Genomic DNA, 72,089 nt, shown 5'->3' with positions numbered 1-72,089 from the left:
GAAACCTGCATGCCCCACTGAGGCCAACCCACCTTCAGCGGCCCCCCTGGCTACAAACCTCCAGCCTGACAGCCTGTCCCCTGCCCTCAACTCACCCCTGCATATCTCACTTCAATGCCCGCATATCTGTCCTACCAGGCCCCTAGACCCTAACCCTAACCCTAGGTTTATTTTTCAGGCTTCCATCCACAGAGGCCTGGCCTCCAAGCCCTCCAGATTGGGGACCCCTCAGCCACACCACAGGACTCCACCTGCTCCCCAGAAGGAAACTGTGCCATTTGGATTTGCATAAAATTCTCAGATCAGGAAAATCTGAATGTCCTGCAGAGGCCACCCCACATTCTGCAGCCCTTCTGGACACAAACTCAAAGCCTGACACAGCCTGAACCCTGCTCTCAATTCAGCCCCTGGGGATCTCCCCTTAGTGCCTGCAGATGGGGCTTACCATGTCTCTAGGCCCTAACCCTAGCCCTAGGTCAGGTTTTCAGGCTTCCATCCCTGACACCTGGTACCCAAGCCCTCCTGATTGGGGACCCCTGAGCCACAACAAGCATCTCTGCCTGCCACCCAGAAGGAAACCATGCCATTTGGAGCTCCATAAAACAGTCAGAGCAGGAGATATCTGCATGTCTCCCTGGGGCCAACCCCTACCTTCAGCGGACCCCTGGACACAAACCCAGAGCCCTACCTTCAGTGTGAACCACATTCTCAACTCAGCACCCCAGGGAGCTCACCTCATTGCTGGCTAATCGGGACTGCCATGCCCCTTAGCCCTACCCCCACCCCTAGATTGGGTTTTTAGTCTTCTGTGTCTTGAAGACTGGCACCAAATCCACACTGATGTGGTACACCTGAGCTATACCAGAGGCCTTCACCTTCCACCCAGCAGGAAACATTAGAATTTGGACTTGCACTAAGGACTCAGAGCAAGAGAAATCTGCCATGCTTCCCTGAGGCCATCCCCACATTCAGCAACCCTCTGCACACTGCCTAGAAACTTACACTCACACTGACCCACGCCCTCAACTCAGCTCCCCAGGCTGCTTCCCTTGGCGCAGCAGATTGGGCCTGACATGCCCCTCGGTCCTATCCTAAACTTGGGTGCTTTTTCAGTTTTCTGTCCCCAGAATATGGGCACCCAAACTTCACAGATGTGGGACCCCTGAGAAATACCAAAGGACTCTGCCTTCTACCCAGAAGAAAATAGTAGAATTGGAACTCTGCCAAGGACTCTGAGCAGAAGAAATCTGCCATACCCCCCCTGAGGCCACCCCCACCTTCTGCAGCCCTGTGGACATAAACCCAGGGCCTGTCTCAGCCTGAACCATGCTCTCCACTCAGCCTTGTGGAGAGCTCACCTCAGTGCCAGCAGATCATGTCATGCCCCCAGTACCTAACCCTAACCCTAGGCTGATTTTCAGGCTTCTGTCCGCAGAGGCCTGGCACCCAAGCCCCACAAATGGGGGACATCTGAGCAATATTTGAGATCTCCACCTGCCATCCAGAAGGAAACCATACCATTTGAAACTCTGCAAAGGATTCTGAGTAGGAGAAATCTGCCATGCCCCTCTGAGTTCGCCCCCACAATCAGCGGCCCCCTGGACACAAACCTGAACCTAACACTCACTGTATCCTTTACTCTCTACTCAGCACTCTGGAGAGCTTGCCACACCACCATCAAATCGGGTCTGCCATGCTCCTAGGTCCTAAATGAAGCTTAGTTTGTGTTCCAAGAATTCCATCCCCAGGGGCTGGCTCCCTGCCCCAGGGACTGGGGCCACCTTAGCCATACTGCAGACTCAGCCTGACACATGGGAGGAAAGTGTGCCATGTAGACCTCTAGAGAATTCAAAGCAGGAAAAAATGTCTGCCCATCTGAGCCTATCCCAACAAACCCCCACTTTCAGTGGCCTCTTGGCCATAAACCCTGAGCCTGACCTGAACTGGAACCTTAGTCCTCAATTCCAGCCTCTAGGAACCACACACACTGTCAGTTGATTGGGCCTGTCAAGTGTGGGCTCCAAAGCCCTAGGATTGTTGGATGCCTGAGCAATACCAGAGGACTCAGCCTGCCACCCAGAAGGAAACTTTCCATAATGGACTCCAGTAAGTATATAGGTCAATAGAAATCTGAAGTCCCATCTGTTTCCATCCCAGTGAACCCCCACTTTCAAGGGCTGGTGGATTGAACCTCTGAGCCTGACACTCACCCTAACCCATGCCCTCAACTCAGCCCTCCAGGATGCTCACCACATGGTTGGCAGTTCAGATCTTCTACATTCCTAGCTCCTAACCATAACCCTATTTGGGGTTCTGAGAAGTCCATCTGCAGAGGACTGGCTCCCAAGTCCCAGGGATTGGGGACACCTGAGTAATACCAGAGGATCAGTCTGCCACACAGAAGGAAACTGCCTTTCTGACTCCAAGCTGGATTCAGAGCATGAGAAATCTTAGTGCAAACCTGAGCCAATGTCAGTGAAACTACACTTTCATCCACCCTCTGAACACAAATCCTGAGCTTGATACACACCCTAAAACTCCATTTTAACTCAGACCTTATAAAGTTCTCCACAGTTCTGGCTGATCGCATCTTCCAGTCTTCAGGGCCTTAGCCCAATGTAAGGTCTAGAAATGGGTGAAAATATAAATAGACATTTCTCCGATGATGCTATGCATGTGACCAACAGACACATGCATAAGTGTTCCATATCACATGGCTTCTGGGAAATACAAATCTAAACCACAGTGCACATAGGGCACAGTGAGGTGCCCTATCACACAAGGCAGAATGTCTAAAATTAACAAAACATGAAACCACAAATGTTGGCGAGGATGCAGAGAAAGGAGAATCCTCCTACATTCCTGGTGGGAATGCATACACATTACAGCCACTCTGGAAAACAGTATGGAGTTTCCTCAAGAAGTTAAAAGTAAAGTTACCCTAAAACACAGCAATTGCGCTACTGGGTTTTTACCACAAAAATAGAGATGCAGTGAAAAGAATTGGCACCTGACCCCAATGTTCATTGCAACAATATCCACTATGGCCAAACTATAGAAAGAGCCCAGATATCTGTGGACAGATGAACGGATAAAGAAGATGTGGTTCATATATTCAATGGAATATTACTCATCCATCAGAAAGGATGAATACTTATCATCACATCAACCTGGATGGATCTGAAAGGTATTATGCTGAGTAAAATATGTCAATGAGAGAAAGACAATTATCATATGGTTTCACTCATACGTGAAATATCAGAAACAGGGTAGAGGACCATAGGGGAAGGGAGGGAAAACAGAAGTTTTCGGAAGTCATCAAAGAGAGAGAAAAACCATGATAGACTCTCTTTTAAAAAAGATTTTATTTATTTATTTATTTGACAGAGAGAGGTATCACAAGCAGGCAGAGCAGTGGGCAGAACAGAGAGAGAGGGGGAAGCAGGCTCCTGGTTTAGCAGAGAGCCCGATGCAGGGCTCGATCTCAGAACCTTAAAATCACGACCTGAACCAAAGACAGAGGCTTAACCCACTGAGCCACCCAGACACCCTGACAGACTCTTAACTACAGCAACAAACTAAGGGTTGCTGGAGGTGAGGTGTGTGGGGGGATGGGTAATGGGTGATGGGCATTAAGGAGGATACATGATACAATGAGCACTGGGTGTTAAACACACCTGATATATTATTGAACATAACATCTGAAACTAATGATGTACTATAATTTGGCTAATTGAATTTAAATTTTAAAAAATAGAAACTATCCTAAAAATTTGTATGGAACCACAAAAGATATTGAATGGCCAACACAATGTTAAGAAGAAAACCAAAACTGGAGGAGTCACAATTCCAGATTTCAAGTTATAGTACAAAGCTGCAGTCATCTTAATAGTATGGGACTGGCACAAAAATACTCACAGAGACCAAGGGAACAGGATAGAAGCTCAAACATAAATCCACAATTATGTGCCCAATTATCTTTCACAAAGCAGACAAAAATATTAGAAGAGAAAAGGACAGTCTCTACAACAAATGATATTGGGAAAACTGGACAGCTATGCACAAAAGAATGAAATTAGACTGCTTTCTTATGCCATACAGACAAATAAACTCAAAACACTTTCAAGACCTCAGTGTGAGACCTGAAACCATAAAAATCCTCCAAGAGGGCATAGACAGTAACTTCTATGACAGGAACCATACCAACATTTTTCTGGACGTGTCTCCTAAGGCAAAGGTAACAAAAGCAAAAACTACTGGGACTACATCAATATAAAAATTTATTGCACAGCAGAAAAACAATGAAAATGTAATAAATAGAATAAAACCTACTTAATGGGAGAAGATGTTTGCAAATATCATGTGTAATAAAGGGGTAGTATCCAAAATATGTGGACCTGATACAACTCAACACCCAAAAAACCAAATAATCCAGTTAAAAAATAGGCAGAAGTCATGAACAGACATTTCTCCAAAGAATAAATACAGATGGCCAACAGTCACATGAAAGATGTTTACCATCACCCATCAATAGGAAAATGCAAATCAAAAGTTCAATGAGCTATTACCTCATACTGTCAGAAAGGCTAACAGCAGCAGCACAAGAAACAACAGGATGTTGGGAGGATGTGGATAAAGTATGTGGATGCTGGTCGGAATGCAAGCTGGTGCAGCCACTGTGGAAAACAGTCTGAAGGTTCCTCAAAACATTAAATATAGAACTGCCCTATGATCCAACAATCATACTACTGGGTGTTTACCCAAAGAATATGAGAACAATAACTCAAAAGGATACAAGCACCCCTATGTTTCTTACACATTATTTAAAATATTACAATATGGAAGCAACCTAAGTGTGTGCTGATAATTTGATAAATGAGATGATAGATGTGTACACACACACACACACACACACAGTGGAATATTACTCAGCCATAAAAGCATAAAATCTTGCCATTTGCAGACACATGGATGGAGCTAGAAAGTATTATCCTAAGTGAAATCAGTCAGTCAGAGAAAGACAAATGCTATATGATGTCACTCTTACATGGAATTTAAGAAACAAGCATACATAAATAAAGGAGAAAAAAGAGACAAAACAAAATACAGACTCTATGGTTACCAGAGGGGAGGTGGATGGAGGGATGAGTGAAATAGATGAAGAGAACTAAGAGTACACTTTTCTTGATGAGCACTGAGTAATATATAGAATCACTGAATCACTCTATTGTACACCTGAAACTAATATACCACTGTATGTTAACTCTACCTGAATTAAAATAAACAATAAAAAAGATTTTTCTTTCAGTAACCTATTTGAAAAAGCTTTTGCTATGCAATGTTCATAAGACTTACTTGAGAGTATTTACTCTACAATAATTATTCACTCTATGCCTGGAATTCAAATTTCACTGAATCCTTATACTCTTCCTGTTAATCCTAGCCCACAAGAGCCATGTTTCCTTTCCATCGAGGATCAGCACCTATGCTTTCAAGAGTGTAAGTAAAGACAGATGCCACTTCACAGTCCAGAAAGCTATTATTGTTCCTGTTTTAGTGTGAGATCGTCACAGAGTGTGGGACAGGTTTCAGAGCAGGTTTGTTATACACCCTGGATCTCTAATTCAGTGGTCATTACCTGGATCTATTTGGCTGATAGGTTCCTGTGGATGGGCTTGCTTCCAAGCACATACATGGAAGACATGAAGGTGGGTGGGCTAGGTGTGGGACAGAAAAAGAACCAAGTACAGACAAGGGTACGATCCCTCTCCTGATCTAGGAACGGCCATGGGAGTGGGTAAGGGAGGCAGAAACAACAGGAAAGCACTAAGGTCACCAGTTGAAGGCAGGAGGCCCACGTAACAGGATCTGGAGATGTAGGGCTTGAAGTCTGCTCTGAGCTACCTCTGGGAGGGAGGGGAGAAAGGAATGAGAAGGAGAAACTGTCTGCACCTGGCTCATGCCAGCTACCCACCGCTCCTGGCACACATCAGTCTACACAGCTGACAGAGTCTGGTCTCAGGTTGGGCTGGCTTGGGTCCTTTGACCTTCAGTGGGACAGATCACTCCAGGGCTCAGGGACATGCTGAGGGAGGTGGGAGGGAAGGCTGCCCCTCCCAGGTCATCCCCTCCTTGAGCAGGCAGCCCTCCAGGACTGCTGAAAACCCACTGAGAGTTTTGAAAGACATGCCATAGATGAACTAAGGCATTGAGAAATATAAAACAATATTCATTTTTAAGTTCAGAGCTGTCAGCTCAGGAAGTAAGAAGATCTTCCCTGAGGAAAACTGAAGGGAAGGCAGGCCAGGCTGAAAAGAGAAATGTGGCTCCTTTGATTGGGGACCTGTAGCCCCCTTCTAGGCCAAGGCATTGTCCTCACCTCACAGGGGATCCATGGAAGTGTTCCATCAGGAGACTGATCGAGCTGCCTCTTGAGAAGGCTACCCTGGCATTGGGTTGCACAGGGCAGAGGAGGAGGGCCAGATGGAGGGAGGGCAATGCCCTGGAGGCCATGGGGCAAGAGCAGAGGCTCATGGCCATGAAGATGATGAAAAGTAGGAGGCAGAAGCATGGGAGCCACCAGGCAAGAAAGTGCCATGGGCACTATGTCCACAGCTACAGTGACTGGGTGCCTTCTGTGCCAGGTGCAGTTGACTTCAGTGGGCTCCAGACTAGTCCTGACCACAACCCTAGGAAGTGTGCACCACCACTGTTCTCCTCTCCCCCATGCTGCTGCTAGGAATCACTGTCGTAGACCCTGGTCTATTTTTATGGAAATGAAGGAGTGGCTCCACTGCACACTGCCCCTCTGGTGGTGATCCAGTGCAACCCCTGTGCTTGGCCAGAGACTGCTGTCTACCTGTCTCCACACAACTCAACATATAGAAGGGTGCCCCTGAATTCCACAGGATCTTGTGAGACAGTTCCACAGACCCCACTACCCCACTCACCACCAACACCCAGTGGGTCACTCAGGACTTCGACTATTGTCATGAAACTCACCATGACCTGTTTCTGTCACTTTCAAAGAAAGTTCTGATGCCCCACAATACCATACATCCTGGTTTCTGACCTGGGGCCATGCCATGAACCCACACGGTACCTTTCTGTTAGAGAGGGCCACCCCTGCACCTCACAGAAAATATTTCTAATGAAGTACAAATCTACCAGGACTACAGTGTAAATGGTGGTACACAGCCTACATGGTAGTCAGTAATTCTAATAAGCGTTGACCCCCCAATCTCACAAAACCTTCCACTGGTATGGAACTCGTGCTCTGCCCTCAGGAAAACAAACAAACAAACAAAACAAAAACAAAAACAAAACAGGAAACAAACCTTTAATCTGAATGCTTCCTTCACTTCTGGTTCAAATCTTGTCCAACCACAATGGTATGAAACTAGAAATCAGACACAAGAAGAAAATGGGACAGTCAAAAATATGTGGAGACTTAACAACATGCTACTAAGGAACTAATGGTCAAAGAAGAAATCATAAGAAATTTTAGAAGTAACTTGAGACAAAAAAGAGAACCTACAAATACTTATGGGATGCAGCAGAAGTAGTTCTAAGGGAAAAGTTCATAGAAATTCAGGTCCTCATCAATCCATAAGAAAACTCTCCAATAAACGTCCTAATTTTACATGAGAAAGAAGTAGAAAAAAAAATCAAAGCCCCAAATCAGTAGGAATAAGGAAATAACAGAAAGGAATGTGAAAATAAATCCAATGGTGACTAAAAAGACAAAAGATCAATGAAAATAAGAGCTGCCTTTTTTGGAAAGATAAACAAAACTGGCAAACTTTTAGCCAGACTCGCCAAGAAAGAGAGAGACCTCAAAAGAATTCAAGAAAGAAAGATGATTAATTCTTGTCTCACACCAAAATCACAGAGAACACAGGCAGCAACCTCTTCGACCTCGGACACAGCAACTTCTTTCAAGACACTTCTCTAAAGGCAAGGATAACAAAAGCAAAAATGAACTTTTGGGACTTCATCAAGATAAAAAGCTTCTGCACAGCACAGGAAACAGTCAACAAAACTAAGAGGCAACCAAGGGAATGGCAGAAGATATTTGTAAATAGCATTACAGATGAAGAGCTGGTATCCAAGATCCATAAAGAGCTTCTCAAACTCAACACCCAAAAACAAATAATCCAATCAAGAAATGGGCAGAAGACATGAAGAGACTATTCTCCTAAGAAGACATACAAACAGCTAACAGACACATGAAAAAATGCTCAACATCACTAGCCATCAGGGAGATTCAAACCAAAACCACATTGAAATACCACCTTACACCAGTTAGAATGGCCAAAATTAACAAGGCAGGAAACAACACATGTTGGCAAGGATGTAGAGAAAGGGGAACCCTCTTACACTGTTGGTTGGAAAGCAAGCTGGTATAGCCACTCTGAAAAACAGTGTGGAGCTTCCTCAAGACATTAAAAAATAAAGCTACTCTACCACCCAGCAATTGCACTATTGGATATTTACCACAAAGATATAGATTTAGTGAAAAGGGCCATATGCACCCCAATGTTCATAGCAGCAGTGTCCACAACAGCCAAACTGGAAAGAGTTGAGATGTCCCTCAAAAGATGAATGGATAAAGAAGATGTGGTTCGTTATTAATAAATCAGCTATAAAACGCAAATTATAATTATTTTGAATTATCTACTTACTGTTTATTTATATTTAAGCTTAGGCTCCCCTAAGATGTTTTAAAAACTTTTTGAAATCCTAAGTGACTGCTTCATCTGCTTACTCTGTGTATTTGCTAAAAATAATTAGTTATATTAATTGAGGGATATTTTTCCCTTAAAAAAACTTATCTTGGTGAGGGTGAACCTAAATAAAATATGCTAAAAATATGCATTATTTTTGCCAGTGTGGTGGATAAAATGTACTTTGCACTAAAATCAACAAAATAAACCTTTGTACTGAAAAAAAGATGATGCAGTTCATATATACAATGGAATATTACTCAGCCATCAGAAAGGATGAATATCTACCATTTGCATTGGCATGGATGGAAATAGAGGAGATTACACTAAGTGAAATAAGTCAGAGAAAGACAATTATCATATGATTTCACTCATATGTGGAACATAAGGAATAGCACAGAGGACCATAGGGACAGGGAGGGAAAACTGACTGGGAAGAAATCAGAGATGGAGAAAAACCATACAAGACTCTTGACTCTGGGAAAAAAACTGAGGGTTTCAGAAAGAGAGATGGGTAGGGGATGGGATAACCGGGTGATGGGCATTAAAGAGGGCACTGTGGTGATGTGCACTGGCTGTTACACTCAACTAATGAATCATTGAACATTACATCAATAACTAATGATGTACCATACCTTGACTAATTGAATTCAAATTTTTAAAAATGTGAAAACTTTAAAAAAAGAAAAGAAAGATGAGCCATGACAATTAATACCACACATAAAAACCCACAAAGGATTGTAAGAGAGTACTATGAGCAAGTAGAGACCAACACAATGGACAACCTAGAAGAAATGGATAAGTTCCTACCAACAACCCAGAAAGACTGAACTGTGAAGGAAAAAAAAAAATCTGAACAGACTGATCACTGGTAAAAAGATTAATTTGATAATCAAAAACCTCCCAAGAAACAAATGTCCAAGACCGTTTCACTGAGGAGTTCAACTGGACAGTAGAAGAATTAATACAAACCCTTCTAAAACTGTTTAAAAAATAGGAGAGGAGGGCATCCATTCAAACTCATTTTATGAAGCCAGCAGTACCGTGTAACCAAAACAAGACAACAATGCTACAAGCAAAGGAAAGGCCAATATCCCTCATGAACAGAGTTGCAAAAATCCTCAACAAAGTATCAGCAAACCAAATTCAACAATACATCAGGAGACTCACACAACACATTCCAGTGGGACTTATTCCAGGGATGCAGGGATGACTCCACATCTGCACATCCACCAACGGGATACACCACCTTAACAAAATAAAAGACAAAATTGTAAGAGTGTTACAATAGATGCAGAAAGAACATTTGACAAGATTCAATAAGGATTTATGATAAAAACTCTAAATCATCTGGGTAGTGGGGAAACATACCTCAATACAGTAAAGGCCCTATAGGAAAAGCTCACAACTGACATCATACTCAAGGGTAAATATCTGAAAACTTTTCCAATAAGATCAAGAAAGAGATGAAGGGGGCACCTGGGTGGCTCAGTGGGTTAAGCCTCTGCCTTCGGCTCAGGTCATGATCTCGGGGTCCTGGGGTCGAGCCCCACATCGGGCTCTCTGCTGAACGGGGAGTCTGCTTCCCTCTCTCTCTCTGCCTGCCTCTCTGCCTACTTGTGATCTCTCTTTCTCTCTGTCAAATAAATAAATAAAATCTTAAAAAAAAAAAAAAGAAAGAGATGAAGATGCCCACTCTCACCACTTTCATTCAACATAGCATTGAAAGTCCTAGGCAAAGCATTTAGACGAGAGAGAGAGAGAGAGAGAGAGAGAGAGAGAAAGGAAGATGGATGGATGGATGGATGGATGGATGGATGGATGGATGGATGAAATCCAAACAGGAAAAGAATATGGTCACTATTTGCAGATGATGTGATATTGTATATAGAAATCCCTAAAGATTTCACCAAAAAACTATTAGAATAAACAAATTCAGTAAAGCTGCAGGATACAAAGTTGATATACAGAGACCTGTTGCATTTCTTCTTTTAAAAGATTTTATTTATTTATTTGACAGAGGGAGCCTGAGCATAAGCAGGGGCAGCAGCAGAGAGAGAGAAAGAGGCTTTCCATTGAGCAGGGAGCCCAATGTGGGGCTCCATCCCAGGACCCCAGAATCATGACCTGAGCTGAAGGCAGACGCTTCATTGATGGAGCCACCCAGGTGCCCCAACTTGTTGTGTTTCTATGTACTGAAGACAAACTTTCACAAACAGAAACTAAGAAAGCAATGTCATTTACAACTGCAAGAAGAAAAGAAATTTAGTAATAAAAGTAACCAAGGATAAGAAAGACCTGCTTCACTGAACACATGGTGGAAAAGAAAGGAAGTACATGTGTGTGATGGGGTGGAGAGGAATGTATGGGTCAAAGAAATGGAAGATGACACAAATAAATGGAAGCATATACCATGCTCAGTAACTGGAAGAGTTAATAATGTTAACATGTCCATCGTACCCAAAGCAATCTACAGATGTGATGAAATCCTTATCTGAATTCCAATGGCATTATTCAAGGAAATAGAAGACAGTTCTAAAATTCATATGGAATCACAAAAGACCCCAAATACCCAAAGCAATTGGAGAAAGAAAGCTGCAGTCACCACACTCCCAGATTTCAAGTTAGATTACAAAGTTGTAATCATCAACAGTATGGTACTGGCATAAACACACACACACACACACACACACACACACACACACACACACACACAGAGAGAGAGAGAGATCAATGGGACAGAATAGAAAATTCAGAAACTAACCTGTACATATATGGTCTTAACTTACAACACAGGAGCAGAAAATATACAATGTGGAGAGGACTGTCTCTTCAGTGAATGGTACTGAGAAAACTGGATACCAAATGCAGAAGAATGTAACTGGATCACTACACCACACACAAAGATTTTAAACCAAAGAATGACTTGAACATAAGACCTGAATCCATAAACCTAAATAAAACACAGGTAGTAAGTTTCTCAATGTTGGTTTTGGCAAAGAGTCTTTAGATCAGACACCAAAAACAAAGGAAACAAAAGCAAAAATAAACAAGTGGAACAACCTCAAACTGAAATCTTCTGCATGGCAAAAGAAACCATCAAAAACTTAGAAGGTGACCAACCTAATGAAAAAAAAATCTGCAAATCATATGTGTGAGAAGAGGCTAATATCCAAAATACACAAAACACACATATAAGTCAAAACAAAAAATGATATAAAAATGGGGAGAACATGTGAATAGATACTTCCAAAGATGGCATAGATATGGCTTGCCAAAATACACAGAAAAAAGTTGTTCAACATCACTAATCATCATCAGGGAAACATAAGTCAAAACTGCAATCAGAGGTGCCTGTGTGGTTCAGTCGGTTTGGCATCTGCCTTCAGCTCAGGTCATGGTCCCAGGGTCCTGGAATCGAGTCCCACATTGGGTTCCTTGCTCAGCAGGGAGTCTGCTCATGCTCTCTCTCGTTATCTCTCTCTCTCAAGTAAATACATAAAATCTTTTTTTTTTTTTAAACTGCAATTAGCTATCACCTCATAAATGTTGGAATGGCAATCATCCCAGAGACAGACACCAGTTTGTTATTAAGGGTGTGTAGACAAGCCAACCCTGTGCACAGTTGGTAGGAATGCAAATTGGTGCAGCCACTGTGACAAACACTATGGAGGGTCCTCAAAAAAAAAAAAAAAAAAAAAAAAAAAAAGACCAATACAACTACCACATGACCCAGTAATTGCTCTACTGAGTACTTTTTGGAGAACACAAAAACACTCCCTCAAAAAAGAGAGATGCATTCCCATGTTCACAGAAGTATTATTCACAATAACCAGACATGGAAACATAGATTTTGGGAGGATCATGCTAAGTAACTCAGACACAGAAAGACAAACACCAGAGGCTCTCATGGACATTCCACATGGAAAAAAAATACTGAATACATAGATACTGAGAAGAGATTGGTGGTTGCCAGATTCAGGGATGGGGGGAAACAGGTGAAGGTGGTCAAAGGAACAATGTTTGAGTGATAAAATCCGTAAGTCATGGAATGTTCTGTGCAGCATGGAGTCTAAAGCTAACCCTGTAGGATGGGGTATGGTTTCCCCCACTATCTGAAAGTACAGTGTTCCTAGGAAACCTTTCACAGCAGAAATGGTGTAAAGAAGGAACTACCATTAATTTTTATGGAAAAATTAGTGAGCACTCTCAGACTCCAAAAATTACTTCTCTTTGGTTTTTCTGGAGCCTCAGGACACAACTTGCTAATGGATGCCCTAAATAAATGGAGATAAAGCATAGCAGATGCTCATAGACACGATTCAATGTGCTGGTGGCTGGACGTGGAGAACAGTGCCCAGGAAGGGGCTGGATGGGGTGCATGCCACCTCTGTAGTGGTTCCCCACAAAACAGATGCTGAACATGATGCTCACTCTTTGACTTTTTCATAAGAGGGAAATCCTCTTCAGCTTTCTTCCTCTTACTGAAGCTGGACAATAACACAGATCTTTCAGAAGAGCCAAGTGTCTTACCATGAACTTTCAAAAAGCGGGGGATACTTGTACTTGAAAGTTGCTGAGGGAGTAGATGTTAAATGTTCTCCCCAACACAAACATCAGCAGATCCACTGAAATGCACCTTCCTCAGCATGTGGAACATGGGCTACCTCCTACCCCTAGAAACTTCCTGCCTCCCCTCGCTCAGGACAACCAACAACAACTGGGAGTTACTATAATTCTTTTTGTCTCCCATTCCCAATATCTAACCCATCAGCAAATCCTGTGAATTCCATCTTCAAAATGCACCCAGGATAGAACTAACCACTCTTTCCAAGGCCACCTGTCTGGTCCCCATGGGAGCCCATCTCTTGCCTGAGTTCCTGGAAAAGCTTTATCATTGACCTCCCTTGCCCATCCTCAACCCTGTGTCATATGTTCTTAACACTGTAGCCAGGATGGCCTGGTGAAACAGGGTCCCATGTGGTCACAGCCCAGCAATGGCCTTCTGTCACCCTACTGTCACCTCCCTAAGTTCATGTCCTAAGCTGTCTCCTGCAGCCATGGGGCATTCTTGCTGTTCCTGCCCCAGGGCCTTTGCACATGCTTTCCCTTTTGTTTAGAATGCTCTTCATGTGATATCACTTACCTTCTTTAGAACTTGACTCAAGCATCACCTTCCTAGTGAAGTCCCACTGGCCCCTATGTGAACAGCAAGCACAATCCCCACCTCCCCTTCAGCACCCCAGCTCTGTCTCCTGCTTTATATTTCCAGATAGTTACCATAGTCACCAGTCCATCTCAGCAGGGGAGAAAGGGAGGTCTACATGGATGGTTTCACCACTGACTCCCTCCAAGTTCCTTTCAGAGCCCTGAGGGAAAAGGTGCTCTAGGCTCTTATACAGCCAGGATGCCTGGGATTAGGGGGTCCACCTATTATACCCTGAACACCATCAGGAAAATGAGCCATATGAGGAGTCCACCTGAAACCAGAAACATGCCTCAATTAAAGGTGAGCACAAACATTTCCTCCACATGCCTGAGGTGCTCATCCAAGAAAGCTGAGCAGAGACACATCCCCAGGTCCAACTGTCCCTCTGGCAAATGTTCTGGGAAATAGACATCCCTCCTCCCTGCACCAACCACCTCTGATTGATGTCCAGCATCCTCATGTGCTTGGGCAGAGTGGTGCACCTGTCCCTCTTTCCTGGGACTTCATCACAAATCAGGCTTTGCTACACAGTCTTCAGGAAGGAACCTGCAGCAATATCAACAGGCCACCCAGGTTCGGCCTCAGTCTCACACATTGGGCCCCACACAGAACTAGAGTTTCATGGAGACTGGTATCCTGTGTGGCCTTAGAACCTAATGAAAGGAGCTGAGATTTCAGTTCCAGATGAAAACTGGCCTTCTCCACATAGCACAGGGATGTGGAAAGAGCATTTCTCAGGGGTATGGCTCTAGAGGAAGTGCTCTGAGAACCATGTCAGCATGAACACTGCTCTTTCAATTCACTTGTCTCTCATTCCTTAAAATCAGAAACCAAGCTCCAGTCACCACTCTATTTTCCCTTCAGAGAAGTAAGGAAAAGGATAGAATAAAACAGTACGTGTGCACAGCACACTTCTATCCAAATAGAATTCCTTGGTCATTCTCATACTGACAGCCCTACATTACCCATACTAATGAGAGATACCACAAGTTCAGTCCTCACATATATATATTTGACCTTGTGTTTTTCCTTTTGATATTTGTATCTTGAAGTTGATGTCTATATGGCATTCTTAAAATAACTATAATAATAACGACATTGTCATGTAAGGCTCTGGATCTCCATAACCAGACAACATGGCTCTGGTTCAGATAAGGATGAAGACACAACCTCAGCCGATGAAGCAAAGCCCACACCCTCAGGGATCCTGACACACTTCAAGGATGATGAGTTCTTTTGTTCCATGGAGTTATCTGAGTGCAAAGGATACAGACACCTACAGGGTTCATTCTGTTTTCTTCATAAATTCTCCAGTTCAAGTTCCAAGTGATTCACTGGGTCAGGTTTCAGAGCCCAGGATGGGCCACCAGGTGAACAGCATGCCCCCCCTCCCCCGGGAAGGCTGACAAGGGGCCCAATTTCCTTTGGGAACATGATGCACCACTCCCCAAGCTCCTAAACAATTACACTCCCTTCTCCATTTCTCCTCCTCACAGAGGGCACTGCACCCTGTTACAGCTCTCAGGCTGTTTACTTTTAAATATTTTCTAATACTGGAATGTGGTTCACGAAAGAGAATAACATGAATACCCACAAAGCATTCTTTTAAAATTTCGAAATATTATTTTCCCATTGTTTAATTAAAACATGCACAGATAGCCCCTTCCACTAGTAGATATGATTCACTGGGGTGACTTAAAGAAGAGCAGGAAATAAAAGACATTCTGCTTACCTGTTATTTCCATAATGAAAGTCTTGAAACTTCACACACATGCAAAGAAAGAAACACAAACAAATGTCTCGGTCTGGCATCTCAGAGAAGTCTGAAGTGGAGTGACATGGATAGACGATGAGGTTGTGTGTGTGGGTGAGGCTGGTGGCACAGAAGACGGGGTTCTGCCAGCTCTCCACCCAGGCCTCACCTGCCCTCAGCCAGGAACCTGCTCACAGCCCTGACCTGTCACAACTGTCACATGTGAGACCCACAGCCAACCCTGGAGCCTGCTCTGCCCACATCCTCCTGAAGAATGCACTCCACTGTCCTCCGGGACCCCTGTCAGCTCTCCCCACACCTGGAACTGCCCTGTCTGCCGCGAAGCTCCAGGATTCCCACCCCCACCTTCTTCCAAAATTACACTGGCCCAAGGCTTTCATGAGAAAAGTAGAAGGCTACTTAATGAATGGTTAACACCTACTTTCCTTTTCTGTCATATTTCTCTGCACTTACCTTCCTACCTGTGCACACTATAAGTAACCTATCAATGGAATATGAACGTGCTCTGAGATCTGAATCTTTCATTCCAGCCTTCTGAGGACTCCTTGTGCAATAAAATACCGTATCCCATGATGGGGAGGGGGGTGGTTAAAACTATTATTACAGAATAATACAGCTCAAATCACCTCATTTTTAGTTGCTCTTCATTAGGCAGAAAGTTTCTGTGTAAAAGGCCTTTCCAAAGATATTTCCTGCCAGCAATTTCATAAGGAGGAAACAGAAACTCTGTGGGATAACCTCACTCACCCCAGGGCTCCTGACACCAAGCCCCTTGAGACCAGCAGCATGCCTCTATCCAGAAGAATTCCCAAAGACTCTCCCTTGACTCCACCACCAAAGAATCTACAGAGAAAATACAGCATGTCAAAATATCTAGACGATACACTTAGTAAAACTAGAAAGTTAAGTTCAACTTTTAAACAGTAAAAGCCTACTTTGAATAATTTTGAATTTGCCCTCAACCTTAATTGCAACTCTTTTGATGAAAAGACTAGTCAATTATGAAACATCACTTTTGACAAATGACATCATCAAGGTCAGTATTTGACAACAAAAACCCACCTAACTCTAGATTTTGGCCACTCAACCATATCCTAGGCCCAACTGAATAAACACTGTTAGATAAAGGAAAGAATTATATGTTAAAAACACACAAAAAGTAAATCTCACCTTCCCTTTTTTTTTTTTTTAACTTTTTATTTATTTATTTGAGAGAGAGAGAGAGACAGTGAGAGAGAGCATGAGCGAGGAGAAGGTCAGAGAGAGAAGCAGACTCCCCGTGGAGCTGGGAGCGCGATGCGGGACTCGATCCCGGAACTCCAGGATCATGACCTGAGCCGAAGGCAGTCGCTTAACCAACTGAGCCACCCAGGTGCCCTCACCTTCCCTTTTTAATTAAAGTGGTTTCCTAGGAAACAGATGTTCAGATTACATTTTGTAAGCAATAAATGAACAGAAAAAAAGGGTATTCCCTGCAATGCTCTACCTGCAGGGAAACTAAGTAAGTCTTGCACCAAATCAGAATTCTGACAATGTCTTAAGTCTTACTACATGGCTCAACTAGAGGAAAGAGAAAAGCCCCGAGGTTTTGGGTTAATGAAAAGTTTTACCTCTATTCGTGACATGGATGTGACATTGCACCCAATGTATCTTCTGCTTTCTCTGAACACATGTCCTGTGACAAGCTACATCACTGGCTTAGATGCTGGTGTTGTTTTTTTTTTTTAAGATTTTATTTATTTATTTGAAACAGAGAGCGAGAGATCACAAGTAGGCAGAGAGGCAGGCATAGAGAGAGAGAGGAGAAAGCAGGCTCCCCGCTGAGCAGAGAGCCCGATCCAGGCCTCGATCCCAGGACCCTGAGATCATGACCTGAGCCGACGGCAGAGGCTTAACCCACTGAGCCACCCAGGCGCCCAGATGCTGGTGTTTTAAACTTCAGGTTTTGTGGAGCCAGAGAAGAGAAGTGTTGGCAGGTGGGCATTGGTAGGTACCTGCAACCTATGTCCTGTACAACTGCTTCAGTTTTTGGAAGAAGGGGGAACACATACTTGTCTCTTAAGTAGTAATTATCTTCATTCAAAACGTACACCAATGACATTGTCTTTCTTGGAAAGGTGAAATTACTCTTCCAAAGGAACACCTCACCTCATCTGTTCCTCATGCAACTTAATTGGGGTCTGGTTTACTCCAACTTCCAGGCCCCCACCTGGAGGATGCTCCTGCATGATCCTGACAGCCCATTACCACCATCCCTGGGGACATGGGGCACAATGCTGAAGTTGGGGGACTGCTCTAGGGCTTGTCGCCACCACACTTGTGTCTGGAATGGGGCAGAAACCTGGAGGACCATCATGCATGATCTTGACAGCCCATTCCCACCATCCCTGGGGGACAGGGTGCCCAATGCTGAACCTGGAGGACTGCGCTGGGGCTTGTTAGTACCACACCTCTGCCTGGGGGAGCAGGGACCTGGAGGGCCCTCCTGCCCAATCCTGACAACCCATTGCCACCATCCATGGGACACACGGGGCACAATGGTAAAATTGGGGGATGGTTCTGGGGCTGTTACCACCACACTTTCCCCAGGGTGGGTGGGGTGGGCAGGAACCTGGAGGACCCTCCTGTGTGATCCTGACAGGCCATTACCACTATCTCTGGGGGACATGGGGCACAATGCTGAAGCTGGGGGACAGCTCTGAGGCTTGTTGCCACCATACCCGTGCTAGAGAGAACAGTGGACACCCTGCTGAACTTGGGGTGCTGCTGAAGGTCCATAACCTGTACTGTGCCAGGGGACAGGGGGCACCCCACTGAAGTTTGGGACTGTGTACCATCCTTAGGTGCTCTCTTCCCAGGAAACACAGGAAACATTGACATGTCTGCAGCCCATTCCACAAAACCTGGGGTGAACAGGCATCCTGGAATTCATGGATCTGGGGCATACACCCAGTCAATGGACATCAGGCAGAAGAGATTTTCAAAGGGGAGCATTAGCTCATTCCTCGCACCCTTCCAGTATCCCTGCCTCCCACCTGGGGCTCACCCTACCCTGGGAACCCCCACCCCAGCCCACAGCGTGTACTCACCCAGCAGGGAATTCTGCAGGTCAACCTCACCTTCTTCTGCCCCACCTCTGCATCCCAGGGCAGATCGGGGGCCACCACAAAGAGGTAGCTCCATCCCCACCCAGTGATTGGTCAGGGAGGGTGATGCCCTGAGCCTATTGGATGTGGCGCCTACCTGCACAAACCACCCACCCTTAAACTCATGCCTCCCTGCGAATGCAGGTGGTCCTGGAGGTGCCTCCTGCCCCAACACCTGGCTGGGCCATGCAGGAACAGGTGGAGTTTTGGGCAGCCCCCCCCCCACCCCCACCACAGGGCCCCTTCCATGGATCCCTCTAGCTGCACACCACTCTCAGAGACCTGCCCCTTCCTTTCCTGCACCAACTCTGCCTGTGGATCTGTGCCTGGCTCTCAGCAAGGTCAGCTGTTCTCAGACCAGAGGCTTGGACTTTAGGAAATGCAATGGTTTCCCACATTTCCAAGGCAATTTTTTTTTTTTTTGGAATGAGAACTAAGTTTGTTCATTTCTTTTTTTTTTTTTTAAGATTTTATTTATTTATTTGACAGAGATCACAAGTAGGCAGAGAGGCAGGCAGAGAGAGAGAAGAGGAAGCAGGCTCCCTGCCAAGCAGAGAGCCTGATGCGGGGCTTGATCCCAGGACCCTGGGATCACGACCTGAGCTGAAGGCAGAGGCTTTAACCCACTGAGCCACCCAGGCACCCCTGTTCATTTCTTGCATTGAAGTATTCCTCGATGACAGTCTTCACCTGAGACTCTTTGCCATAGTCCTTAACCACCACACAGCTGCAACCAACCACTTTATGGGGTTTTCCCTCTCTGTCAATTTTACAGAGGCCTACCCATTCCCCTACTTTCTTGTTGTCATCAACCTTGATTAGGTTGATTTGGTGTTCAGCATAAAGGGCCTCCACCAACTTGACATACATAGGTTCATCACAGTTGGATGCAAGCACACAAAGATGGGCTTGGTCCTTGTCTAAGGCTTTGACAGCTTCTCGAATTCCACGTGCTAGGCCATCGTGGATGAGGGCGGTCTTCAGCAACTCTTGTAAAGCAGTATTAACGTCCATTACACCTCCAGCAGCAAAGCCTTCCTCCGCCATGGCGGTAGATTATGAATGTAGCCGAATCTTGACTGCACCCTAGCCTCTGCCTCTGCACGACTTGGTGGTGGCAGGGAAAAAACTCCAGGGCAATTTTAAGACCCCAAAAATAATGCTCTAAGTGGGAAGAACTTCACGTTCTGGTCTCACCCATGGAGTGCATAGTGCTTCTTAGACCTTCAAAGCATCCTTCTAGGATGAGCCCATATGTGCTAGAATATACATACATACGCTTGGTTCTTCAGGGAAGCTCCAGGATAACCAAGAACAGCCAAGCTTCTGTGCTGTTGGAGTTGTGAATCAGGAACATTTTTCAGTTAAAAGGAAAACACATTGTGAGGCACCTAGGTGGCTCAGTGGGTTAAGCCTCTGCCTTCGGCTCAGGTCATGATCTCAGGGTCCTGGGATGGAGCCCCTCATCAGGAGCTCTGCTCAGCAGGGAGCCTGCTTCCCACTCTCTCTCAGCCTACTTATGATCTCTCCCTCTCTGTCAAATAAATAAATAAAATCTTAAAAAAAAAAGAAAAAGAAAACACATTGTTATTGTCGACACTAAATGAACAAACCTTTTTAAGCATTTTAGAGAAAAAGGAAGAAGGTTTTATTCGAACTCAAGTCAAGACAGCTGCCTGAGAGACACAATCTTCACAAGGAAGGGAGTGCTCCAGGGAAGGAATATTTGGGGCAGGTTTACACATTTGTTCTGTTTTGTTTTACATACAGAGCTACAAATCATCATAAGGAAGAACATTCGAGAAAGTTACAGGATTTTTCTTATGTTTTCAGTATGTGCAAGTCAGTATGACTTTAATCTTATGGGAGCAGGAGAGGTTCTTTTTTTTTATCTTTATGTTTGCAAACATCTTTATGTTTTTGGTTATCTTTTTCTTTTTGAAGCAGATGTACAACATGTGCTTGGGACAGAAATAGGGCTCATGCTCTAAGGTTTTGCCCAGTCATTTTGATCTTGGTAAAATGTTAAAGGATAGCTTCCCTGGGAGCCCAGGATCTGGGCCCATGGATGATAAAAGATAAAAATTTCCATTATCATTATAATTACTACTAAAGGGAGGAACTTGAGACAAAAGCAACTTTAACAATAGTACTAAGAAATCAAAATGATGCCTACAGCAGGTTACTTGTGCCATGGTCAACACAGGTAACAGAGATGTTCAGGGACACTGGGCTCCTCCCTTTCTCCTGCACAAATCTCTGAAGCACACAGATAATTTAAAGTCTGAATTTTAGAACCTCCTGGCATCTTAGAGATGTCTGGCACATTTCCTTGGACTACAGAATAAAACAGAGTAGCTCATTGTCACAATACTAATTTAAACATGAAGTCCCCCTAAAGCTTGGATACACTGTCTAAGTTCTTTCCCTGCAGATTGGACTAATATAAGTCATAGTCATACCACATAAACTCTACTATGATTGGGAAGTAAATAATTGTAGGTAAGGGAATATTTTAGCAAAGTTTATAAGCATTGTCTCACTTTGTAGAAGAGGCTGAGCTGAGTGTTTTTATTTTATTTATTTTACTTTTTATACCAAATAAAAATATATTTATTCCATAAAGTGATATAAAAAGAAACCTTTGTAATCCATCACTATTAACATTTTGATATATATCTTTCCTGATTTTTATGTATATATTTGGTTAAACCAAAATGGCAGCTTTTATTTGCTACTCCTTTTCTTGAAATATACTGTGGGGGTGCCTGGTTGACTACCTTCAGCTCATTTCATGATCCCAGGATCCTGGGATCAATTCCTGCTTCTGGCTTCTTGCTCAGTGGGGAGCCTGCTGCTCCCCCCTGCTTGTGCTCACTCACCCTCTTTTGTGTGCTCTCTCTCTATCTCTGACAGATAAATAAAATCTTTAAAAAAACTGTTATATTGTCCTCATAGTTCTCTCAATTTCTATTCCAGTCAATACTTTCTCTGTAACTTCACCCTTAGCTTTTTTAGGGAAACCTAACCTTAAAATATTCTTCTTGCTTAAACTTCACCAACCATGAAATGGATGTTTAATTATTATGGAGCTGTCACGACTTCTTCAATTTCTTAGCAATGATCTTTGGTAAATATTTGATAATTCCAAATCATTGATTTCCTAAAGGTTTAGTAATAATTATAGTAACAATTATAGTAATAACAGCTACATTTCACTGAGAGCTCACTACTTTTCTGGCACTGTCTTAAGCACTTTAAGTCTTAATCTTTTTTGATAATAATTATTATAACTTCATCTTAGAGACGAGGATACTGGGCCTCAGAGACTTAAGTAGCTAAGATTTGTACCCAGGTCTAACTCCAGAGTTACATTCTTCTTTTTTTTCTTTTTTTAAAAGGTTTTATTTATTTATTTGAGAGAAAGAGAGCATGCACACACAAGCTGAGGGCAGGGGGAGAGGGAAAGTAAGACTCAGACTCCCCACTGAGCCCAATGCAAGGCTGATCTCAGGACCCCAAGATCAAGATTATGACCTGAGCCAAAGGCAGGCACTTAACCAGTTGAGCCCCCAAAGTTACATTCTTTTTTAAAAAATTTTACTTTATATGCTATTTCAGTCCTGTCTTACAGCACACTCTGAACATACCAGATCTTGAATCAATTTTAGAAAGATACTTCTTTTTTTTTAAGATTTTATATTTATTTATTTATTTATTTGATAGAGATCACAAGTAGGCAGAGAGGCAGGCAGAGAGAGAGAGGAGGAAGCAGGCTCCCCGCTGAGCAGAGAGCCCCATATGGGACTCGATCACAGGATCCTGAGATTATGACCTGAGCCGAAGGCAGAGACTTAACCCACTGAGCCACCCAGGTGCCCAAGATACTTCTTTCAGTAACTTTAATAATGGAAAAATATTATAATGTCTCTATTCTTAGGGATCTTTGAGTATCTTACTCAGAGGTCTTCCACTGAGATAATTGTCTTAATGATCATGATGGGCAGAGGTGAGAAGCCAGCTGAATCTGTTCCAGCTACCCACACAAGAAAATCCTGAGACTTGAGATGTCTTCAGATTGAGAAGACCAGAGATAAGGTGAAATAGTACCATGTATGGAATAACAAGGGACTTGGAGTCAGTTTGGGGATGCCACTTGGGTTTCTGACACTAAAATCCTCTGTGACTGAAGTCGTCTCTGAGCCCCTATCTAACTATCTAGAAAATGTGACTAGTAATATCTATATCACAGTTTAGCAGTTTCTGAGGGAAAATTCCACAAAGAGCCGGTGTGATGGCTCTCAAGAGCATATGCTCAGGAAGCCATGATTACTATTTGGGTCTATTTCTTTTCCAGAAAAAAGAACACGTGTTGAAACCATATTTCTAATAGATGACTCACAAGATGATTTTCAAACCTTAAGGAAGGTCAAGAAGCTGCTGTTGTGTCATATTTCACCCAGAAATCATGTTGTTGGACTGGTGAGGACAATACAACAGCACCATCATCATTAGGCCTGTGGAACTTTTCATTTCCATATGGCCATGTTGTCCCTCTTAGCTCAGGGCCACCAGAAAGGGAAGCTGGGGGGGGGGTGGGGGGGTGGGGATGGAGAATCATAGGCCAAGGCTGCCAGGTGTGGCTGGGGCAGATAGAACTCTGACTTAAATGTCAACTCCTGTCTACCTTATTTATAGTGCTCTTCACAGCCATAGTATCATTGTCTGCAAGCTCTGATGTAGGAAAGGTTGAGAATTTCCATTATGATTCCCTCTCTGACCCTTAGGATATGTAGAAAAGTTACATTCAACTGTTAAACATTGAGGGACTTCCTGGTTTTCTTTTCATTATGACTATGGCTCAATTACCCTGTGGTCTAAGGATGTGTAGACTTGATTCATGGCCCAACATATCGTCTATTTGGGTAAATCTTCTAGAACCACTTGAAAATAATGTATTCTGCACTTTATTATGTAATGCTCCATATATGTCAATTAGGTCACATTTGTTACCAATGTTTTATCTGCTTTTTCTATTAGATATTGAGAAAGGTATATTAAAATCTTCAAACAAAGCTATTCTAATCAACATTGCATTGGAGAATCTACCAAGTCTTATAAGGCAAGAGAAACAAAAAGAATAAGAATTGAGGGGATAATAGTGACTATTCACAGATAATATGAGGAGTTCATAGAAAATCCAAAATAGTCTATAAGTACACTATTAGAATTAAAAATGGAAAACTTGCAAATCTTAGAACCAAGGAAGCAATCCAGAAAACAGCCAGGGGAAAGTGATTCATATGTATGGAGAGAGGAATATAAGAATAATATCAGACCTGTCCACAGAGACCTGTGGTGTCAGAAAGGGTTTGCAAGATATATCCAGGGTACTAAACGAGAAGACCATGCAGCCAAGGACACTTTATGCAGCAAGGCTGTCATTCAGAATGGATGGAGAGACAAGGACCTTTTAGGATGAGCAGGAGAAAAATATGTGACCACTAGGCTGGCCCTACAAGAAATATTAAGGGGGATTCTATAAAAGAAGACCCCAAGCATAATACAGACAAGAAATTTACAGAGACAAACTATAGAAATAACTTCACAGGCAATATGAGGCCACTAAAATCAAAATCATATATTTCAATACTCACTCTCAACACGAATGGCCTAAATGCTCCCATAAAGTGGCACAGAGTTGAAGACTGGATAAAAAGATATGACCCATCTGTATGCTGTCTACAAAAGTCTCATTTTGAACCTAAAGATACACCCAGACTGAAAGTGAGGGGATGGAGAACAATTTTTCATGCCAACAGACTTCAAAAGAAAGCTGGGGTAGCAATTCTTACATCAGACAAATTAGATTTTAAGCTAAAGACTGTAGTAAGAGATGCAGAGGGACACTCCATCATACTTAAAGGGTCTATCCAACAAGAAGATCTAACAATGGTAAATATCTGTGCCCCCAACATGGAAGCAACCAACTACATAAGCCAACTGTTAACCAAAATAATCATACTGATGATAATAATATGTTAACAGTAGGAAACCTCACCACTCCACTCTCAGCAATACACAGATCATCTAAGCAGCAGCAGAACAACACACACACACACACACACACACACACACGAAAGCAAAACCAAAAACAAAAACAAACAAGAGCTTTAAATGACACATTGGACCAGATGGACTTCATAGATATATAGAGACCATTCCAGCCTAAAACAACAGAATACTCATTCTTCTTAAATGCACACAGAACTATCTCCAGAATAGACCACATGCTGGGTCACAAATCAAGTCCCAACCAATACTAAAAGAGTGAGATTATTCCCTGCATATTTTCAGACCACAACGCTTTGAAACTGGAACTCAATCACAAGAAAAAAATCGGAAGGAGTTCAAACACTTGGAGGCTATTGACCATCCTGCTGAAGAATGCTTGGGTCAGCCAGGAAATCAAAGAAGAATTTTAACACTTCATGGAAACCAGTGAGAATGAAAACACATCAGTCCAAAACCTATGGGATACTGCAAAGGCAGTCCTAAGAGGGAAATACAGAGCCATCCAAGCCTCATTAAAAAAAAAAAAAAAACAAACCAGAAAAATTCCAAATGCAGAAGCTAACCTTACACCTAAAGGAATTGGAGAAAAAACAGCAAATAAAACCTAAACCAAGCAGGAGAAGAGAAATAATAAAAATTAAAGCAGAGATCAATGAAATGGACACCAGAAAAACAGTAGAGCAGATCAATGAAATTAGAAGCTGGTTCTCTGAGAGAATTAATAATATCAATAAACCTCTGGCCAGACTTATCCAAAAGAAAAGGATCCAAATTAATAAAATCATGAATGGAAAGGGAGAGATCATGACTAACACTGAGGAAACAGAAACAATTATTAAAAATTATTATCAGCAACTATATGCCAATAAATTAAGCAAAGTGGAAGAAATGGATGCCTTCCTGGAAGCTTATAAACTGTCAGGACTGAAACAGGAAGAAATACACAATCTGAATAGACCAAAAACCACTGACACAATTGAAGAAGTAATCAAAAATCCCCCAAAAAACAAGCACCCAGGGCTAGATGGATTCCCAGGGGAATTCTACCAAACATTTACAGAGGACATAATACCGATGCTTCTGAAGCTGTTTCAAAAAATATAAACAGAAAGAAAACTTCCAAATTCATTCTATGGGGACAGGAATATGTTGATACCAAAACCAGACAAAGACCCATCAAAAAGGAGAATTACAGATGAATATCCCTGATGAACATGGATGCTAAAATACTCAACAAGATCCTAGCCAATAGGATCTAACAGTACATTAAAAGAATTATCCATCACGACCAGGTGGGATTTATTCCTGGGATGCAAGTTTGGTTCAACATATGCAAATCAATCAACGTGATAGAGCACATTAATTTAAAAAAAAAAAAGACAAGAACCATATGATCCTTTCAATTGATGCAGAAAAAACTTTTGACAAAATACAACACACTTTCCTCATTAAAACTCTTCAGAGTGTAGGGATAGAGAGAACCTTCCTCAATTTCATAAAAACCATCTATGAAAAGCCCACAGCAAATATCATTCTCAGTGGGGGAAAGTTGAGAACTTTTCCCTTATGTCAGGAAAAGGACAGGGATGCCCTTTCTCACCACTATTGTTTAACATAGTACTAGAAGTCCTAGCATCAGTAATCAGACAACAAAAAGAAATAAAAAACATTCAAACTGGCAAAGAGTTCAAACTCTCTCTATTCACAGATGACATGATACTTTATGTGGAAAACCCAAAGACTCCATGCCCAAATTGCTAGAACTCATACAGAAATTCAGTAATGTGGCAGATACAAAATCAATGCATGAAATAAGTTACTTTTCTATTAACAATGTAACTGTAGAAAGAGAAATTAGGGAATCGATTCCATTTACAATAGCACCAAAAACTATAAGATACCTAGAAATAATCCTGACAAAAAGGTGAAGGAGTTATACTGTAGAAACTACAGAACACTTATGAAAGAAAAGAAAAAAGATGGGAAAACATTCCATGCTTATGGACTGGAAGAATAAACATTGTTAAAATGTCTACACTGCCCAGAGAAATCTACACTTTCAATGTCATCCCTATTAAAATACCATTGGCATTTTTCACAGAGCTGGAATAAATAATCCTAAAATTTGCATGGAACCAGAAAAGACCCCACATGGCCAGGGCAATACTGAAAAAGAAAACCAAAGCTGGGGGCATCACAATGCCGGATTTCAAGCTATATTACAAAACTGTGGCAGCATGGTATTGTCACAAAAACAGACACAAAGATCAATGAAACAGAATTGAGACCCCAGAAATGGACGCTCAACTCTATGGTCAACCAATCTTTGACAAATCAGGAATGAATATCCAATGGAAAAAGAGACAATCTCTCCAATAAATGGTGCTGGGAAAATTGGACAGCCACATGAAGAAGATTGAAACTCAACCATTCTCTTACACCATACACAAAGATAAACTCAAAATGGATGAAAGACCTCAATATGAGACAGGAATCCATCACAATCCTAGAGGAGAACATAGGTAGTAACCTCTTCAACCTCAGCCACAGCAACTTCTTTCAAGACACTTCTCTAAAGGCAAGGGTAACAAAAGCAAAAATGAACTTTGGGACTTCATCAAGATAAAAAGCTTCTGCACAACAAAGGAAAGTCAACAAAACTAAGAGATAACCCAGGGAATGGGAGAAGATATTTGTAAATGGCATTACAGACGAAGGGCTGGTATCCAAGATTCATAAAGAACTTCTCAAACTCAATACCCAAAACCAAATAATCCAATCAAAAAATGGGCAGAAGACGTGAACAGACATTTCTTCAAAGAAGACATACAAACGGCTTACAGACACATGAAAAAATGCACAACATCACTAGGCATCAGAGAAATTCCAATCAAAACCACAATGAGGTATCACCTCACACCAGTTAGAATGGCCAAAATTAACAAGGCAGAAAACAACACATATTGGCGAGGATGCAGAGAAAGGGACCCCTCTTACACTGTTGGTGGGAATGCAAGCTGGTATACCCACTCTGAAAAACAGTATGGAGGTTCCTCAAGATGTTAAAAATAAAATTACTCTACCACCCAGCAATTGCACTACTGGGTATTTACCCCAAAGATATAGACATCTTGAAAAGATACAGACATCTGTGAAAAGAAGGTCCACATGCACCCCAATGTTCATTGCAGCAATGTCCACAATCGCCAAACTGTGGAAGGAGCTGAGATGCCCTTCAACAGATGAATGGATAAAGAAGATGTGTTCCATATATACAACGGAATATTCCTCGGCCATCAGAAAGGATGAATACCCACCATTTGCATTGACATGGATGGAACTGGAGGGGATTATGCTAAGGGAAATAAGTCAGTCAGAGTAAGACCGTTATCATACGGTTTCACTCATATGTGGAACATAAGGAATAGCATGTAGGATCATTGGGGAATGGAGGGAAAACTGAATGGAAAGAAATCAGAAAGGGAGACAAACTATGAAAGACTCTGAACTCTAGGCATCAAACTGAGGGTTACAGAAGTGTGGGAGTTGGGGTGATGGGGTAGCTGGGTGATGGGTATTAAGGAGGGCATGTGTTGTGATGAGCACTGGGTTTTATATGCAACTGATGAATCGTTGAACACTACATCAAAAACCAATGATGTACTGTATGTTGGCTAACTAAACATACATACATACATACATACATACATACGCTTTCTACATGAAAAAAAAATAATGGATACAGAATTTCAGATTCATAAGCTGAAATGTTCTCAAGATATGCTTCACAGCAGTGTAAATATACTTAACACTACTGGACTTTATACTGAAAATGTTTAAAATGGTGAAACCAATGTTGTGATTTTTGGATTCTGTATGATTCCATTTTTATAAAGATTTTTAAAATTTTATTTTGGAGAGAGAGCACATGGCACAAGAGTGGCGGGAGAAGCAAGAGGTGGAAGGGAAAATAGTGAGCCCACACTGTACTGAACACAGACCCTATGTGGGGCTTGATCCCACATCATGAGCTCACATCCTGAGCCAAAATCAAGAGTCAGCAGCTTCTCTGTCTGAGCCACCATCCACCTCCATAGGCATTAGCATTGGTCCATTCCCTGCTGTCTCCACCACCACTGTGCTGAACTCTCCTGAAAATACATCTATGAAAAACTGCCAGAGTTTCTAAGGGTGAGTCTGAGTATGAGCACTGCTAGGTGATGGGTGAACCTGTGGCCTGGGATGGATGCTGCTCACTGTTCTCCCAGACGGGGTGCCCATCACCCTTCTTTCCAGGGGACCTTCAGGGGACCCCCATGTCCTCAGGCCCCTGAGGGCCACACGGCCCAGGAATTCACCTCTAGCAGAGGACATATGGGACTTCTTTCTCTGGCCAGGAATATGAACCCTGATTCTGGGAAAGGAGAGCTGTCCTGGGACTTCTGGCCCAGCCAGGCAGCTGTGGCCACCATGTATGTGACAGAGCCAGAGTGGCTGGGCCTTGGAGGGGATGAGTGCCTTAAACCATCCTTGCACAGGGCAGTGTGGGAGCAGTAGCCCCTGCTTCTCGGAGACCAGTGATGTGTGCAAAAGGAGGGAGGCTGGGGTGGAGCCTTCTAAGCCACTGAAATAAGCAGGAAGGGAGCTCTGAGGACAGAGACTCCAGATGGATTCCCATCCAGGGAAAGTGGGCCCACGAGAGAGCACTGAAGCTGCCAGCCCTGCTGGCTGCAGGCCATTTGCACAGGATCACCTCTGGCGCTTCCTTAGCACATTGTCTGTGTTTGTGTGTGGACAGTGATTGGCCGACTCAGTGCTGATGCACTCCAGAAGTAGACTAGAAATCCTCCAGGGCCTGCTCACAGGTCAGAGGACCCCCACCCAGAGAAGCAGAGGATGCCCCTCTTCCTCCGGAGCTGGGGAAGGCAGCCACCATCCTGGGGCAGGACATGGCCCAGGCATGTGTTCTTTTTGAAGGCCCCATGTTCAGTGGGCATTGCTGTGCCTGAGAAAGTCTCTCTCAGCCCCAGAGTCAGGAGCAGTGAGGAGCTGTCTCCACTCCTCACCCAGGATCATGACCCAAAATGATCCCGTTTTTGGGAGGATGGGTCTCCTTCAGGAGCAAGGGAGAGGACTGGCCCCTCTACCTTCCCCAGGTCCAGGATGCCTGGGACCCTGAAAGCTCTTCGTTTCAGGAGTAACGAAGAGCATGTGTGTTTCATCAGCCCAGCAACTGAAAGAACTAATCCCCAACACTCAGGTTCTAACAGGAAAATTTCAATGTATCATTTGGGGGCAGCCACCTCCAATCTTACATGGCTTTGGGGGACCCCAGGGAAAGTCTTCCTTGCTTTCCTGCCCTCAGAAGGAGGAGCTGGCCCTGTGTCCTGGGGTCCCACTCTGTCCCATTGCTGAGGAAGACACACACACAGGGACCTGGTGTCAGGAGTGTGGTCTCCCAGGGGCCTGGCAGCTGCCAGGATTGCTTTTGGGGGAAGGGGTGTTCACTGGTGACACCTCTCATCATCCCCCACTGCACTCTGCAGTCCAGGCTCTGTGTCCAGCATAGGTCAATCACCAGCACCCCACATGTTCCTGACATGAGAGTGATCATTCAGGATCATCACATTGCACAGAGGCAGAGAGTGAGGCCCAGACAGAGGAGGCAAATGGCTCCAGTCACACAGCTGGTCAGCAGAGTAGCTGGAAGGCCAGCCCTCCCGAGACCCCATTAGCCCAGCCAGAGACTCCCTGAGCCCAGAGTGAGTCCTACCCTGCTTGCCCAGCCACAAACTAGCCCCTGAGTTTGATGGTGGCCTGTTCTTCTTGGCCCTGAGGGTGTTGCTGGCCAACTAGGAGAGAGTGTCCAGCTGGTGGGACAGTCTGTAGGTACAGGTCAGAGTGACACATCTGAGCTAGCAGAAGCCAGGCTCCCGGAGCCTGCCTGGGAGTCTGGGTGCCCTAGGGGCCAGCACACAACAGGGTCTGCGCTGAACAGGGAGCCATGGCCCCCAGGGAGAGTCCACTCTGCCTTCTCCCTGCTCCTGCCCTGCATCACCTCTCCTCACTGTGGGGCTCCAGGACCTGAAACCAGGCACCATAGGGCTGGTTCGGCTCCAGCTTGTAATGAGTTTGCACCCTCTGGAGCAGCTGGATTTCCTGAGGCTGGAGGGAGGACTGGCTACAGACGAGGACTGGATTGGGGGTGATGTAGGGCCTCATGGAGAGTGAAGGATGGGGCAGAGGCTGAGTCCTTGAGCCACAGCTACCATCTAAAAAGGGCTGAAATCCCTTAAGGCCCACAGGGTCTCTCATTATGGTAACAATACCCTCACATTTGGGCATCCTGGTGGTGGGCCCCTCCTCCCGCAGCCTCCTTCCCACACCCCTGACTCCAGCCAGAGCTGCATCAGGCTGGACCTGTCCCAGGGTCCTACCAGGAAGACAAAGCAGAAGGAGAGGAGAGGTGAAGGGGAAGGGGCAGACTGATCTCCCTGCCCTGAGTCAGCCTCCACTGATGTCTCCAGATCCTCTGGCCCAGCCCTACACTTAGGTGGACCCTGGGAGGGCGTATGCATTCCAGGCCATCTGGTTGGGGGCTAGTCAGTGACCTTCGCATCCCCAGATGTCCAACCCACCTGGCCTTGTACCTGAGCCTCACTGCCTGGGATGGGCATGGTTCTGGGGCTCAGCAGACTTTGGGGCCACAGAGCACTTGGCAGTGGTGAGGGAACATGGGTGACCAGTCAGGTACAGAGCCACGGGACTCGTACACAACCACCACAGGGCTGGGCCATGGTACAGGTGCTGTGCGCAGGTCTCCTGTGCACACCTGGCCCTCTCAGAAGGGAAGCCTATGTGCCTGATGCACCTGTCCTCCACCTACCCCTGGAGGAGTGGCCAATTTCAAGCATTTCCATGTCCAACCCTCAGGGACAGTTGGGAACCTGGGATCAAGAGAGTCAGGGACTGTTGCAGGACAAATGAGGAGTATAGAGTCCCAGGAGCAGGGCTGCTCTCTAGTCCTAGGCCAGCCCCAACCCTCCCATGAGGTTTGCTTTGGGGATGAGAGTCCCTCAGATTCTCGGGGATAGCTACCCACCCCATACCATGTAGGGACATGACCTTGGGCATCCCCAGACAGGTAGAGGTATGTGTACCTACGCGTGCACGTGCACGTGTGCACACACACACACACACACACACACACACACATCCAGCTCAGGGTTAGAAGGGGTGGACACCCTGGGAGCAAGGTGGGTGACAAGGGGGAAAGAAGAAAGAGGTCAGAGACAGCTGGGCCATGGGGTAGGGGCATCAGGACTCCTGGCAAGAACCCAGATCCATAGCATGGGGAGGAGAGACAGACCAGGCTAAAGGTCAGGGTTTCCCCAAGGGGCCCAAGGGGGTTGCCAGGGCACTGAGAGAGGACAGGGTCTGGGGTCCAGTGTATATCACCACCCTGGACTACTAGAAGTAGGAAGAGATACCCCCTCTAAGTACAGACAGAGTTAAAGCACAAAAAGCTTCAGCTTACTCTTCTGTCAATTAGGCTGTAGAGACAGAGTGTCCCTAGGGTCCCATGGGCTTGTAGAAGACTGTTGGCCTTGGATCTCCATCCCTGTCCCATTGTGCTCCCAGTCCTGGGAAAATGCTTTGTACTCCCTTGAGGTCCTTCTTCGCAGAGGACAGCTTAGGAACTTGGGGGGCTGAGGACCTAGGTATGCAGAATATGGCAGAGCACTGGACCACTGGTCTGGGGACCATGGTCAGGACCCTCCTTGTTGCAGCCTCAGGGTCCCCATTTAGAAGAGGTTCCTGAGTCAGTGCTCTGGCCAGGGCGGGAGGCCTTAAAAGAGAACCAAGCACCCAGGACAGAAGAGGGAAATGGGGACAAGGGAGACTTCTGAGGTTTCTCACATCACCCCCAGAGCCCACAGATCCTGCTCCTGGGAGACAGACAGAGACAGAGACAGAGAGACAGAGACTGAAGACAGGAGAGAGGGAACCAGGAGAAGTCACAGACTTTCCTCAATCAGGTTGGAAATGACATCCCATCATTTTGCCCCATTCTCTTTTTGAGAGCATAGTCACACAGGGCATTCACTCTGGTGGGGAGGGGATTCCAAATGGATATTTGACCAGGATTTGGAAATGCCTGGGAACTCACTGTGGAGTTTGCTCACCACATGGGCACAGATGAGGCCCTGGGACCTAAACCTAATGGGAGCCCCTGGAAGTTTGTGTCATCAGGGAACTAGGTCAGAATCTGTTCATTGCAACCTTTCCATGGGGGCTGGGACACAGGCAGGAGGAGGGTGGCTTTGCCTGGACCCCAGAACAGACTGAGGCCCATCTGTGCTGTGTTCCATGCCAAGACTGGCCCCTGGCTCATCCTTGCATTGCCAAGTGTGTGTGCCAGCCTCCTGTGATAGCAGGTATGGAACTTATGCAGAGGTCCTACCCCTGATGGCATCCCCAGAAGTAGAAGCCAGAATACCCTCAATGTGCAGATGGGGAGACTAGGGAAGCCCTGAGAGGCACAGAATCTGTCCAGGGTCACAGTCCTGGGCACAAGCAGGAGCCCTGTCTGAATCCAGCTCTGTGTCCTCACAGAGGGGACACTGACTGCTCTCAGGCCTCCTGAGGGCTCTGGTGTGAGAAGGAGGTTGGGTAAGGGATATCCAGGCAGTAGTGACCTCACTTCCCTGACAACAGAGCTCAACAGAATTTGGAACCCAGGTAACAAGGCACCCACATTCCAGAGACAGCTCCTTACCCAGCTCATTTCATTGGAGATCCTTGAACAAAGAACATGTTCACCTGTTGCATCCCAAAGTCCAGAGGCTGCAGGCTGAAGAAAGCATGCCCTGCAAACACTACCCCCTCACTGGGGATGTCCTGTCAGGGCTCCCCAACGCCTCTGGCCATTTGGCTGGAAGAACCAAAAGGTGACACCAGGAGGCCCAGATCCGGCCAGCCTCACATACTCTGATCCACCTGTGCAGCCTCAGGTCCCCACCGTGTGTGTGTGTGTGTGTGTGTGTGTGTGTGTGTGTAACTGTGTGTGTGTAAAGAGAGCTCATGTAGGGTGGGGATGCCCTGAGCAGGAGCAGGCTGATGAGGGTTCAGATGCCTGGTGGGTGGGTCATGTTCACACCTCAGGTCAAGGCTGGCTAGATAGGATGGGGTGTGGGGCGCTGCACTCTTCTGCCCAGGGTTTATCTGAGATCCCCTGCAGGGATGGATCACTTCTAGGTGCAGGGTTGTGCAGGCACAGGTCTGTGTCTGATCTGGGAGCAGCAGGGGGACTGGGCAGGAGAACAGTGGGAATGGCCAGGCAGAGCTGTGATGCCTCCGTGCTGGCTACTGGTCCCTGTCTTCGCAGAAGGCCACAGATGATGAGAGGAATCTGGCAGACATGTGCTTCTCCCTGACACCGGAGTCCCCAGTCCTGGGAAGTCCTCCAACACCACCCAAGCCACTGTCCCTGGTGGTACTACATTGGACAGCAGTCCTGTACCTGGAGCCCACGGAGGCCAAGCCTGAGGGTGAGAAGGCTGGGGCTGGTTGTCTGGGGGTGTGTGGGCACAGGTCGGTGCTGGGACCTATAGGGAGAAGCCCCCAGAGGCTAGTGTAGGGCCAGGAGCAAGGACAGGGCTCAGAGCACCCAGGGGGTGGACTGCAGTTGGGGAGATTTCTCAGCAAGGGTTCCTTCTGGGCTACAGCTTCTCTGGGAGGCCCTGGGCTGTGCTGTCTCTGCAAAGGCACAGGGAGAGGCAGGCACATGGGTGAGCTTTTCTCCTCTCACAGCTGCTTCATCTGAGGACCTAGAGCGGGCCCCAACTTCAGCAGCAGCTGCGGAGGGGTGGATGGTGCCTGGAGAGACTTCAGCAGGAGACCAGGAACCAGCATGTGACCCGGCCCCTGCCCATGGAGAGGCTGACACTGTCCAGGAAGAGCTGGCACCTGCTCCTGCCCCTGCACCTGCTCTTGTCCTTGGCCCTGCTCCTGCTGCTCCCCCTCCCCCTGCCCCTATCCTTGCCAGGGCTGCTCCCACTTCCCCTGCTCTTGCCTGTGTCCCTATTCCTGCCCCAGACCCAACCCCTGCTCCTGCCCCTTCCCTTGCCTGTGCCCCTGTTCCGGCCCCAGACCCAGCTCCTGCCCTGCTCCTTCCCCTTCCCCTGCCCCTGCCCCTGCCCCCGCCCCTGCCCCTGCCCCCTCCCCTGCCCCTACCCCTGTTCCAGCCCCAGACCCAGCCCCTGCCCCTGCTTCTGTCCCTGCCCCTGCCTGTGTCCCTGTTCCTGCCCCAGACCCAGGCCCTGCCCCTGCTTCTTCCCCTTCCACTGCCCCTGTTCTTTCCCTTGCCAGAGCCCCTGCATCTTCCCCTGCCTCTGCCTGTGCACCTGTTCCTGCCCCACACCCAGCTCCTGCCCCTGCTTCTGCCCCTTCCCTTGCCCTTGTCCCTTCCCCTGCCCCTTCCAGGGCCACTGTCCCTTCCCCTGTCCCTGCCTGTTCCCCTGTTTCTGCCCCAGACCCAGCTCCTACCCCTTGGTCCTGCCCCTTCCCCTGCCCCTGCCTGTGCTGCTGTTCCCATCTCTGACCTAGCTTCTGCCCTGGATCCTACACAGGCCACTACTGCTGACCCTGTCCCTCCCCTTGCCCCTGCACCTGTCCCTGCTCCTCTTCCTGCCCCTGTCCCTGTCCCTATCCCACCCCCTGCCCCTACTCCTGCTCCTGCGTGGCTCCCAGAAACACATCCAGAGCCCACAACCCTGTGGAGAGAGCTCCTCATACAATTACCCTTAGTTCCATCCCCCAAACCTGACACCCCACCAGAATGTTTCATCCCCTCCCCCTTTGTTCTTTCTCTCTAGTACATATTAACTGTTATTTTATCTTTCCACATTCTGTATACTGTTTATCATTTGTTTTAAATAAAATTGCTTGTTTTCACTTCAACACGTCATGAGCATTAAGTACATTCCCAACACTGTGCCACCACACCACAGAACATTGCTGCAGGATATCTCCTTCCCCAAAGGAGACCCTGAACCAGAAGCCCTCCCTTGTCCATTTCTCCTCCAGCCTGGCCTCTCACAACCCCCTACACTGCTTTCTCTCTCTGTTCCTTTACCTGTTCTGGATGTTTCTGTATGTGGAATCACACAATAGGTGCCTTTGTGTCTGCACACCTGTTTTCAAAGGGCACTCATTTTTTTTTTCTGTGTTTATTTGACATAGAATTTCCCTTATTTGATATTGAAATGTCTGATGAATTAAAGGTGAGATGTATCATAGAGGCCCCTTTAGGAATTATGGGCACAATCTCGGGGCTAGACCCCTGATCTTCTGGGACACCAGAGCCTGACCCCAGACAGGACACAGCTGGTTCTTCCTGTGGCCCTCACAGAAACCAGGGAAATGCAGAAAGCTGGAAGACACACCACAAAGGGCAAAATCATTGCTTACAACCCAAGGCCTGAGAAAGGTTTCCCATGGTTCTGCTCCAAACCATGCTCCAAGTCACTGGGTTCCACAGGGACAGAGACCAAATGCATGCAAGTCCAAGGGGAAGGATAGGCATGCAGGGAGTATGTGTCAGAGATGCAGGAGCTCGTGGAGAAGGAATCTGGAAACCCTATGGATGCAGCGCTGGTCACCCTCACACTGGCAGGTATCTGGTCTGGGGACCAGCAGCCCTGGGAAGAACGTAAAGAAGCAGAAGTTCCCTGCAGGTCCCCTGGAGAGAAGGGTGATGGGCAACCCTGTCTGGGAGAACAGTGAGCAGCACCCAACCCAGGCTGCAGGAACACCCATCACCTAGCAGTGCATGTCCTCGGACACACCCCCGGAAACTCTGGCTCAGGTTTTCACAGATGTATTTTCGGGAGTGTTCAGCATAGCGGTGGTGGTGGAGAGAGCAGGGAATGGAACATTAATGCCCAAGGAGATGCGTGGGATCCATAGTCCCAGTCCTCATGATAGAATGTCCTGTGGCTATCACAATGTCATCTGGGGCACAGGATCTGGGAAGCCCTTCCTGAGACCCACTCCTGCCACCCTGCTCCTAGGAACATTCAGAATTGTTTGAGGGGGAGGTGGAAAGGATCCAGGGTGACAGAGGGCCAAGGAGAAGGAAGGTCAGCACTGGGAGGACAGCTGGACATGCCCTGAGCCACCATCCAGGGCCTGGGCTGTGATGTCCTTGGACCTCACCCCAAATAATGGCTCCTGATGTATGGACCAGCATCTGTGGTTTCACTCCCTTCCTCCCCACCCCACCCACGCTTCCCCTCGACCCCTCCTTTCCCTCCCCAACTCCATCCTCCTCCCTCCCTCCCATCCCCCTCTCTCCTTCCCCTCACTAGCTCCCTCCTATCCTCCCTCCCTCCCCTCTCATTCTCCCTCCCACCCCACCCCCGCTTCCCCTTGACCCCTCCTTTCCCTCCCCAACTCCATCCTCCTCCCTCCCTCCTATCCCCCTCTCTCCTTCCCCTCACTAGCTCCCTCCTATCCTCCCTCCCTCTCCTCTCATCCTCCCTCCCACCCTCCCTCCCATCCTCCTGCCTTTCCTCCCATCCCCCTCCCTCAGTCTCATCCTTCTTCCTTACTCTCATCCTCCCTTCCTCCCCTATACCCCTCCCAGCATCCTTCCCTCCCATCCTCCCTTCCCTCTCTCCTCTCCCTCTCTCCCATCCTCTTTCCCTTTCTCTTTCCCTCCCTTGCATCCTCCCTCATGCCCTCCCTCACTCAGCAGAGTATCTGGGGTCCCTGCTCTGTACTGAGCACTGGGGCTTCATCTGTGAACACCCTCCAACCTGTGCAGTCATGTCCACTGTGGGAGGTAACAATGGGGTAGTCCTCAGGGCTAGCAGTGATGATGAGCTCTGGGATCTGCTCCTGAAAACACAGGCCAGTTGCACAAAGAAAAGAATGGAGAGACCCATGCTTAGCACTTTCTTTACAAAAACCTAGTCCTGAAAAGTCACAAAGAGTAAGTATATCCTAGACTTCATGCAATATGTGTTCTTTTTTTTAAAGATTTTATTTATTTACTTGATAGATAGAAATCATAAGCAGGCAGAGAGGCAGGCAGAGGGGTGGGGTGAGGGGAAGAAGGCTCCCTGCTGAGCAGACAGCCTGATGCAGGGCTCAATCCCAGGACCCTGAGATCATGACCCGAGCCGAAGGCAGAGGCTTAACCTACTGAGCCACCCAGGTGCATTCATGCAATGTGTGTTCTAAAGGCCCATACGCACTGGCGTTCCTAGAACCAACAAAGAGTAAGTCATCCAGTGTTGACTGGAGCTTTGTGACACAACTTTTCTGACTAAATGACAGCATTTCAGCCAACATCCAGGGCCTCTGAGTTTTCCCAAGGGTCTCTGTGATCCTCTGACTCTTCCATCCACCTTCTCAGGAAGCTCTGTCCTGTCATCTTCCTTGTCTCCTGCCTCTTCTGGGATCCTTCTGTGGCCTCCCTCACACCCGCCATGGCCTCCCCCTCCCCCCACCCCGGACGCTCCATGTCCCTTGGCCTGGTGCCTGCATCCTGTGCTGGGTGCTGTAAGCCCAGTACTTTGTGCAAGGTCTGTGTGCTCCCTCTGGGGTCACATGGCATCTCCCTTGCAGTGGCCTGCATCTTCCTGCACTGGGTGTCCTCTAACAAGTCTGTGAGGCCAGCCTGTGCCCATGTCATAGGCATGAAAGCACAAGTCCAGAAGGTCCAGATGATATACTCTCAGCCCCAGCATGTAGAATCTGGGCCGAGGATAGTCCTTGAGCAGAGGAAGACTTGGGCCCAGGGAGCCTGAGGGAGGGCATGGCACAGTGAGCCCACAGGAGGAGAGTGAGCACCGGGTCTCGTGCTAAAGCCTGCTGGGAGACCACATCCCACCTGCACCAGCTCTGTCCCCAGGGCTGGAGGTTGTCAGTGTATCCACCCTCCCAGGCTACAGGCTGGTAGTGACTGGCAGGGGAGAGGCATGGCTAGTGCAGGAGAGGCCCCCCACAGAGAGGAGGGGACAGGCACTCCCCCAGCAGCAGGTGCACTGGAGCAAGCTGAGGGGGCATCAGGGGACAGTAGTGTCTGCAGCTGGGTGCAGCTCAGCACAAGCTTGTATGGATGGCCTTTGTCTCCCAAACACAAAGTCTGGCCCAGAACCTCCCCTCAAGCCCCTACTCCCATCCTTTGCACTTAGCTCAAGTGACAAGAAAGGACCAATAGTTTAGGTGGTGTTGGGTGCACAGAGATACGTGTTTTTCTGGCCCATGCTGTAACATTGCTGGCATTTTAGGGATCTCAGGGCTCTGATTCAAAAATGGTAGGATGCCAGGGGCCCCAGAAAGCTTTCTGGAAACCTGCCTCTGTGCCTTGCAGCCCTCCCATCTCACCAGCTCTGCTTAGAATCCCTACAGGTCACAGACCCACAGTCTCGGGTCCTCAGACGGCCCAGACGATGTGCCTTCAAAAAGCAAACCAGGTGGGGCAGCAGGACACACCAAGGATTCCAGCAAATCCCCCTCCCAGAATGTGAGGGTACCACTGGATGAGCTGTCTGAAAACAGCCAGGTTAAGATTCCAGGAAGACACCAGAAGCACAGGAGTAATTGAGGAGCATCTGAAGGTCAGGTAGGAATAGTCAGAGCTTCCAGGCCCTTCTTCCCTAAAGTTCCTCATCACTCAGCCTTTCTTCCAGTGATTCTGCTTGGTTTCTATTTGCCTTAACTGGTATCCATTGCCATAGGCAGCAGGGACTCAAATATGCCTTTAAATGCTTTGGTCATTAAATGCTCTCCAGCAGCCACCTCACTACTGGTAACAAGTACTGATTTGGTAACAAGCAAGAAGTCATAAGGACTCCAAGGGTAGGGACTTGGCATTTTCCTCACCTGAGATGGGGACACTTGTGGGAGGAGCAGGTGGCTATCTGGTGGGGGGTCCAGGCACCTGACATGGACAGACGGGGTAGGTGAGGCCCAACACCCCCGGGGTATGTTCCTGGCATCTGGAACTGAACAGGTCTTCAAAGCTGCAGAGTGGTTGGGATCATCTTCAGGCTGAGGAGGAAGATGAGAGGGGCAGAGGGGACTGAGGAGGCTCAGCTTAGACAGGAGAGCAGTGAGCCAATCCTTTGGGGAAAAAGTGGGTCAGGTCCAGGCTCATGGGGACATACCTTGAGGCCATTGTGCTATGTGAAATAAGCCAGTTACTAAAGGACTGATACTGGAGGACCCCACTTGTGAGGGACAGAGAACACTCTGATTCACAGAGGTGGAAGGAGCTGCTGGGTGCTGGGACTGGAGAAAATGAGGGGTTAGGGTCTCAAGGGTAGAAGTTCAGTTTGGGATGATGAAGAGGTTGTGGTAATAGATGGAAGTAACAGGTGCAGAAAAGTGAATTTACTTACTGCCACTGAATTTACACTTCAACATGCTTCAAAGTACCAGTTGTATGTCTATTATAACACAATTAGAAAGTAGAGTCAAGAGGTCAGGGCCATTGTGAGTCCCAGGAGGGCCCTGGAGCAGGGATCCTGTATCTTAGTTCTCTCTCTCATATTCTGCCCCTTGATGGGTGACTGAGCTCACAGCAGGCATTCAGTGAATGCTTGCTAAGACACAGTGCAGGCAGATGAGGGCACAAGTGCAAACCCACCAGTGGGCACTGAGGAATCCCAACAGGATGCGCATCAAGATGGAGCCAGTGCTCACATCTCACAAACGCCAGCACAGAAATAGCCATATTAAAACCAAAGCAGGAACTGTATATGACCCAGAGGGCTCCATGCTCCTGGAGGCCGAGCTAGCAGCCATGGCCAAGGCCTCTGGCAATCAGGGGATTAGGGGTCTGACAGGTGGCTCGGCGCACCCCTGACCCTGAAGCCCCATGGCTGCAGTGAGGTGCAGGGATTGGGAGGGAAGACCCAGCCAGGGCCCATCCCAGCCCCACCAAGCGTTGTCTGTTTAGAACCAGGGAGACAACCTTTTTCCTCAACTGTTCTTTTTAAAGATGGTTGCTCAGCATTGACACAGAAAAACATCTGACATAAAACTGGAGACTTTCACAGCTGCAAATGACCCAGAAGTTATCAAAATGTAGCAACCACAAAAGGAGTACCTTGTGCCCCCAGGCAGGCCTTCTGTGTGCAGGTGTGGCTGGGGGCCCTGGACATCAGGGCTTTACAGTCTCCCTCAAGAGGACAGAAGAAGGAACCTGCTCTGATGGCTCCACTGGAAGCACACCCTGATGGAAATAAGGGCAGTCCCTCACATGTTCCTGGTGTCCTGGTGATTCTTGGGCACAGCCACAAATCTCAGCTTCTTCATGAAAGGAGGTGGGGGGGTGGTGCTGGGTAGCCCAGCCCCTGCATGTTCCACAGGTCCTCCGGAGACAGCCCAGCAGCCGTGGTCCCACAGGTCCTCTAGTGATAGCATCTTGGTGAGGTTGTGGTCCAGCACGTACCTGTTCAGATGGCTCTCATCACGCCACATGGCCTCCATCCCACTGGCCAGGTTGACCCCGATCCCATAGTGACAGGCCAAGGTCAGTCAGTGAACCTTCATCACTAATACCCAAAAAAAGGCCCCCATGTAGTAAATGTTGCCCTGATCCCTGGGGATGAGGGCCTGGGACTGCGGCTGGCGCTTGTAGCTGAAGTCCTCACAGGCCACCTGGTGGAAACTGGGGTACAGGGTGCCAAAGAGAGGGGACAGGATATCCACACCCATGTGGTCATGGAACTTTAGGTCTACCTCAGCACACCAAGTCATCCACCTTGCAGAGAAGTGCTGCTTGCAGGAGCAGCTGACCATCGCCATGTGCTGCATGGACACATCCTGCCAGTGTTGGTCACTGAGGATCAAGGACCACCACTCTCTGGCCCTCCCAGAGGTACATGGGAGGGAACATGGGGCCCAGCAGGTGGCTGGTCTGTGAAGACATAGTAGGTGACCCTGCATCCCACCAGAAAGACCACCACCCTCCGGCCCTCCCAGACGGGTACATGGGGGCCAGCTGGTTGGTGAAGATGTAGTAGGTAACCCTGTTTCCACCATGAAGAGCTTTTCTACCATCTGCAGGAACAGCTCCAGGAAGACCACGGGACAGGGGACAAGGTGTGAGGAGGGTCACTGCCAGAGGCTGGCAGCAGGACCCCAGAGCTGGGGGGTTGTGAATGTGTGCACCTTCTTCAATGGGGCAGGCCCTAGGCTGCTTTAAGCAACAGCCACTCTCCCAGCCTGTCCTTAGCAAGTCTGCCTGTGGGGCCTCCCTACCTTCTACTCCCAGAGATAGGGGTCATCTGTACCCCATCTTACAAAGGGGAGCCTAAGGCTTAGAAGGTTGGAAACCCATGCAGCCCCATATAGGCTCCAGCATGCTTGAGCCAGGAACACTTTCCCTGTGCTGAGCTTCAGGGCAAACCCACAGGTCCTGTTCCCATCTGCCAGGAGTTGAGCACCTTGGGGCACAGCCCTTGTTTCTGTACCTGACAGACTAGTAGAACTAGTAGGGCCAGCTACCTGCCCCACTTTGCTTTGAGTGGGCTGTCACTGACCCCACAGAGCTGTCTCCATCTCCCATAGGGTCTTCCCTTGAAGGCTACAGGGCATCCTGCTAACAAGGTCCTCAGTGAACCACTGGTATTCCTAGGAGGGGTCACCCTCAGACTCCCTCAGATCAGGTCCAGTCTGGGAGCAGTGAAGGGGAAAGAAGACCTCTGGAAGAAGAGGGGGCTTGCTTAGGCCCCAGCCTTGAATCCAAAGGGGTAAGCTTCTGGGTCCAGGTCTACATCTCCCCAGCCCTAAGAAGTTGGGGGTCTTGTCCAATCACCTCACGTGGCTGGTCTCCCTCTGAGGTGACTACCTGCTCCCCACCATGGGGAAAGCAACTCCCCCATTGTCAGACAAGTGTGCTGAGCCCCTCTGAAACTGATTTTTTGTGCAGACACTTCCCATAGGCTACTTCCCTATGCCTGCCCCATCACTGGCAGGTTAGTAAATCGCTCCCACAGGGAAGGTGGGCACTACATTTAAGTAGGGAACAAGCACATACACAACCAGCAGGCATAAGTCAGGTCATCGGGGGCAAATTGAGGCCCAGCCAATGGGGAAACAAGCCCGACATGAAGAAGGGGGAGAGAAGAGTGATCCTGGCAGAGGGTACAGTAAATATAAAGACTTGTTATCAAGCTTGAGACACATGTGGGACAACCACATTCCTGGGTGGAGCACAGAGGGACAGGCCACAGAGGGAGAGGAAAGGCTGGAGAAGATGGGCAGGAGGGAGCAGACCACAGGGAGGCCCAAAGGTTATGCTCTGAAAATACCACTCCGGTTACTGGAGGAGAATGGGCTCTGTGCAGCAAAGGACAGGGAGACACTAACCCTAACCTCTAACTTAATCCTAACCCTAACCTCCTCCTAACCACTAATACCAACCCCAATGAAATCATCACAAAATCAACAAAGTACATTCCTATACCTTTCTTAAAATTAGTGTAAGAAGACTGATCAGAAAAATTGCAAAACCAAGAGCTCTTTTTTTTTTAAATATATATTTTTTAAGATTTTATTTATTTATTTGACAGAGAGAGAGATCACAAGTAGGCAGAGAGGCAGGCAGAGAGAGAGGAGGAAGCAGACTCCCCGCTGAACAGAGAGCCCGATGCGGGGCTCGATCCCAGGACCCCGAGACCACGACCTGAGCCGAAGGCAGAGGCTTAACCCACTGAGCCACCCAGGCGCCCCAAAACCAAGAGCTCTTAAATACATTGTACACCATAAGCGTCTCTTCACAAACATCTCAAACGTTGTTCAATAGAGTGAGACCAAGGAATGTTATCATCCACCACAATAAATTTTCAAGTAAAAACATGTGGTCATATTGATGCAGAAAAAGTTCTAACCAAAATCCAATGTCCATTGCTGATATAAACATTCATGAAAGCAGGAATAAGGGGTAATTTTTTTTAATCTATGGCAAACACCATGCTCAAGTCTGAAGATTGCCAGCTCTACTCTGAAATCAGGAAAAGGACAGGATGCTGGTTTTCACAGAAGGACAAACACTATACGATTCCACTTGTATGAGGTGTCCAAAGACACAAAATTGGATGTGGCTGCTGAGGCCGAGAGGGAGGGGAAAGGGGGAGCTAGTGTTTCATGCATACAGTCTCCCTCCGGGAGAATGAAAAAAGTTTGGAGAATGATGTACAGTCATGGGAATTGAGCTAAGGCTGGAGAACTGTGTACCTGAAATGTTTGAAATGGTCAATGTTATTACGTTTAGTCACCATGAAAAAAACGAAAGGCTGATGCCTGTCATGATGTGGTTGGACACTGAAAACAGCCCAAGTGACATAAACCATACAGAAATACAACTCAGACTGGAGCCCTCTGTGATCCTTAAATCCATAAGCATTGTGCAAACAAGGGAAAGTCTTGGGAGCAGTTCCAGAAAAAGAAAACTAGATCAGAATGGCGAAGACATCTCAGACAGCGTGGAAGGGGGTGACAGCTGAAGTGGGCCTGTGGTCTGGGTTCAAATGTGGAAGCCGTCATCATTTCCTCACTTGGGGTTACATGGTGGTTCTGCGGGACAGTGTCTCTGTTTGGGGTAAAACACACAGAAGTAGCCCATGTGAAGTGGCAAACGTGGTAAGGAAGCGACAGCTGGGGGGTCTGCGTGTGGAGATAAAGCGCATTTCTGCTTCTGTGACAAGTTACTGCAGATCCGAAATCACCGCAGAGGCGATGGCTCTTCCAAACGGACACGTGGGCACCACGTCCAGAAGCAGAGACGAGGTCAGACTTTGGAATGGAGGCGGAGCCCTCCCGGATCCAGGTCACCCACCGTGGACAGGCCACTCGCCCTTGCAGGAGGTCCCACATTAGCAGGAGACTCATGGGAGGATTAATCGGCCTCCAATCCGGCGCAGCAGAGGCAGTGGGATTCGGAATCCCAGTTTCCCACAGTGCCGCCCACAACCTGGTTAGAACTGTGAGGAAGCAGGACGGGAAGCCTCAGTAAAGCCGACTGGGGACACTGGAGGGGCGACGGGAAGGGGGTGCCTAGTGCTCAGGGCGCATTACAGACCCCCACATTAGAGACTCACCCGCTCCAGGCCCCGCAGAGGAAGCTGGGGTTCGTCTCCTACAGGAAATCACCATCCCGGCAGCTCGACCAGTGAGAATCCTCCGTCACCCCAGCCCCTGCCTTTCTCCATGAACTTTCCTTCCAAGCAGCCCTCCCAGCTTCCCCCACCTTGTCCATGACCTGCTGAGCAGGGGACAGGCCTGTCCTCCAACAGCCATGTGACACTGATGACAGACACGGAGGGAGACGCATGGAGATGGGGAGACACTCTGGGCTCAGGGAAGAACTGGCACCGGGAAAACACCTACTGTCCCCGCAGCCGCCAGCAGAGCCCGTGCTGTCACTCCCGAACTTCCAGACTCCGGGCCAGCCCTGCAGCGGGTGTGGAGGTGGGAAGGACCCCGCAGGGCTGAGGCGGGGGGAGCACGAACATGGAGGCCGGCGGCTGCTCCCTGACTGCAGACCCTCTGAGGAGCTCCAGGAACTCAGTCCGCTGGCGCAGGGACACAGCTGGGGATCGGGGAGCATCCGAGCCCAGAAAGGGGGGACCACAGCCCCACGCACAGCCCCGTACACAGCCCCGTGGGAGGCCACAGGCACCGCACACAAAGCCACGGAAGCCCCGTGTCTACACAGCGCGCCCTTCCTCCCCTGGGCCCTGCGAGCACGCACCCCCTCAGCAGTCCCCGATCCAGCGGCTTCTGCTCACCTTCTTCTCGCGCCAGGGGTCCTGAGGAGGCCGGGCTCCTGTTGGCGTGCAGGCGGCCCCACATCCTGCACAGCGGGTCCTGTCAGCATGGACAGAGCCCCACGTCCTCCACAGCAGGTCCTGACAGCGTGTATGTGGACCCATGTCCTCCCGAAGTCTCCACAGCGGGTCCTGAGGAGGCCGGGCTCCTGACGGTGGAGGAGCCCCACATCCTCCCTAAGCCTGGGCCTCTGCACAGAGGGTCCTGAGGCCTTGGAATACCTGTCAGCGCGCCAGAGAAAGCGGCCTTAGCGCGCATGCGCAGCAAGGGTTGCGGCGTGGGACTCGGGCGCCCCCTGCGGGCTGTGGGAGCGGTGCAGAATGCGGTGCGCTCAGTTCAAGGGAGGTATCTGTCCCTTTTGGGGTCCTGCTGAATCTATTACATTTTGGAAATTCAAACTGAAACGGAGTCCAATTATCCCCTGACTTCTCCAGAAGTAGAAACAATTAATTAGAAACCGTACAGAGTTAAGTGAAATGCAGGCACAAGCTTTATAACTTACACCAAAACTCATTCACAATTGTAGATAAATTTGGAGCGCCTGGGTGGCTCAGCGGGTTAAGCGTCTGCCTTAGGCTCAGGTCATGATCCCAGGGTCCTGGAATTGAGCCCCACATCTGGCTCCCTGCTCAGCGGGGAGCCTGCTTCCCCCTCTCCCTCTGCCTGCTGCTCTGCCTACTTGTGCTCAATCTCTCTGTCAAATAAATAAATAAAATCTTTAAAAGAAATTGCAGACAAATCGAAAGTGTAAACCTATCAAAATATCAGAAAGTAAACATAAAAAATCCACATGACCTTAAGTTTGGTGATGAGTTTTAACACAACACCAAAAAGAAAAGAAAAAAATTGATAACATGAACTTTTTAAAATTAAAACTTCTACTCTGTGAAAGAATTTGCTCAGAAAACTAAAAGACAAGCCACAAACTAGGAGGAAATGTTTGCAAAGCACATATCTGGTAAAAGATTTGTGAGCCTGGTGGTGGGTATAATGCAGGGCATGTATTGCCTGGAGCACTGGGTGTGGTGCATAAACAATGAATTCTGGAACACTGAAAAGAAATTTAAAAAATAAATTAAAATTTAAAAAAGGAATTCAAATAAACTAATATACATATACATATATATGTGTGTGTGCGTGCGTGTATATATATGTATATATATATATACACACAAAAAACTATCAGAACTAAACATAAGGAAACAAACATCCTAATCGATAATGGGTAAGGATCTGAAAATGCCTGGACAAAGAAGACATACAGATACAAAATAAGCATACAATAACATGCTTGACCTCATCTTTAGGAAAGCGCAAACTTAAACAACAGGGACACAGCACTGCACACCTATTACAAATGCTAAACTTTAAAAACAAGAAATCTGCTTGCTGAAAGGTGAGGAATGGCAGCAACCATCCCTTCAAAAGACAGTTTTGGCTATTTTTTCCAAACCTAAATAAGTCTCCTGTTAAGATCCAACAATCGCACTTGTAGTATGTAGACAGCGCTTTAAAAAAACTATTTCCAAACAAAAACTCACATGCAATTATGCACAGTAGCTCTGTTCATAATGGTTATGAACTTAAAGAAGCCAGGATGTTCTTCCATAAATGCCATAAGGAAACTCCATAAAAGTCCATAAGGAAACTGAGACATCCATGTGAAGGAAGCAGAATATGCCAACCAAAATATGTCTCTTTAGCACGGGGGTTATTTGGGCTGATTACTTTTAAAAAACAGCAGACATGAGAGAATCTCTGACAACTGGGTGAGAGTTGCTGTTTGGTTGAGTGAACTGTGCACTTGAAAAGGAACACTGCATTTGTAAGCCTGTCTCCCTCTGTATCAGGAACAGTATTTCTTGCCTAAATCTCAAGAAACTCTCACCAAAAGAGAAGGCCTGGACTTAAATCTGTGTAACTACTATCCCCTCATTTACTGTGCTCACCTGATAACATCCCTTACCTGGCCTTCCCACCACCCAAAATCTTTTGGTCTTTAGTTGAAGATGGCATTTAGGGTGAGAGTTGGGACATTTCATGGAATTACTCCGTTTTCCTGGGTATATCCCATGGATACAAGACCTATGCATGATATTAAACTTTATTAAACTAGATATAAATCTATTCAGCAATAAAAAGAAATGAACCATCACCCCATACAATGACATGGATGTAGTTTACATGTATTTTTTGAAATGAAAGAATCCAGCCTGAAAAGGCTACACACTGAGTGACCCCATTTGTAGGATATTCTGGAAAAGGCAAAACTTGAGATGATAAAAGGATCAATGGATGAATTCCAAGATATTCGAATGATTTATGCCTGCCACTATGCACGTGTCAAAACCCAAACCTTTTGGGGCCCCTGGGTGGCTCTTTCGGTGGAGCATGCAATTCTTGATCTTGGAGTTGAGAGTTCAAGCCCCCTGTTGTCTATTCAAAAAAAAAAAAATCTTTAAAAAGCACAAACAACCATGTTTACATCCCCAAGAGTAAATCATAATCTACTGTAATTAAGTTATTTAGGATGTGGGAGTGTCACAGGACGGTGTAGGGGCCAAAGGCAGGCTGCCCCAAATGTGCCACTTTGACATATTGATCGTTTTAAATAAAAGTTACTTAAGAGACATTCTATGCAATGAGGACACTCAGACCCTCCTCTGTCTCCCTGGAAGCAGGAAATCAATGTCCAAGTGAAGATCTCCCTGTACCAGGAGGTGAAAAGACTTCATAATCACTAGAGATGGGAAATTTAGAGCCCAGAAGCCTGCACAAACAAGTCTTGTTACTTTTCCCTAATTCACTACCCAGCCTGAATTCTGTTTAAAACTCCTTACTAACTGAAACTCCCAAGGTTGTTTTCTTTCTTCTGTGAATTTCTCACAGATTTATTTTCTCTTAGTCCGCAAAGTATAAAACCTGCCTGCCTTGGTCATTTAATCATGTGTACATGATTAAACTTTGTGGGTTTTCTTTTTCTCCTGTTAATCTGTTTCATGTCAATGTATAATTCACAATTCACGGGGTGTTTACACCATTAGGGTTAGCCCCTGTTTATCTGGTTGCTTGGGGCATAGAGAGAGGTGGGCTGTGTATCACTGAATGATGGAAATGGCCATTACTATCCGTCCACACTAACAAAACATGGATAACCATTAGCTGGATTGTTTTGCTGGCCCAAGTAGAGCCACTGCCCTGGGAGATGCCCAGGGAGATGCTGAGCACACAGGAGCTCCTTCTAGGGCTGGAAGCCATCGGAGATGGGGCAACTGGTATTCTCATACACAGTTTGTTCCTCATTCCAGAATGTTTAGTCCTTCATGGCATGTGCATCTCTGTCCTGACCCACAGCCACAGTGACCATCAGCAACCTAGTTGAAGGTCGGCTTTCTGACCCAGGTGGGGCCTGAGTCCTGGACAATGGCTTTCTCTTTTCTGTTCACTGCCTCCTGGCTCACACTGGCCATAAAACAAAGCCCATACACCTGATTCTCTGGCTGTGGCCAGAGCCTTGATGCTCCTCTCTAAGGGGATCCCCTATATCCTGGTGGCTTCTGGGCTGAGCAGCATCTTGGAAGACACTGGATGCAAGCCCACCCACTTCATCCACAGAGTGACCTGGGGTTTTTCTCTCTACTCCACCTGCCTCCTGAGTTTCTTTTAGGCACTGACCATCAGCCCAAGCTCTGGCACATGAGCAGGGATCAGAAGCCTAACTCTAAGGAGAGCCCAACCCCTCTCTCTGTTCTGTTGGACTACCAGTCTCTCATAAACACCTATGTTCCTATAATTTAAGTACAACTGATTGGACTTAACTAGTGGGACCCAGGGGCAACATTTGGAGCTTGCTCCTTTTCCTACAAAGACACACTTTCTCCCACTCTCCACACCATCCTGTTGTTCTTCACTGATGCCATGTTCATGAATGTCATGATGCCAGTCAGTGACTACATGGTGCTCCTGCTGCACAGACACCATCAGATGGGACAACACCTTCCCCGTTCCAGCCTCTCTCACAAGCTTGCCCCTGAGACCAGAGACACCCACACCATCCTGCTGGGGCCAGCACTTTTGTCTCCCTTTATGTGCTCCATTCCATGTTTGCCATATTTATTATAAAATTGCCCTGGTGCTCTCTCTGACTGATGCCCATCTCAGCCCTGCTGACCATTGGCTTCCACTCTGTCAGTCCTTCTGTGCTGGTTCTCCATGAAACACAAGTCCCCAGATTCTGCTTTCTAAAGGGGGATAGACTTTTCCCTGGTCCTGAACTTACGACAAATGTGTCCTGCCCTCTGCCAAGGATGGAGTGCTGACCCAATAACCACCTTCACATTTTCTTTGCCATTTCTGAGAATCCTATATAACGTATAACATTTTAAACAAATTTACATTCTACTTGCTACTTTCAGTATTTCTATTCCACATATTATTTTATCTAGAATCACAGATAAGAGAGGCTTCCTCCAAGGTGGTCTGAAATGGCCCCCACCTCCTGGTATTCACACTGTTTCTGTAAATCTCCTTCTTTTGAACAAAGGCTAGACCCTGCAGCCCACTTCTAACAGAAAGAATACAGCAAACATGGTGAGATGTTCCCTCTAAGATTAGGATAAGAAATGCTCTGGCTTTTTTGCTCACTTCATCTCTCTTTCTGTTGCTCATGTCAATGGAAGCCAGATGCTATGTTGAAAGACAACCTATGGAGAGGCCCAGGTGGCAAAGGCTTGAGCACCAGAACCACTAATATCCAAGGGCAAGAGAAGGACACAGATGTCTCAGCCCTACAACAGAGCAAATCCACCATTCCCCCACCTTCTTGTTCTATCCAGGCCCTTCATGGGTCAGGGGAGGTCTACCACATTGGAAAGGGTATCTGCATTACTCAGTGCACTGAATCAATGCCAGTCTCTTTCAGAAACACCTTCACAGGCAGATATAACATTTTACCAGTTATCTGGGCATCCCTCTCACCTGTTATACTGACACAAAATCAACCCCCTCAGAGACACTCTGTTAGTCCTTCCTCTAGTTCAAGGAGAAAAGAGACATTTTGTTTTCCTGTGAACATATGAGTCCTTTGTTCATTATCTGTCAGGTGACTCATCTGTTGGAACTTGGTGGTGAAGGATATTTGGCAAATGGGACCAGCAGTCAGGCATTTAATGAAAGGAGTTTCTATGAAGACAAAAGAAAAATGATGATTAATACTTGGAAATCTAGATTCTAGTTACAGAAGGCATTGAGAAGATTTCTACATGAAAGTTGCAAGTGTATATGGTGAAGTTTGAATAGTTGTGGTAAGCCCACAGATTGCCTGCTTTGCAGCTGGAATGTCTTTAATGGTGGCATCAGATATTTTGGTGAACTTTCTGAGCCCCACACACCAATAGGTATGGAATTTATATAGTTTCTATATCACTGGAATTTTTAGAAATATTAAATTTATATAGGCATTCATTTATCTCTAAACCAACCTGAATCCTCCTCAAGGAATCCTATCAATTAATTTGGTAATACCATTCAAAGGTAGGAAAATATCACAGACACGTTCATGAGTGTACATACGGACAGATACAATGAGAGATCTTAGAGCTGTCATTCTAAAATTTTATCACAAGTCAAATAAAGACAATAATACAAAACTCACTGATTTATATAAAATAGCTGACTCTTTTCTTTATCCTACCTTATATTTTTCAGAACTGTGTTTCTGTCAGATGGAGCAAGTTAAGATTGACCACTCAATATGAGAGCTAATGGTTTTTACTGATAGTTGTAGAGACTCTTAATATTTTTTTGTTTTCTCTAATAACATAATAGAGACTGTGGGCTAAACTTTTGGTTTGTTTCCAATTAGGCCTCCTTTTTTCTGCCTCAGGTAGTTGCTTTTTGAGGGTCTCTGGGTCCCTTGAGAGCCACCAATGGAGAGCAAGGGAGCTCATGTTCCAGTAGTGGATGGACTAGAGTGGGAAGGGGAGAGGCCAGCAAGGATGGATGGAGGGATGGAAGAAGGAGGGCCTCACGGGGACCCATCAAAGACCCAAGGGAGCTGAAGGGAAAGTCGATGGAGGCAAGGGGAAGTAGGGGAGAGGAGGAGATGGAAGGGAGAAATTTTAGAGGAGCTAGTTTGGGGAGACCTTCAGTTTCCTAAGGAGGACTTGGTAATTTAGATTATCTCTAGTATAATCAAGCCAACAGGGAGGAGGCTGACAGAATTGTCAGAGCATAGCCAGCAAGGGTCAAGGGGGTAGCAAGGAAGGGGCGTCAGCCAACTGAGGGGCTCAGAAGCTCCCATGGGAGAAGCAGAATCAACTAGAACAGAGAGTCTTCATAAAGATCCAGGAAAAATTTCCTACCCAGAGATTCAGAAAATGAATTCCCACTTGAAAAAAAAAAAAAAAGAAAGAAAAGAGCGGTAAAGAAAGACACCTAGCCTATCAAGTATCTTCTGAACAGAGAAGTTGTACCTCTAACCCAGATTCTTAGAAACAGTTGCTTGCATCTGTTTGTCTGGGACCCTAACCCAGCTGCTAGAGTGCACTCAGAATCTTCAGAATCAAACCTGTCCTTACCAGCTTCAACAGATGCTTTTCTGAAGCAATGGTTCAGGAGTATCTCTGATCAGTCAGTGAGGGCTGGGGACAAAGGCTTCACAGGTGCTTTGAGTCCTGGGTAAGGGGTATGGGGGGGGGGGGTCCAATGATTAATCTGATCCTGTTCAAGCTGTTGGCCCTGGGAGGTGGTATTCTACAGAAGTCCATAGAAATGACAATGTTCTCATTACATTCTTCAGAATCTGATAAGTGTGAAGCTGTTGAGAGATGTGTAATTTGCAGGAAAAAATTACCTTCCCAAAACCACTTTCTGGCCTTTGAGAACAAAGAAATATGTGGGCTTTTTGTGTAGCAATTTGGTAGTAAAGTGTATCTTCTAGGGCAGTTTGGTTTTGCCACTGAAATTCTTATTTAGAAAGTGGAGATGACAATTTGGATGCTGAGTACGCAGCCTGAGAGAGTGGTCTGATGTTGGAGAAAGGATGGCTTGTGAGGAGAGAGAAGATAGATAGATGATAGATAGACCAAAAAATTTTTTTAAAAGCACACTTTTTGAAAGGTGGAAGCCTCCCCGCAAACATGCATGACAGACAGTGAAATGTAACCATGCTGTGTGGACACCTGGATACTCAGTGGAGGGAATGGCTGTGAGAGGGCAGACTGTATTGTGTACACGGGTGTGGATAAGTGTGAACTGCTCATGTTTACAGGCTCCAGCGACACCGAGACACCCTTCCTCTTCCAGGCCTCTCCTTCCTGTGCCTGGTCGACCTTCTCCCGCTTAACTTGCTGCCTCAGCTGTGACTGGAAGGTGGTTAAAATCTCACATGGAAAGGGCAGCATTTTACATGATAGCTCCAGTTGCTGGGCCATTAGCAGGACTAAGAACACCTCAGGAAATCTTAGCACATCAGTCTGGTTAGCGACACAGCAAGTGGAGGGTTAGAAAATAATATTCCGCCTTTACATAAAAAATACATTAAACTAGTCTGCATTAACTCCATCTGGGAAAGGAGCAGGCGGCAAATCAGAGGAAGCTGGCTGACATGTGTTTTGGCAGGTCCTCTATAAAGACACAGTGAACGCCAAGACCAGGAGTTCAAGTACCTTCTGCCAACTCTCCCTCTCCTCTTCCAGTGGCAACAAGGGACACTGCCTGTTCTAGTTCTGAGGTCATTGAGGCGCTGCTCATGTTTTCCCAATGTTCTCTCCGTGTTTGTCAGATGGGATCATTTCTACAGATGTGCCTGCAGTTCCACTCCTCCTCCCTTTTGCCTCTCCAATCTGCTTCAAAGCCATAAATTTACAAGTCTGAGTGACTGTGACTGAAGTCAATTCTTGTACTTTGGGATTTATATTCTTTTCCCTGTTAAGCCTCTCCTCATCTACTGCATGTTTAATTTTTCCTTTGTATTTTAAAGTTCTCTATTTTATTCTCTGGTACATGTTATACTATTTCTGAGGGGAAAGAAACTGCACTTTGAGGTTTTTTTAAAGAATGCCAGGAAAATGTAACATCAGAAAACCAATCCAGTTCACTGTGAGATAACAGAAGATACATATTGGTTTCTGCCCCTGGTTCCTGGGACAGAGTTCCTAAAACCTTTGTAATTTGAGTGCTCTAGGGGCATTTTTTTTGTCACAATGGGGCAACTCTGCATGGCTCCTTGGTATGAGGTGGTCACAGAAATATCAAGTCCTAATTAGAAGTTTGGAATTTTCAGTCTCCTGCCCCTTCATCCTCCAGAGAGGGGAGAGTGGCAGGGAATGGAGTTAGTAAGTGATCATGCCTGTGTGCGGGAGCTCTATAAAGGTACAGCAGTAGGGGTTAAGGGAGCTTCTGGGGAGAGTGATGTACACATCCATGTACCAGGAGAATGAACGAGTCCGTAGCCATTGGGACAGAAGCTCTCACACTTGGGGCCCTCCCAGACTTCTACATTGTGTCTCCCCATCTGTATCCTTTTATCACATCTTTTAATAAACTGGTAAAAAAAAAAAAAAAAAAGGTAGGTGTTTCCCAGAGTTCTGTGAGCTGCTCTAGCAAATCAATCAGACCTGAGGAAGGGATCATGAAATCCTGAATTTGTAGCCAAGTTGGATGGAAGTGGTGGGTATGCTAGGGATGCACCACCTGACCGTGGTGGTGACGAGGAGGCAGACTTGTGGGACTGAGTCCTTAGCCTGTGAGATCTGATGCTGTCTCCAGGTAGAAAGCATCAGAACTGAGTTAAGCTGTAGGACCCTCACCTGGCATCATGGAGAATTGTTTGGTGAGAAAACTCACACACATTTGGAGAGCAGAAGTGTCAGAAGTGAAGTGGTCCGTGTAAAAGTAAAGGAGACATTCAGGAGGAAAGACTGGGTTTGTTTTCCTAATAAGGACCAGTTGCTGGCTCTGACTGACAAACAGAAAGTAGGAAATGGAGATGGGCAGGTCTTTGAAATTTTACTGACAGGAAGCTGACAGTCACAAGAGGTTCTGGCTGTAATATGCAAAGAGTTTGAAGGATGTTACTCTGGTCTTCAAACAACAAGAAGCTGGACAAACTAAAGTCCACAACTTTTCTTGGTCTTGTTGGAGAATTGGGATCATAGGGCAAACCCTCACCCCAGAATCTGGAGAGACAGACAAATGCACATCCCAGCTGAGACTCAAGTAGCTAGAGCAGAAGGCACTGGAGCTAGGGCTGCCAGGGACACTGAAATGGTAATTTTGAGGGGCTGTTGAACCCTAATTGTGGCCTAACGGGAGACTGAAAAACTCGCTAGGGATGCATTTCCAAGGACCTCAACCCTATGTGGCCTTTAGCTCCTGGAAGCCCAGGCAGTTCTCAAGGTGAAGACCCCAGGAGGAAGTCAGAGCTTTGGCAGGGGCAAGGGAGATTGGCCACCATGAAACATATCTAGAGCCTTCTCTGCACCAATGGCCTGCCTAGCTGGGCCTCCCACTGCAGGCCCCCAGCCCTTCTGTCTCCAGTAGTTTGACAGTGTGGAGCTGCAAGGACAGGGGTTTGGCAAGTTGCACCCTTGCAGGAATGAAGAGTTGTTCATGAAGGACAAAGCTGGAGACACAGGCCCACAGACTCGAAGATTTCAGGATGCTCTCTCTCCACTCGCTCCAGTGCGACAGCAGGGTCAGGCTAAAATTGTCCAGACACAAACTCTCTCTGAGAAGGGGAAGCCACACAGTCCAGAGGGAAGACACAAGCAAGGACACCAGAGGGACGTGAAGTCTCTGGTTCCTGTAACTGTAGAAGCATTAAACAAAGTTAACATAAACCTATTAAGTTTACATAACCCTTACAGTAATGTCCTGTTTCCTTCAGGTGCAATTATCAATACAATATCCCTGCCTTTCCAAAAAATTACAAGAGTTGTCAAAAGGAAAACCAGTCTAAAGACAAAAATCAACTATGAGAACCTGACAAAGAAAGGGCGTAGATGATGGAATTATCAGAATGATCGGGGGCTCAAGATAACTATAATTACTTTTTTTTTTTTTTACTATAATTACTTTTTAAGGTACAAGTGAAAAAAGTAGTATAGAAACAACAGATGGAAAATGAAGTGAAAGAAAGTCAGTAAAGTCAATGTGGATGAGGGAAGAATCAGTGAGCTTGGAGAAGGGTCAGTACCATCTTCCCAGACTGAAATTAAAAAAAAAAAAAAAAAGAACCTCAACAGAACAAAACATCAAATAACCATGGAATGATATCAAAAGGTTTAACATATGCGTAACTGGAAAACCAGAGAGAGAGGAGCAGAAAAACTATCTGAAGTAACAAATGGCCAAGAACTTTGAGAAATTAATGGCAGATATCAAAGCACAGATACAGAGAATACTGAGCAGGATGAATGCAAAACAAAACCTAACCACAAAACGCCTAGGAATATCAAATGGAAACTGCAGAAAAGCAAAGACAAAGAAAACCTTGGGAGAAGCCAGAGGCAACAAGAGCACCTTACCAAGAGGAAGAAAGCAGTGGACATCTCCTCAAAAACCAGGTAAGCAAGAAGGTAGAGGATAAGATACTCAAAGTCCCCCAAACCCACCAAAATAGTTCTATATCCAGTGACACTATCCTTCAAAAGTGACAGAGAAATACAATTTCTTTAGTCAAAGACGAACTCCTAGAATCTGTCTCCAGCAGACATATGCTGCTGGTAAAAGGTGATCTTTGGGCAGAAGGAAACCAGCACAGATGGGAAATCTGGGTGAACATGAGGAAGCAGGGTGTCAGAAACCATGGCTTGCTGATAGGAAGGAAAGGAGTAAAACCATCTTCATTCACAGATGACACAATTGTCTATGTAGGAAAGACCAAAGAATTTGCCAAAAAAAAAAAAAAAACCCTCTAAAAATCCCAAATCCAAACATTCATGGAACTAAGAAGTGAACATAGTAAATGTATAGTTCTGTACTGCCATATCAAAAACTTAATGGCTTAAAACAACAAAAACCGAGGGCTCAGTGCCTGGAGGTCACACCAGTCTCAGAGTCAATACAGGGACTCTAAGACACATGAAAGCTGCTTTGGTCATGGGACATCATTCTATATCCCAGGGGTTCCACAGCTGACACTTTAGATCTTGTCAAACCTTGCTTGTGAGTCCCTAAACTCTAGGTTTATTCACCACAAGGAGCCCAGACTGACCAGCTATTTCCTCCCACACACAACTACTCTTTGTCGTGTTTCTGTGAGTGAATACCTTTGGGAGAGCACTGGTGTCACAGCTGCACTTCCCGCACCACACACACAATATGTATGTTGAGGCCCTAACCCCAGGACCTCAGAATGTGATGGTGTTTGGAGGGAGGGCCTTAAAGAGGTGACTGAAGTAAACTGAGGCAGTGACGCTGGGACCTAATGTCCTGGTAAGAAGAGGAGGCTGGGTGTGCCAAGTTACCAGGGCTGCATGCTCACCACCATCATGGGAAGCAGCAGCAGGCCAGCATCCACAAGTCAAGCAGAGGTTGTGGGGGAATCCCATCTTGGATGTCCAGCCTCCCGGACAGGAGAAAACACATTTCTGTGGATTTGGTGCCCAGCCTGGTACTTGGCTGGGTGGGCATGTTTGTAAGGGCAGGTGACCATCACAGTCTTCCTGCCCCTTTCTTCCCTTCCTCTCCCCATGTGTGTGACAGCCCCACTGTTAACTACTGCCCTCCCAAATGGCACAACAGAGAAGTCAAGACAAGTCACGGAGATGACTGCTGACTGCTCACAGTCTCTGCCCAAACACTGGTGGAGCTAAGGTTTGGGGCACAGGTAGCATGTGCATGGTGATATTTCAGAAGTACCTGTTCTCTAATCCCGCAGGGTCATTCTCTGGTCCCGACATAATTGGGGAATTCTAGAACCCTAATGTATTCATTTCTTTCTGAAGAGGAGGACCATTGTTAGAAACAAAACAAAACCCTCAACCCTTCAGTTGAACCTTCAGTGGAACCGCCTCCAGGGGAGCAGGTGGGCGTCGGCACGTTGTGCAGGTGCCAAGAGGAGGGCACCCCCGCCCTGGACGGGCTGTGTGGCCTGGAGGGAAGCTGCCTGCTAGTGCCGCGCCTCACCTGACCTGCCTCACCTGGTCCGCCTCACCTGGCCGGCCACACCTGCAGACAGTGTGGATCAGTTATTTCCCGCAGGGGAAGTGCTTTTGGGGAAACGCTTCTGCAGAAGCCTCGGAGGCGAGTTTCTACTACTTTCCTCAGGAGGTTTTCGAAACCCGAGGGCCCTCAGTCAAAGAAGTGTTAGTTTATGAACAAAGTCAGACGTGCAACTGTAAATTACTACCTGAAGGAAATCTTGGGATGCATAAATCAGCTGTGAATGAATTCCTACTTTATGCTAAATAGCAACCTCATAATTAAACAAATTTGTATGTTCTGTATTCTTTTTATGTTTTCACATCACAGAACATTTCTTCCTTATAAATTTAAAAGAGCTTCATTGTTTTAGCTAATTGCAAAAATGCGCTCATGAAAAACACAAACAATGCTTACTTTTGTGGCCAGGGAATTCTTAATCCAACTCGAGGAGATAGATGCCACCAGTATCTCCTAACAAGGACTGTTAAACCTTTACATACCGATGTTTACAACACAAATGGAATTTTAGTTTCCGGCAAATTCCTTCTTTGTTCTTCCTTAATTAAGGCTTTCCTACCATACATAATATGCTAAAACGAAAGGCTACAACAGAAACTAGTGCTTTGTGGGCTGAGCGGTGCAGGCCTGCGGGTCAGCTGCCTGGCACCTGCTATCGGGGTGGGACCTGCCTTTGGCCACCCAGGCCCTGCTCACAGACCAAACCCCTCTGCTGTTGCCAGGGCCAATCCCACTGACTGGCTTCTGCAGCATCTCTGTATCCTTGTGTGGTCATTTCCAGGAAGTTGTCACCACTGCAGACATTCAGGACTGTGCCCCCTCGTTCTCCCTCCCAAGCTGCGATGCTAATACTGCAGCCCCAGCAGCGGGAGCAGAGCTGCTGACCCACATGGTGACGGCCACTCACACCAGCTACTCCAGGCAGCATCTGGAAAGATCTTTGACGTGGTTTGGTGGCACAGCAACAATGGCCCCAGTATCTCCTAACAAGGACTGTTAAACCTTTACATACCGATGTTTACAATACAAGGACCAGCTGCAGTATTTGTGGGGCCCAGGACATGGTCAACATGTGCGGCCCCTGGTTTCAAACATGTGCACAGCTCAGGACAATGAGAGTGGTGGCCCTCGTCAGTGTGGCCAGGGGCCAGCGGGTGCAAGTGTCGTGACCTGGTGCCTGACTGTCCTTGGTCTGTTTGTCATTCTGTGATTTGTATTTTACCGTGGAGAGGTCCTCTGCTCAGAAGCCAGAGTTCTGTCCTGCATTCTTCTGAGTTGCCTGCCTCTTGGGGCCTAGTGGCTGCTCCAGCAGGGAGCTGAATGGGGTTAGCTGCTGGCTTCTTTGCTCTCCAGGGAAGCTTTCATCTTGGTGTGGAGGGTGTGATCCAAGCACACCAGGGTCATAACCTTCTCAACTCTGCTTTCAAAGTGTGGCTTGGCCCCCAGAACAGGCATCACCTTGATTAAAATTAGGATGGAAATTGGATTAAAGTTTTAGGGAAATTTAGCTCTTTTCATTCCTTCTCAGCAGAGGTGGTCTAAAAGCCTCCCCTATCTTTTCTTGTTTCTTTCTTTCTTTCTTTCTTTCTTTTTTTTTTTTTTTTTTTTTTTTTTTGGTTTTTTTCCTTTCAAGTTTAAAAAAAAGGTTTGAAATTCAATTACTTTTTTTTTTTTTTTTTGCACTGGAAAAACCTCATGGTTTTTCCATGGTTGATCGCCTCCTAATCACCCATGAAAATGCCCAACAAAATAGTTTCATAAGATTAAGGACAGCTTAATACCCCAAAAGTAAAAATGACATCATCAGTGCTGTGCCCACCCCACTGGGTGATAGTGGCAGGTAGGAGCAGGCTCTGGGCCCTGGGACTGAGGACAGGACCAGCCTCACGGGTGCTCTGTGAGGACCATCTGATGCAAACACTTGCATTAAGTACCTGGTGTAGAGGAAACACCCAGTCATATGTAACCCTAACACTGTTTTTGTTGCTGTCATTATTTATACTCAGAAAAAAAAATGAGTTTGTTTAGTTTCATGGGAAGCTAAATGCATGATGCTTAGTTTTCTAATGTAGCTTTGGACTGACAGACATCTTGATGTCAAGGAGGATTCAGAGAAACTACAAGGTACCGTCTGGCTCACTTGTTTCCTATCTGATCCTCTCCTCTGCCGGATTACTGAGATTGTGTAATACACTGCATTTTTAAAGATTATTTATTTTTTTATTTACTTATTTGAGAGAGAGAGAATGAGAGTGAGTGAGCATGAGAGGGGGATGTTCAGAGGGAGAAGTAGACCCCTTGTTGAGCAGGGAGCCTGATGCCAGACTTGATCCCAAGACTCCAGGATCATGACCTGAGCCGAAGGCAGACACTCAACCAACTGAGCCACCCAGGCACCCTGCACTGTATTTCCTACTGCAGTGCACAGACCTGGACAGAACAGGTTTGGCTGTCTGGCATCAGTCTACACTGTGACTTGGGTCCACTGGCCAAATCGTGCATTCTAGTCTCAGAGGTGCCTTCCAGTGACCTTGGTAAAGGATCACTGTTTCAGCAATGGCTCTTCATATGCCTTATTTAGTTGGTGAGGTCACTGGTGACACTATAAATTGCACATATTTAAAGTGTATAATTTGATATTGAGGCAGTATAGAGAACGTAAGAGGGACTTAAGTCCTGTAATGCCACTGGTCTGAGGCAAGGATTAAAAGTTCCCACACCCTTAAAGACAAATCCCTCTTTCTGGGAAAGCAAACAAATGAGAGAAAACAGCCATCAGGGAGCAATGATTGGGCAAAATAAGAAGTAACAATTTAAAGCCTGCTTGCATGCTGATTCTATTTTCCAGGAGCCCCAAAGAATGTTGACCATGGAGAAGGGCATCCTGTGGTTGTCTTGTGTCCACTAAAGAGTAACAACCCAAGATAATGACCATGGGACCAAGGAGCTTCCCAATTGCTGGCCTCTCACCATTTGCAAAAGTGCCTTTATAAGCCTTGCAAACTAACTCTTCGGGGAATGATGTTCCTCTTTCTTGTCAGCTTCCTCATTTATAACCTATTTCCAACAAGCTCTCTGTTTTCTCTCTGTGTTCATTTCTGTGACACTGAGACCCAAGAACTTTAGGTCTTGGGGGTCTGGTAACCCTAAGTCTAGACACATGTATACACTTGTGAAGCTATCACACATTCAAGAAGGTAGGGAACATTCAATACCCCTGCTCTTTCCTCCTGCCCCTCTCCATTTGTGCCCCCATTCCTAGATACCCTTTACTTGTTCTCTGTCACTATAGGTAGACTTGCATTCTCTAGAATGCCATATAAGTGAAATAATGCAGAATATTCTTTTTTGTTGTACTTGAGTTTAACTCAGCAAAATTTATTTTTAATTTAATTATGTTGCACAATTCAGTACTTATTCCATTCTTTGGTACGTGTCTTAGTCCAGCCAGGCCTCGACAACAGGACCCCACAGAGTGGGTGACTTATAGATAACAAACATTTATTTCTCACAGTTCTGGAGGCTGGGAGTCCAAGATCAAATTGCAAGCAGATTCCGTGTTTGGTGAGGGTCCAGTGCCTCTTTCACCCTCAAATAGGCAGGGTTTTCTCACTGTGTCCTCATATGGTGGAATGGGTTAGGGGGTTCTCAGAGGTCTCTTTTATAAGGGCACTAACTCCATCCATGCAGCTCTGTCCTTGACCTAATCTCCCAAAGACCCCCTCCTGATATCATCACACAGAGGCTTATGTTTCAGCATGTGAATTTGGGGGGACTTCAAAATTCAGACCATTGTTATGGGGTATCTGATTGAATGGCTGTGCATGGTTTATTTTCCACTTACTGTTGATGGACATCTGAGTTGCTTTTAGTTGCAATAATTGTACAGAGTGTGTCCACATTCCTTTCTCAGCTTCTCTTGTTTACATTTAATGTAACTAAATATAATTATAAAAACCAGTAGATGCTGGTGTCAAACCACCAATGTGGGTCTTCTGAACCTAATCTTGCCAGTCTTTGCAGTGCTCCATGCTGGCACATTAAAGACCAGTACTGAAATACAAGAGTGAAACTAAAACCTGTGACTCACCTGCTCTGTAATACAGTGGACACCACATTCACGTTTGGGAATCAGTTCTACAGGCTAAGAAAAGAAATGACTGTGTGTGTTTGTGTGTGTGTGTGTGTGTGGTTGCACATTTACATACAATTACACTTCATTCACCAGGCCGCCTGACCCTTTGTTGGCCCTTTATCAATAAATTAATAGAGACTCAATACTTCCTTACATTTTTCTTGGAATACACCTCTGTAAAGAGACTCTAACTGAATGTTAACTGAGTGGCCTCATTTTCCTGATAAAGTGGTACCTAAGTGGAAAGAAAAGTGTCTCCACTTTAAATAAATCAGCCAGGCAGAAGCTTGGGGAGAAGGCTTTACAACAAACCAGGGCAACGGTTGTCAGTTACGGCTTCCACTAACTGACCAATGCCCTTTGCCCATTGCTTGTGCAAGGCGCTACTGGGTTCCACAGCACATGAGAGCTTCCCTCTAAGTCCCCATTCCACTGATTGGGTAAACCATGGTGGACTAAGATGCCACCCTCCCCACAGTGAGCATACACTCATGTTGAGGGTATAAAGCTACAATGGGAGAAAAAAGATAGAGAGAAACTAGCTGAATTTATAGATTACATGCAAGCCCTTCCATTATGTGGATTTTATATGCCATCAAAAATGGAAGAAGTTAGCTGGAGTTTGAGACAGGAGGACGGGGACTGGCACCTGCTGAGTGGCTACACCCATCTGTGGGACATTGGGGATAATTTTTCCAAGAGATTAGATGGGCTTTAAGAAGCTGCCTTGGGTGGAGAAAGGGTTCAGGGAGGGGAGTTCTGAGAAAAGATGAAAAGAGGAAGGGGGTTGGTTACATGGCAGATGGTAGAAAGGCTGGGAGGACTTTGGTATGGGACCGGTGGGGAAAGGAGACCATTAGGAAGTGGAAGGACATGAACTTCAATGTCATAAGTATGGACCTTACTCTAAACCAGCAAGATTTCCAACTAGTGCAGAGACACATGAAAGTTTTGTTTAGGGTACTTGGCAGCTGTAAATTTACCATAGCTACCTGCATTTCTACCATCGTCCTTTTGAAAGTTTCAAATGAATATTCTAAAAATATGAAGAGCTATTGACTTGCTTCGAGTTGATGGATCTGTTCATAGTCTCAGGGTTTAGTATTTGTGAAATTTTCTGCTATATTTGCTCAAGACAATTGAATGTGGTTGAGCACCATAAAGTGCAGCTTTTCTTTCAAAACTGAATACAACAGCAATCCCTCAAGGGCTTCCCCAGGGCGAGGGGCTGCACCTCAGTCTGTTTGCCTATGTTAACACATCGTTATAACTGCACAGGGATTATCCCCATCCTTCAGCTGAACACAGAGCTTCTGTCATCTGGACCCAAACCAACAAGACTTCCTGGCTTCAACGCTTATGCCATAATTCTTCCATTTCTTTGCATTATTACAGAGAGGTATGATTATAATGGCACTTTAGATACTTTGGGATAATTAAATGCACCTTATTGTTAGTCTCCATACCATTTGGATTTTCTTGGATAGTCCTATGAGGCGTTCCTAAAAAGGCTGACGTCTGTTTCACAGATCAACAGAGATTCTTAACCATCGTACGGTTCGTTGTAGGGTTAGGTCCAGACTGTGGTACTATTGCTCTTCCCTTGTCCTTCATCACTCCGTCATTTATTGGTCTGACATCGGCTGGATGCTCACTCCAGGCGGGACACTGGGGATCGCCTGCAGTCTCTGAACCTGTCAGAGAGGGTCCTGTTAGCTGTTCTAACCCACACCCTACAACTCAGTGGTGCACCGTCAGTCAGTCCACTTCTTGCTCATGACATGCTGAAGCAGGCTGAGTGAGTGACCTTCTCCCCAGCTTCGGGCATTCCCTCCTCCCATCCTGTGGCCCATCCCCTCCTACAAGTCCCATAGTGCCCCTGGCTGGGCTGCTTGGACCCTACTAGCTGGTCAGTAAAGAAAGAAGGGATGGGAGACACATACACTTCTCCCCACCACAGCATAATGGTAACTGGTAAACTCAGGTTACACTCGTTCCTTGACCCCACATAGACACAAAAGAGATTGTGACATGGGGTCCTGGCTGCAGTGTTCCCCAAAACAGCTTCTCTTCAAGGGGAGTTGCCAACTTGGAAGAGCTGTTACTGTCATGTCACAAACATGAACGAGTTAACAGAGACCCTAACAATTGCCAACAGATCTGTGAGCTCTCTTGGAACATAATGAAAGAACAACTTTTGCACAAAGAATGCACTTTCTAAACTCTCTTGGCCCGTTCCAGATGCAAGGCATTGTACGAAGTGGAGCCACGGGTTATTTGCCCCAAACTCTGCTTTTAGGCAGATGGGGTTGGTACAGGTGCCAACACATGGTCCCCCTGGGAAGTACCTCTTTGGGTGAAGGTTGCCCAAAGGACTAGGGCCACAAAGCACAGGAAAGATGTCTACGTGTACAGGGTGTAATAGCATGTCAGCAAAAGAGCACTCATCTGCTCCTGCCTCTGGGTGTGCTTTCTTACCAGGCCCACATGGTCTGACCCCTATTTTAACAAGATGGGGGAATTTTGGTTTCTTCTAGTTCAATCACTTCTTGTTCTTTTAGATTCTTTGAATGGCATTATTTTCTCACACTCAGAAGGTCTCCCTGCCCTGGGTGAAAGAAGCGTATTGGGAACATAGAGTCTTGTTTGTTTCAGAAAGATGTATGTGCAGTGCTCTCCTATCCAACAGGCCCATGCTGCAGCGTTCCTGAAGACTGGGTCCCCAGATCAGCCTCATACCTGTGCCATTGGGTTATGAGGATCACTTACCTGGATTTGGGCCTGGAGAAGTGTGACCACGGGAAAAACTGACGTGCTGACAGGACAAAGGTCAAGTTGAGAATTATTTAAGACTGCAGACATGTAGTGAGTCTCAATTTTTTTCTCTGACATTCTCCCCCAAACACACTCTTTTCTGGAAAACAAGAGAGAGCAAAGCTGCAGGAATGGGTTGTGGCTTTGCCTTCAGAGTGCTTTATCTTGAGAAACACCAAAATGGACAATTTTTTATATTAAAATACTTTAAAAAATTAAAATGTGCTGAGTGAATAAAAGCATTTGAAATTATTTTGCAAATGATTATTCTGGAAGATGGGATGAGGGGTCCTGTTCTTATCTCCCATGTCTGCACCTGTGACTTCACTTTGGTCAGCACCTTGTGGGTGGCAGTGTGGGTGGCAGTGGTCATCTGCCACTTCCAAGCCCAGGTTTTAGGGGGTCTTTTGCACTGTAGTACTGCCCAGTGAGGAGCTTTGCCAGAGCCTGGGCCCCAGAATGAGCTCTGGTGCAGCAGAGTAACCCACTGCTCCCCTGCAGACCTGTCACGGCATGGGGCAAAGCCACCTCAGCCGATGTGCACACCAGGGACAGGAACACCTTGTCTCAGGTGGATGGTTATGGAGCACTGTGTGGCAAATGGTACCAGATAGGACTGTTTGCAGGCTGTGATATACACTGATCACTTAACCATCATTCATGCTGAAATACTACTATATAAAATTTAATTTTTCTCTGACAGTTCCAGCATGTAAATAGAGTCACAGTATTGCCATATGCACTGGTATTTCCATGAAATTACAGGAATGTAGTAAAAGTGCTCATTTTCCAAAGGATTACTAGTTTTCCTATCAATCTGTAAGTTCCTTAATAACAAACACCATCAAACATATTTAGTTTTCCCTCTTAATACTATACCTGTGCCCTCTTTACTTCCATCTGGGGAGGGGGGGTCACATTTTTTATGGTGTTATCTATCTTTGGGGGAAAAAGTGTATAAAAATGAAATATTTGAAAGCAAAGGCAAAATCTCTGTATGTGTAAGGCAGTGCACAGTGATGTATACCATGAGTGTGTGCATTCCCTGTTCTCTGAGTGGGAGTGGGTGTTCCCAACTGTGTGGGCTGCTGGTCAGAGTGCCTCACACCCCTGGCCACATAGCAACACACATAATTAAACTGCTCTCAGGCCACAAGGCTTCCTGCTCTTGGCAGTCAAGAGTTTGTGTTCTGGGTTCTGGTTAGGAGTTCTGTAGCACAATGACTGCCCAGTGGCCATAGGTTGTTGCAATTAACTTGCCACAGAACAGAGAAGTACGAGCATACTGAATGTGTGATGGAGGACTTAGAAGATGTGGAGCTCAAATCTGCATTCCAGGAACTCTCTCCAAGCTTTGAGGACCTTGGGAAACGTCACTGTAGCCTAAAATGGCTGCATGACACTTTTTGGAGGATACTAGGAAGAAACAATGGCTAGAGTCATGGCATAACCCCAGTGAACTTGAACTTGATGGGAGCTTTTGCACCATGATGGGAACCTGTTATCAGAAACCAGCTATGTGCTGCCAAAGTTCATGTGTTGATCCCAGGAACCCACTCCCTGCACCAAGAGGGGCTCTTCTGTATGTTTTTTGGATGCAGTGTCCATTATAACACCAAACATAGAGGATAGTGATGCTTATGGTAAGTGAAAGCCACTGCCATCTCCTCTTGGTTTAAAACATCCCAGCATGAAAGGGAAGCAGTGAGTGCAGAGGCATGCAAGGGTCTGAGATGCTCCGAGAGGGGTGAGCAGGATGGGGAGGACAGTCTGCCTGAGCCTCACATAAGCATTTTGTTTTCATGCTACAGAGCAAGGAGTCATCTGCCATGACACCGTGGAATGAGTATGTCTTGTTCCAGAAATGTGTGGCAGGGGCACCTCTTTTCCATAAGAAGAGCATCAGAAGCTTCTATCATTTTGTTTTGTTTCCATCTGTTTATAAGCATTTTCCATCTGCAAAGAATAGGACATGTCTTTTACCTTCTGGTCCAGGAACTGTGTTGTGTCACCAATGTCTGAATTCTTAAGGAGTCTGATAATAATAATATTGCTGGTGACAACTACCCATGGCTTCCTGTGAATGTGCTTCAGATGGTGGTATGATACCTGTTATTCTGGTTATGTCTGTGCTCAGAGCTGTGCACAAGCTTGCAGCCAGTGGATGATATCAGTGGTATCCACACCTGGTTGGCATGCTGAGATGTCCACCCGAAGGAGAGTCTGGACTCTGACCCTGCTCCGACCTGAGCTGTTAAAGTTACTAGATGACAGCTCCTAGTAACTAGTTTCTTGCCTTTGACTGAAATAGGTTGTGTGATTTTCTCTATTGGTGTCTTATCACAGCTCCTTGAAGCCCAGCTCTTTCCTTACCCAGGACATTGACCATAATCAGCATTTACTTAAGTTGGGTTATTGGGCAGAAAATATCCTGCCTGTTTTATGATGATATTGGTCTGCAGCCTTTCTCTGCCAATTTTTGCACTGAGGTTTTTCTAGCCTTAAAGTTGTCATAAATTAACCTTCTTATCTGTTATACCAAAGAACTTATGTGAGATCCATTTTTCACTATTTCCTTAAATATATAAAAAATTTTCTGGTGAATCCATGTGCTAGAACTTTCTCATTGGGGGCATTTTAAATAATGAATGAACTAGTAATTAAGTAGATAATCAGATTATTTAAGTTTTCCATTTCTCCTTCTATCAGCTTTGTTACATATGTACTTTTTAAAAAGATTTATTTATGTATTTACTTGAGAGAGAGAGAGAGAGAGAGGAGGAACAGAGGGGAGTGAGAGAAATCCTCAAGCATACTCCATGCTGAGCACGAAGCCCCATGTAGGGCTTGATCCACAACTGTGAGATCATGACCCAAGGTGAAACCAATTGGGCCACCAAAGCGCCCCACACTGTAATTTTTAAACAAATTTTTTCATCCACATTGTCAAACTTATTGGTATGGAGTTACTCACAATATCTTCTGATTATCTTTCTTTATAACTGTAGGATCTGTACTGATAATACTTTTCAATCCTGATATTCATAAATTTTGTTCTAGTTCTCTGTCTCTCTTTTGTTTTCTGTATCTTTCTCTCAGTCAGTCTCACTGAAGACTTACTGACTTTGGTTTTTGTTTGTTTTGTTTTTTTGTTTTTAATTTTACTTAGTTAACATACAGTGCAATATTGATTTTTGGAAAGGACATTGATTTTGTTAGTCTTTTGAAAGATCCATCATTTGGCATTTTTGATGTTTTAAATTAATATTTCATTTATTTTTTTAATTTCCACTCTTTCATATAATCTTCTTTCATCATCTTCTCTGTATCATAGAACATTTTAATTACACTTACTCTCCCCACCTTTTGTGTTATTTTTTAAAGGAATTTTAGTTCTGCATACAATTTTAAAATCAGGTTTTTGGAGGTTAATAACTTACATATAAGAAAATATCCCCAACTTAAGCACAGTTTTATAAGTTCCAACAAATTAAAACAGGTATGTAATCACAACCACAATCTAGATTTAGAGCATCTCCATTATCCCCAAAAGTTCCCTGTACCCTTTTGCTGTCAGTCACCTGCTGTGACCCCAGCCTCTGGCAACCACATTTTTTTCTGTTCTTATCAGATTGCCTTTTATAGAGTTATAGAAATGGGTTACATAATCTCTTGTGTCTGACTTCTTCTATATATATTCTTAACTCAGATATTACCAGTATTGTCTTAAACAGTTAAATATTTACTTACATTTCCTACAATTCTACTTATTATATGTCCTTTTTTTTTTCTGCATTTTCATGTGTCTCTTTTGGATCATTTGCATTCTGTCTTAAGAACTCCTTTTAATAATTTGTTTAGACTAGTCCTTCTTCCAATAGTTCCCTCAGTTTTTGTTTGTCTAAAAGTATTTCAATTCCTCTTCATTTCTGAGTGATAATTTTGCTCATTTCAAATTTCTATGCTGGCATTATTTTCAGCACATTAACCATGCCACTCCATTGCCTTCAGTCTTTCCTCTTTCTTCTTTTTTTTTATTTCATTTTATTTCATTTCTTTTCAGTGTTCCAAAATTCATTGTTTATACACCACATCCAGTGCTCCATGCAATACATGCCCTCCATAACACCCAACACCAGGCTCACCCATCCCCCCATCCCCTCCCCTCCAAAACGCTGTTTGTTTCTCAGAGTCCACAGGCTCTCATGGTTCATGTCCCTCTCCAATTTCCCCCAACTCACTTCTCTTCTCCATCTCTCAATGTCCTCTATGTTATTCCTTATGCTCCACAAGTAAGTGAAACCATATAATTGACTCTTTCTGCTTGACTTATTTCACTCAGCATAATCTCTTCCAGTACCGTCCATGTTGATACAAAAGTCGGGTATTCATCCTTTCTGATGGAGGACCAATATTCTATTGTATATATGGACCATACCGTCTTTATCCATTCATCTGTTGAAGGGCATCTTGGTTCTTTCCACAATTTGGCAACTGTGGCATTGCTGCTATGAACATTGGGGTATGGGTGGCCTTTCTTTTCATTACATCTGTATCTTTGGGGTAAATACCAAGTAGTGCAATTGCAGGGTCATACAGTAGCTCTATTTTTAATTTCTTAAGGAATTTCCACACTGTTTGCCAACGGGCTGCACCAATTTGCATTTCCACCAGCAATGTAAGAGGGTTCCCCTTTCTCCACATGCCCTCCAACACTTGTTGCTACTGTCTTGTTAATTTTGGCCATTCTAATTGGTGTAAGGTGGCACCTCAATGTGGTTTTGTTTGAATCTCCCTGATGGCTAATGATGATGAACATTTTTTCATGTGTCTGTTAGCTATTTGTATGTCTTTTTGGAGAAGTGTCTGTTAATGTCTTCTGCCCATTTTTTTATGTGATTATCTGTTTTGTGTGTGTTGAGTTTGAGGAGTTCTTTATAAATCTTAGATATCAGCCTTTGTCTGTACTGTCATTTGCAAATATCTTCTCCCATTCCGTGGGTTGCCTCTTTGTTTTATTGACTGTTTCCTTTGCTGTGCAGAAGCTTTTGATCTTGATGAAGTCCCAAAAGTTCATTTTCACTTTTGTTTCCTTTGCCTTTGGAGACGTGTCTTGAAAGAAGTTGCTGTGGCCAATGTCGAAGAGGTTACTGCCTATGTTCTCCTATAGGATTTTGATAGATTCCTGGCTCATGTTGAGGTCTTTTATCCATTTCAAGTTTATCTTTGTGTGTGGTTTAAGAGAGTGGTCGAGTTTCATTCTTCTACATATAGCTGTCCGATTTTCTCAGCACCATTTATTGAAGAGACTGTCTTTTTTCCAATGTATATTTTTTCCTGCGTTGTTGAAGATTATTTGACCATAGAGTTGAGGGTCCACATCTGGGCTCTCTACTCTTCCTCTGGTCTATATGTCTGTTTTTGTGCCAGTACCATGTTGTCTTGGTGATCACTGCTTTGTAGTAAAGCTTGAAATCAGGCAACATGATGCCCCCAGTTTTGTGTTTCTTTTTCAACATTTCCTTAGCAATTCGGGATCTCTTCTGGTTCCATACAGATTTCAGGATTGTTTGTTCCAGCTCTTTGAAAAATGCCGGTGGAATTTTGATCAGGATGGCATTGAAAGTATAGATTGCTCTAGGCAGTATAGACATTTTAACAATGTTTATTCTTCTAATCCATGAGCATGGAATGGTCTTCCATCTTTTTTGCTCTAAAGTTGTCAGTCTACTTGCTGTACTGACTCTTTGAAAGGTTTCTCCCTTTATTTTATTGGTTGTTTGAATATGATATGACTAACTATTGTTTCCTTTGTATTGATCCTACTTAAATCTTGAAGATGTTTGAATCTGTAGTTCAATCTGTATTTATCTGTAAAATGAGATAATAATAATATGTATAAAAAAGAGCTGTGAAGATAATTAAATGGGATTACACATGTAAGGGGCTTTTTATTTGTCTATCACATAAAGAATGTGTTTTAAATACTAGCATTGTATTATTTCTCTGAAGAAAATTTCAAATTTCTAAATGATAACATGTTGAAAATTCCATAGCTACTAGTACAAGCAGTTAGTTTATGTATAAAAGCCCAAAGACACAAATAGCTGTTTGAAAATAGGATTGACTTGGTAGGTACAACACTCTGTGAATGAAGAACACAGAACCAAAAATATAACAACCTTCTTGAGGGTTGGAATTTAAGAATTCTACAGCATCTATAAAATTTCAAGTACATTTGAAATACTGAAAGAATGCTTTGAGCTTTTCTACTGATTGTTTAATGTGATGAGCTGTTATGTATTCGCAAAGCTGCAAATAGTTCCATAGTTGTTGCAGAAGAGGGATTTGCATACATTTTTGTGAAAGCTATAGAGTTTTAATTAACTGTAAAGTTAATACAAATCAACAATGTGAAGTAGCTGCAAAAATTCAGTATTAGAGTCCATCACATGACAACACCATGTCAAGGTGAGTCCTGGTCGGTCTAGCCTCTCTGGTGTTTGTGGAGCATTAATTCTAAGAAAGAATCAGTAATGCAAGGGGTCTTTGTCGTGGCAAAACATCTTCATGTTTTATGGGGAAGACTTGAATTATTTGATATGTAACATGAGGAAGAGAAGATGTGGGACAGGGAAGTGAAGGGGTACATGTCAATGGGAAGACAAGAAGGGAAAGATATTTCTTATTTTAGGGTCAACCTGCACCAAAAGATACCTCATTCTTTTCAGTTCTGACTCTAATTCTAGAATCTGAATGAACTGGCCTTACTCCTCCCTACAAATAAGGTCTATTCATTATGTGCTTCCTTTTTCTATGTTCTTGAGGGTCTGGTTGATGTTATCTCCTAAGCTCTGGCTATAATTCAAAATCTAAACAGGAAACAAATTATCTGAGTACTTAGAACCCATGGACATGATCACAGAAAATTGTTCTACATAATACAGGAGGAGCTACACAAACACAAGTGACAGCAGCCCAATGGCAGCATTGGGAGGAGGAGGCACTATACTTCCCAGAGCAGAGGGTGATCAGAGGGAGCCAGTGTTACCAGGTCCAAGACACTGGGTAGAACCCGGCACTGCTGTGCTCTGTTCAGCAGAACTAGAGCAACTCAGGAATTCAGCCTTCTTCAGAAGTCCTTTATGAGAAAGAGAAAGATTAAGAAACCACCGACTCTTCCCCTCATACT

General features: G+C 45.8%; 1 protein-coding gene and 1 pseudogene across 2 annotated transcripts; both read right to left on the bottom strand.

Moving 5' to 3' along the window:
• Positions 1-16,452: 16,452 nt before the first annotated feature.
• On the bottom strand, positions 16,453-19,957 carry LOC111140185 (annotated as a pseudogene).
• A 23,703-nt stretch (positions 19,958-43,660) lies between these two features.
• On the bottom strand, positions 43,661-45,855 carry LOC111143506. Of its 2 annotated transcripts, none has more exons than XR_002640332.1 (2): positions 45,741-45,855; positions 43,661-44,542 (listed from the first exon to the last, which is right to left on the bottom strand). XR_002640332.1 is itself a non-coding variant. In XM_022497316.1 (2 exons), the coding sequence occupies exons 1-2, from the start codon at positions 45,802-45,804 to the stop codon at positions 44,341-44,343; spliced, it is 657 nt and encodes a 218-aa protein (XP_022353024.1). In that variant the 5' UTR covers positions 45,805-45,855; the 3' UTR covers positions 43,661-44,340. The 2 variants fall into 2 exon arrangements, 1 of the variants encoding a protein (XP_022353024.1); XM_022497316.1 differs by having other exon boundaries at positions 43,661-44,933.
• Between the last annotated feature and the right edge of the window lie 26,234 nt (positions 45,856-72,089).

Source organism: Enhydra lutris, unplaced genomic scaffold, assembly GCF_002288905.1.
Source record: "Enhydra lutris kenyoni isolate GAN:26980312 unplaced genomic scaffold, ASM228890v2 scaffoldscaffold1, whole genome shotgun sequence".
NCBI classification, from domain to species: Eukaryota; Metazoa; Chordata; class Mammalia; order Carnivora; family Mustelidae; genus Enhydra; species Enhydra lutris.
Note: the sequence above shows the minus strand (reverse complement) of the source record. Positions and strands in the feature narration are given on the sequence as shown.

Coding starts and splice junctions, on each gene's coding strand:
- LOC111143506 (XM_022497316.1), bottom strand. CDS start 45,804: ATGTGGGGCCGCCTGCACGCCAACAGGAGCCCGGCCTCCTCAGGACCC. Junction 44,934..45,740: donor ACCCCTGGCGCGAGAAGAAG/GTGAGCAGAAGC, acceptor GCTTCCTCACAG/TTCTAACCAGGTTGTGGGCG.